This window comes from Notothenia rossii (genome assembly GCF_949606895.1).
Source record: "Notothenia rossii genome assembly, chromosome: 3".
Lineage (NCBI taxonomy): Eukaryota > Metazoa > Chordata > Actinopteri > Perciformes > Nototheniidae > Notothenia > Notothenia rossii.
The window spans coordinates 3,833,628-3,905,716 of NC_136901.1; the positions used below are offsets into that span (position 1 = coordinate 3,833,628).

The window sequence follows — 72,089 nt, forward strand, 5'->3', positions numbered from 1 at the left end:
CTATAATGTAATATAAGTGTTGCATGTGAAGCAATGACAGCAAAATAAAACTCAATATAGAATAACTAAAAGCATTTTTATTTTCAAATGTATTTCTGATTATATTTAAATAGTATTTGTTTTGCAAAAGACTACCTGTATATTTTATATATAAAGTATTTATTTTAATCCTCTTTTCTTATCCTATTGATTTTTACATTTGCCCTATTTAATTTCTCTCTTTATATTACAATATATTTATTATTTAATTTTTGTATTCCCACTCTTTTATCGACTTATTTCACCTAAAATATCCCCATTTTTATTTACTTGTTTAGTATTTATTTCTCTTTATTCTTCCAAAATTATCCATTTACTTATTTATTCTTATAATAAATTCACTTTAATTTCCACATTTGTTTCCCTTTTTTTGTTATGGCTAAAATGAATTTCAAGAGTAATTTTGTTAAAACAAGATTTCTTTCAAAAATAAATCTCCGATACATTTGGGTCTATTCAAGAACTACTATATTTGAATTCATCTTTAACAAAAACATCTGAAATAACTTGGAAAACATGCTGATGACAAAACCATATAAGAAAACATAGGTTCCTCAGAACATTTCTTACGTACCCTAAAAAATATATTTGATCTAGAGTTTCACATCGGAGCATTAATATAGTGAAGTTTTGCATTAAGGCATTAAACAGCCATATTTGACACTTAGCTTGCTGGCTAACCTCAGGGAGTTGAGCGTTTCCCCAAAGCTCCATCCCCCAGCATGAAGCCCGTCCTTCTGCGGTGTCCCTCAAAGAACGGACCTCTTCCTTTCTGTCTCTGAGGGTCAGCTGCAGGTGAGACAGAGTCATCTGGAGAGGAAGGAAAGACTAAATCAACATCATTTCATTTGATTTAGGTGAAATTATCTAATTTCACGCAGAGATGCAATAAATGACAGGAGTTGTCACTACCGTAGCTAGTAGGTGGGTTCGAAACCAGAGCCCGCAGAAGTTTTCAGGCAGTGTCTTCCCCTCTCTCTCTCTCAATTTAACACCCTCTCTGGAATAAAGGCACTCTGGCCGAGAGGGAGCAGGGAGAAGGAGAGATGTGAACAGAACAGCGTGACAGAGACCACACAGTAATTTATTTCAGCCTCCAGGGCGATCTGCTAGTTTTCTAAAGACATTATGATCATTTTGAAGATGTGCAAAGCCCTTCTCTTCCCTCCTGTAAAAAGACAAATTATAAACCACATTATGAAATTTAAATATTTGAATGCAGTGGTCCTCGTACCTGATCTGGCTCGCCACACTTTTCTCCAGATCAGTCAGTCACTCTCAAATTCTCCTTCTCCAAAGATTTGACCTTGTTCTAGTAGTTACCCTCCAAGCAGTCTGGTTTTTTCTAGCCCACTACAGAACATGCTTTTTAAACATTCACCTCTATGACATATGAATTTGAAATGTCAAGGTAGGAAAAGTGTAAATAATAAAATAAATGCTGGATTATATCAGGGATTTCTCACCTGCTTTGGTGCCAGTGGGTGAAGCAGTTGGCTTAATGTGGCCTCCCCTTGGTGCTGTTGAAGCTATAGATTGTTTCAGGACCCACAATGGAACGAGAACGATGCATAACAAATCACGTTAGAATAATTCCTCTCACACCAGAATCTGTTCACTTAATAACACCCTTTGCTTAAAGCACTTCTGAATGTTCTTGCTACAAGTTAGTAACAATGGATAACAATATAACTAGTTAAATGTCATCTAATATTTTATATCAGACATAACCTCAAACTTGAATTCTCAATCCCTGCTCCAGTACAGTTCTGTAAAAGAAGCCCAGCAACCCTGACTTAAAAGAGTATCCCTATGCACTTTGTTCCATTACCAAGCAATCATCTGAACTCTGGAAGGAGCGGCAGCCACCGTGTTAGCTCCCATTGGGCTGACTGGCCGAGCTGTGTGGGGGACGAAATTATAAGATTATATTTCGATACAATAGGAAAGAGCTATATCAAATCATATTTGTTTCAATATATTTGGCACAAAAAAAAATCCCTCAACACCGCCTTGTTTGAACAGAGATGATCTAACACCCAGTATTATGCTTACATTTCCAAAATCTCTTCAAACCATGTTGATTAAATAGTGTACATGTGATTGTCATAGCATGGCTGTGCAGGATGTCCCATGTAGTGCAAATGAGAACTGTAATGTTTTCTCGTATTAGCCCAGTACCAGGAATAATAAATAACCAGGTAGGCATACTATACACTTTACGTATGGCTACCCCAAAAAGAGCAGGTTTGGTTAAGTAACGTGATTAAGAACCATGCCGTATCATGCCGTGGAAATGCTGCATGTATTAACAGTTAACGTACAAGAAGCTAACTATGTCTTTATGGTTCACAGCGTTTACGTTACCTTCAGAACAGGCACTGTCGGCTGAAACTTAAAGAGTCATATATAACGCTAGGAGAGTCAGTGTAAGCTAACGGCCTGCTAATTGCAGGATGTTAAATTATAACTAAAATAAGTCCTTTTACCTATCTTTAGAACAATAAATAACATAATAACGTCTAAGCTCAGAATGTTCTGCAAAATTATCCACCACATTGACACTTAATTACGATAACAACGCGCAGAGTTATAAAAGGACACGTGGCACACACACAAACAATTTACCAGAACATCATACATTTTAGCACACCGTGGCTCTGAGGACCTCTCACAGACCAAACACTATGGATCCGAGTGTCTTACCGAGTGTCTTACCGAGTGTCTTACCGAGTGTCTTACCGAGTGTCTTATCGTCTGCACGCATCAGTGTGTTACCCGGCTCGCACGCACCAACTATTTAACTCCTTCAGGTAGCAGCACCGGGGCTGAATCTGATTAGGGTGATTACACCCAGTTTACCAGGACCGCCTGCGATCATTACCCAATCGATTTCTATGAAGGTAGATATGGTGCAAAATGCGAGAGCGTGTAAAACCTGATTTGAGCACTTGCAGAAAAAAAATCTGAGCTTGTGTGCATACTGTAACGTTCACAGATGGAGTCGGAAACAGGCTTTTAGTTATTAGGCTTTAATAACTCTTATTTTCTTTGAAGATCACAGGTACAGATATCACTTGCAGGTTCAACCTCACACTCTCTTAAACTCTCACACACACACATTTATAACCCAGACTACGTCTCCACTTCCCGCCCTCCCCCGTCTGCTCCCCCAACCACAGGCCCGCCTTCAACCAGTATCCCGGTACAGCTCTATGATTGGCAGAGAGACGGGGAGTGACACCCTCAGCATCCTATCAGAGTCGCTACAATACATTACATTTACACTTGTATAACATATCCACGTAACTGTGAACCAAATATACACTTGTATAAAATATCCACGTAACTGTGAACCAAATTTGAAGTCACAGAAGAAAAAGTTTTGTAGCTTGTAGAAAAAAAATGAACTTAGTGATGAAATATTCACTTGCAGAAAAATACATATTTTTTAAATATATTTTCCATTACAACTGCAACTTGGTTATTACAACCTCTCAAATCAGTCATTACAACTTTACGAGCAAACAAGTAGTGGTTGTAGTCTACAGCAATAATTAATATATTATAGCCTACTGCTTTGTACAGAGGCCCTAAAGGGACATGGAAAGAAAAAAAGGAAGAGAGAAAAAAAATAAAGTCTGGAAAACGGATTTGTTTCTCGTGCGCACGAGAAACGAATCCGTTTTTCCAGACTTTATTTTTTTTTGAGAAAGTTACCGATGCACCAAGGAGGAAGTGGAACACACATTAGACAACCATTTCATTGCAGACTGTTATGTTTACGTGGGGAAATGACAGAGCATACATTATTTGAGATAGACTATATTTTGAAGTCAGACTTAATGTTATGCACATTTCGGCCAGGGGTGTAGAGCTATTGGTTTAAGAACCGGATTGGCAAAACAGGAGAGTCTGTAAACCAGTCTGCTTTGATCTATGAATTAATGTCCGTGACTCGCAGAGTACCTGCTTCCCCCGCAGCTGTTTTATAGGGAAACAAACACTCACACACACAGAGCCAGTGGCGGACACACCCCTGGCCGAAATGTCCTTAAAGTGAAGTCTGAGTACGAAATATATCTCAAATAATGCACTGTCATTTCCCCACGTAAACATAACATTCTGCAATGAAATGGTTGTGTCCTATGCGCTTCACGTCCTCCTTGGCGCACCGGTAACTTTCTCCCCCAAAAAATCTCGTGCTCACCAGAAAGTCTCGTGCGCACGAGATACTAACCCGTTATCCTGACTTTTTTTTTTCTCTCTCTTTTTTTTTTTTCATGTCCCTTTTGGGGCTCCGTAGCTTTGGCACTAACGGTGGTGTTTTTAAAGCCTTTGTAAATTATCCATGCTATTTTCTATTTAGCTAACGTTGAAGTAGTGTATGTGAAATCAACCTCACAATAAGATGTGTGTATATTACAATTATTAATGTCATATTTCAAGATGATTAATTAGATATTACAATATGGTTGGTTGAGCTGGAGTTCATTATTGAGCTTACACGTCACAGTCATCTGAAAAACAAACCCAAACCAAATGGGTATCAAATAAACAGTAAGCATTGGTAACACAACTTCCAAAGTTACAGTACACAATCCAACATGTTCAACAGAAGAGAATCAGTTATATTGTTTGTACACATAGTACTTTACATATATATCTGTTTGTTTAAGGTGTCCAGGTGATGCAGACAGGCTGGACCAGAGAGTGAGAGACAGAACTGGACTCCTCACAGCAGTGGACTTCAGCACAGGTACAAATACTATTTTTTCATACTGTACAAAGAATCAAGAAAGATATTGGTTTAAATGAATGAAGTATTGACTTTAATACACTGATATACATTCCATTAAACAATACTAAATACTAGATCACCTACACATCAGTGAAGTTGAGGGTTTTTTCTGTGCAAAAAGTTGCATTTAGATGTTAACAAGCAATATGATTTTGTCAGCTTTCTAATTTAATGTATTAAAGGCAAAGATATTTAACACATAGTGAGAACTGCTACTATTTATCTCTCAATATTGTCTGTAAAAAACGTGGTAAAAGTTATTCTTTCAGTGAGACAACAGAGCAAGCTTCTACAGTTGCACTACGTTTTGTAACAGTTAAATATTATTTTGATAATAAAATATATTTCAATGTTAATGAATTTCATACTGTTCATTCATAATCTGATTACAATTACAAAATAATTATATCTACAGCCCCTAAACACACAAACACACCGCTTTCATAAATAACACACTTGTTCTGCGATAATATGTTTTATGTTTCCTGTCATTTTTGTTAGGAAAGGACATGACTGAAAGACATCCCCTCTTTCTCTGAGGGTCAAGAAGAACATCCAAGAGGAACATTCAAATCTGATTTTATGAGATTTTAAGACCAGTACAGGACATTCACTAAGAAACTACTTTTATTGTGAAAACAAAGATCTGCACACCGAATATGTTTGTAGTCTATCAGGACCATCATTTGTTTGTGACGCTGCCTGCACCTCAGAGAAGGGGTGGTTATAGTCAGGCTTAGAAAGCGTGGCGAAAAACATAGTCAGCTGATGGGATGCATCTATTTCCACATCTACACTCCATCAGCTGATTATTTCTATTTGCCTCACTTTATGAGCTTCACATTACTTGTGTCTTGTACCGCAGAGTTTGCAACGTCACAAATAAATGGGGCCAATCTTCAGTCAGATGTGAATGTGTAATCTAACATTTTCAGTAAGAATAATGGACGAAAGGAGTGCAAATACAATTTATTGAAATGTGAACCAAAAGTTAATCAAATGTTTTAAATAAAAAGCACATATGGACAGAAGGTGTAAAGCCTTTTAAATGTATAAGTAAACACATTTATTCAAATAAAGTGACAGACTAGGCCTGTGCAGTTGGTATCAGCTTTGCCCAGCATGGGCTCCTCCATCAGGCCTGGACTTCCTCGCTGAGGAAAGACCCTCAGTCCTCTCCAAACCATATAAAACGGTGGTCTTCAAAGCGGATTTAATCCTCAATCACAATAATAATATTCAAAGTAATACTGGGCAAGTAATGGGCAAAATGTACCGTTGATTGACGCGCCATGTCAGCGGACTGGTAGCGACACGAACCGTTAGCCCCGCAGTCAAGCCTCGTCGTTCTGATAGCTCCGCCCCTTCGCTCCAACCCCCCTCCCTCCCCCCACATCGACAGCTGATCTACAGGTGAAAAGTACTTTTGCGACACATTTATCGCAAGGAGTGAAGCAAAAGTCAAGACCGCAGATTTGTCGATTTATACTGCCACAGAGCAGATTCGTCAAGTTGTAATGACTGATTTGAGAGCTTGTAATAACCAAGTTGCAGTTGTAATGGAAAATATATTTAAAAAATATGTTTTTTTCTGCAAGTGAACATTTCATCACTAAGTTCATTTTTTTTTCTACAAGCTACAAAACTTTTTTTTTTCTTCTGTGACTTCAAATGTGGTTCACAGTTGCGTGGATATTTTATACAAGTGTAAATGTATGCACACAAGCTCAGATATTTTTTTTCTGCAAGTGCTCACATCAGGTTTCACACGCTCTCGCATTTTGCACCATATCTACCTTCATAATTTCTATCCCTATGAATGGGTCATTTGTATTTAAATTAACATATTTGTAATGCTAACGATTTAATTTCTTATTAAAATTAAGCCATTTTGTTATTGATATGAATTTATATATATTATTTTTCGACTACTTGTAATCTGTATTTATTTTATATTTAGTAGAGTCACAGGCTCTGTTTGACATTACACTTATTGAATCTTTAAATGTATCCTAATATGAAGGGTTGCTGTCCTCCTCATAACATGCATTTTGCTCAGGGAATGTGAAAAAGCAAGCGGTTTGGAGGGTGTTGTAATTTGCCTGCAGGAATAAGGCATGCTCATTATAGGCTACAGAGAAGAGTTACCGTTTGATCTCTTCTAATCATTAGCATCGCCTGTAAGCATTTTACATATCTGCATTTCTCAAAGAAGATCTTTCTGGCTTTTTAATGACTGTTTTTTATTATGTCCTTTTGCAATGTGTTGTCTCAATGCTTTTGATGTGTTATACATCCAAGTGTCCCAAACCATTTCAGAAAGAACTGTTACTGCCAGAACCAGAGAAGAGTTAAATGTATTTTTGTAACTAATTAACTGATAAGATACAAGTAGAGTTTAAAATACTGCTCTCAGAAATAATGTATTAATTTATAGCCCAACGTTGGTATGCACTGTGAACAAACTAAACAGGATGATGGGACTCCATGACCCGTCAAACGTCAAGCTACCCCACAGCACCCACCCCCTGGAGGAAATCTCTGGCGCCGCCACTGTGTTGTGAAAAGGAATTGCCTTGCTGCTGAAATGTGTTATAAATAAACTTGCCTTGTCTAGAATCAATTAAGTGAATGCTAAATATGTAGCCTAGTTGTTTCATAGCACTCAATGGTGGGGTGATTGCAGAAAAATGCATGAAGCAGTGAGTAAAATATCAGAGTAACAAGTAAAAAGTCAAATATTTAGCAGAATTAAAGAAAATAAGTGCCTCATCATCATCTCAAGTAGAGCAATGGAGAAATGCTTTGGTTATATGACAATGCTTACTGGTGGGGATCCACAAAACGTGTTTGAAATGTAAATATATTACTGATCCAGCTGCAGTGTTGCTGATGGGACTAGAAGTGACGTAACAGTGACGTCGCAGCCCCCTCCTTCTTTAGTTGTCCGCTGAGCAGCAGCACAGTGTAGTATTTTCATCTGAGCTGCACACTCCTTCGGGCATATCGAGGAAATAAAGCCGGTGAGTTAAAATATAAAGTCAGAGCATACTGAGTCAATGTTAATCAGTAAATGTCACGTATAGTGGTTAGTAAGTGCGCTAATTTATGTTTTTTTAACGATTGAAAACCACTTTTGAATTCCGTTTGAAGTCATTTTTCTGTGAGTAGCATTAGTTATTAATTGACATGTTAGTATACCGATACCACAGTGTGAACACCTCTGTTGTATTTGAATAACTTAGGGTTTAAAGTGCTGAGAAATACGCGTTTTAATGAATTAGTCTTTTATAATGTATGTGAAGTGAGGTTTAAAACGGAGTTTGAGTATGCATCTTGCATCAGAAATATAAATATAATCTTTTATAATAATACTAATGAAATACATGCAGTCTACACGTGCACAGAGTTGTATTTGCTACTCTGCATTGTTTGTGATTATTGTCCACATTATTCATGATAGCAAATGTAATCTAGTAAAGTTTGTACTTGACAACAACAGCTAGTTTACAGTTTCAGATTGTAAATAATATTGTATAATCTTTATAAAAGTCATGTTATCCTTTATTAAACTACACAATACTAGCTTCACCTCCAACAGTTATCAAAACATAGCTTATGCAGTACTTCATCAGTGATATAAATCAAGTATAGAATCCTACATTCTGGACTATATCTTCTTGAATAGTGGTTTTCTGCTTTTATTTAAACATCCAAACACTTCCTTGAAGAATACACTGGTTTTCAGGAGGTTGTAATAACCTAAAAGAGCATAGATTTCCCTTCATGCACACTGTTTCCCTTTGTGTGTCTGTAACATGTGCATGTGTAAGGTAAATAATGTACTTTCCATACAGTGCGCCTTTTAGCTGGCTATTAAAAAAGAGTTCAGCAACACTTTCTGTCATTTCTCCCGTGCAGTCATGTGTCTGCGGCTCAGTGTAGAAGTGAAAAACATGAGCAGTGGTATGTCAGAAGTTAAGCCCCTGCCATATGTGTCTGGTCCATCTGAGCTGCTGGATATCGGCTGGACTTCAAAGGCGAACCTGGTGGCCCGACTCTTGTACTCTTTAGACACGCATGACAAACCTGGAGTAATTAACCTTCAAGTAAAGAATTAAGTTCACACAGCAGCACAGATCGGTTTGCAACTGTTCTAGTGATTTTTTAAACACTCGATTTGGCTCTGTTGTTCGGGTCGAACGAGGAACATTTTTGGCTTAAGCTGCCGATGTTCTTTTACCATGTGATGCATTTAAGTGTGACAGAATGAACAACTGCAGAGGCCTCGGGGTATTAAAACCATTTCTCTTTTTCTCAGCCTGGTGCGTTTAAGTGTTCCTCGTGTACAGTATAACATTACAACATTAGACTTGTATGTATACCAGCAATTAACACAAGCATCACCCGTGAAAGAAACTGTCACAGATGCAATACAATAGCCTAATAGTATCTTTATTTAAACGGCAGTTATCAAAACACAATGACCAATGCTTCCCATCAAAAACACACTAGTAAAAACATAGCAATAACAAGATAAAAGTACTAAAATAACAAAAAGGAAATATAGACTGGATAGAGACTAGACAAATGTTAAATCAGTGCGATAAGAAACGTTGTCTTCAGAGTAATTCTGGATCAAGATGACTCTCCCAATATTATTTACAATGTTTTGGCTCATTCATGCGCGTCGTAAATATGATAACTCTGACAGCACTGACTGCAGAGATATATTTAAGCATATTTTCAGTAACAAGGCTTAACCTTTGACCTTCTGAAGTCTGATTTACAGCACTGGACTCTGCGGGAAAACTAGTTAACAGTCAATCCTGTTGGTAAAAAAAACTTGTTTTCTGGACAAAATGGGACACTAGTGTTCAGATAGCTGAAATGACATCAAAGAAAACTGTCTGTTCTAAATGCTGTCAGACCCACTCATCAACTTTTACACTCACAATCTGCCAACGTTATCCTCTGTAGTCAGTGGGGGGGGGGGGAGGAAGATTTAGACCGGCCCTCCTTCAGATTCCTTCAGCGCTGCGACCCAGGATGAGGCGCTGATTGAACCCTCGGTGATATAACCCCTCTCCAGTTTTAACACGGAGCCATTGTATCTAATCCCTGCACTCCAGATTTCACTCCATGCAAGGCCTCGCATCTCTCAGACGGCTCAAAGCTGGAGAGTTTAATCCCAAGTTTTCCTTTCAGCGTACAGAATAAAATTAGGAGCCATACAGTAGAGCTGAGGAGCTTCATTAATGCAAGCAAATAAACTCAAAGGCTTCTCTTTAATTAAACCATATATCATGAAATGAAGTTTGTAGACTCAACTTGTGGGCAAAGAAGATTCCAAATGTGTTAGCTATATATAAAACCCCTTCATAGCACATTGTCTATATGTTACATCTAGTTGACCTGATTTATTTCCTTTAACACCATATACTGTAGGCTTTTTCTATGCACAGCTATGGATCAGTGTTATTGGGGCATGCATAATGCTAAAAAAACAACCATTTACAACCACGCAGTCAGCACAACGCCTGGGGGAGAAGCATCGCATGGAGTCGGGGGCATCTGAACTCACGGCTGATCTTACACTATGATCTTAATTCACGGGCTAACCAGGTCATCTGGTAAATAACTCATTTAGTGACGCCTCAGTGAATCCAAAAACAGCTTTTTCTTAGAGAGTGAACTGCAACTGTATGTTATTATATGTTTGTATTTAAAACGTTACACCTAATGGAAGTCTGTTCGTAATAAAGGACTTTTTTACTGAAACAATATAATAAATAATATGTTTATTTCGTATAGCACCTTTCACCGAAATATAATTCACAAAGTGCTTCAAATTAAGACCACAGAAAATACAATAACAGCACGAGGCAGACATTAAGGTTAACATAAAAACAAAACACAGACATATGCTCCAAAAAGACCCACGTCGGTGTTGAAATGATAAATGTCATCATGCTGTAATAAGCTGTAAAATGTTCTGCATGAGTTTCAAACCCTTCGGCGAAATAGAGAGGTGTTCAAGTTAATCTACAGTATATCTTTGTCGTTGACTTCTCCTTTGTAGTCTGGAACAAATGTAGTTCCTGCCCCGTAAACATGACCGTAGTTGCACCTGATTAAGCAATGTTTAAACGGATTAACACGGCAGCTTACAGGATATTACATGGATTCCTCAACAAAGTCAGTCTCATAGAGAGGAATGTTGGCTTATTGTTGATTTTCCTAGTTTGAAACCACTGTTGCAATCTCCACTTTAAAAGGGAGTCTGAGTTAAGGACAATACAGACGCTCAGCGATGAATATCCCAATGCATAGTGGAGAAAGACCCCATCTGGAAAGCTAGGACTAATGGCTGAATTCCCAGAGGGCACGATGGGTGTTGTAATTGAAGCATAACTCATGTTTGAGTCAGAAGTGACAGTGTTAATAGTTATAATAGATCACATCCTATGCTTCGTGTGCAGCCTGGCAGGGATCCTTTTGACATTTAAATAATGAAGCGTGTTCACAGCATGAGCCGAACACACAGCTGATCACTCCTGTACACAATGTATTTCTATTATAACACACTGCTTTGCTTTTCTCGAAAGAACACGTATGTTTTTATATTCTCCATTCAATCCAACAATGAAAATATACAGACATTAACGCTGGGGATTCATTTGAAACATCCTATGTGGTTCATTTCAGTGGCTTGGGATCCCTTTCTTCTGCAGGGTGTGTCTACCCAAGTGCATGAAGGAACATTTGGACAAAGATGGAGGCCTGGCCAACCGTGGCCTGGGTCCTGCTGATGACCAACATTGCTGATTGGCTGAAAACTGTCCAATGCCGGGACTTCACCATGACAGACATCATCCAGCTGCATCCCTCAAGTAAGAGCATATTTTAATATATACATGACACATATTAGGGGCGCTGGAAGTAAACTGCCCCAATGCTGACATGCTGCATGGCATTGGTGTTTTGTACTTTGAATAATGTGTATTCAAGATATTAAAACAATTTGCACACATCAGGTTTCAACCCCTCTTGGTTTGCATTGGAATACTTGGAGATATTATTTTATGAAATAATCCGAAAGCCATTTAAAAAACAACAATTGTGTTATTGCCAAGGGAACTAGATTGATGCTAACGTTTGGGGAATGACTTGAATCCATCCCTTCTTTTCAACGTTATTTATTAAATGTTTTCTTTATTATTGGCCCTACTTGTTTGTTTGTTGGTTTGTTTGTTTGTTTGTTTGTTTGTTCACAGCATGTAACACACACAGTCGGTGTTAACGACTGATTGGCGGAGCAATGCTTTCCCCCCCTTGCTTCTTGATTCTTTTAATCTAACTCACAGATTCCTGGTGATTGTGCAATGAAAGAAAGCAGTTTTTTATCTTGATTTGTTTTATAACTTAAAATGTAAAACTCAACGGATGAAAGCAGCATCATCAATGACCTAAAAACAGCACGATTGGGGGTGTTTGTAAGATTTTGGAAGTTGTTTCCTTAATGATTGTTTGACTGTAACACACAAAGCATTCCTTTCTGATTTTCTTTGTTTGGGTCACTTGAAAGGCGCTATACAAATGTAATCTATTATTATTATTATTATTTAGTTCTCTTTCCTTGTATGTTTGTCAATCACATCTCAAACTATTATCTGTCCTCCACAGCCACTCCTCATCCTGGCAGCTTCAAGTGTTTCACGTGTGAAGACGCGGCAGATAACTACGAGTGTAATCGCTGGGCGCCGGATGTTTACTGTCCAAAAGGTACATCAGTGTCTCCCTGTTTGCATCGAGACTGAGTTAATGTACTTCCCAAACGACTATGTCTGCTGGTTAAATAATCCAGATATTAAAAAGTGTGGCATGTCTTCCAGACGCCAGATACTGTCACACGCTGCACATGATGGACAACCATGGAGACAGTGTGTCTGTGACCAAGCGTTGTGTGAGCCTGACGGATTGTCAGTTCACCGGCTGTGCTGACGTCACTGATAACGGCTACCAGGTACGTTTACCTGCACTAAAGGTCCCCTATTATACTGTCTTTCATTACTTTATTCTAGGTCTCAGATATATACAAACATGTCTCTGAAGTGTTTGTCTGAACACCAAACAGATCATTGCAGCATTACCCATAATCCCCTCTGTTTCAGCCCTGTTTCCAAAGTGCTGATTCTCTGTCTGTTACTTTAGATGAAAATAAGGAGCCCCTCCCCACGCCCCTCTGAGAGACATTTGGTTACAAGATTTGGTTTATAGAAATGGATCAGGACAAAAAGAGAGAGAATCTTTGTTCCTGAAACTTTCAGAGTCTCTTTCCACAGAGGGGACACATGTTGATGTAGAAGAGACATGAAGAAGAGGGGACACATGTTGATGTAGAAGAGATATGAAGAAGAGGGGACACATGTTGAAGAAGAGGGGACACATGTTGATGTAGAAGAGACATGAAGAAGAGGGGACACATGTTGATGTAGAAGAGACATGGAGAAGAGGGGACACATGTTGATGTAGAAGAGACATGAAGAAGAGGGGACACATGTTGATGTAGAAGAGACATGGAGAAGAGGGGACACATGTTGATGTAGAAGAGACATGGAGAAGAGGGGACACATGTTGATGTAGAAGAGACATGAAGAAGAGGGGACACATGTTGATGTAGAAGAGACATGAAGAAGTGGATTTTGCATAATAGGTGACCTTCAACTTTGAACTCAAACATGAGAAGTTGTAGATTATTTTACACAGCATGGCTTATTCTCCTCCTCAGATGTGTTCGTCCTGCTGTGAGGGGAACATCTGTAACGTCTTTGTTCCGAGGAATGCCAGCAGTGCCATCTTTTCCTCGTCTTCTCCTCTGATCAGCTCGAGCACGAAGCATCTCCCGACAGCGCTGAGCTACTTCCTCGTCAGCATCTGCACGGCAGCTCATCTCTGAGGGAGGAATCTGCGTCTGTGGGACATACTGGACCCCATATAAGGACTTTTTTTGTAAATTACATTTTTGTACGGTGAAAATCAATGACAATATAAAATGTTAATGTATGTTTTGTAAACCTGGAACATGCAGCATTAGACCTGAGCTCCATGTTCGTTTCACAGTTATAACAAATGAACTGTTCTCCCTTTACGTTATGCTCCCTTCCTCTTCTCAGACTTGTTCAAACTATTTTGTTAATTTATTTACGCTTAGTGTGGACGTTGTAACAGTATAACTGTGTTGTTTGTCTAAGTCCATGTCCATATTCTGAGGTTTTGTACTTAATAAATACTTGTGATATTTACTTGCATCTGGTTTTTTGCATGTTAAATATATATAGACAGATGTTATCTCTCAATAAGCACATCATTCTTCATCATTCTAAAACTAAATGTTATGTTTTTTTGCACAGAATATGCCGTCAATTAACACTTAGTTGAGTGCATATTACATTTTCTTTACATATACAAGCTTACATAATACTAATTATATAACACATAGGTTTGAGCAAGCTCTCTGATTGGTCAATAGGCGTGTTTGATTCCACGATCAAACAACGATCAAATAGAACGTGCCTAATCACAAAGTATCCAGTGGCCTACACACGCCACTAGCCTACCGAAACTACTTCCATGAGCCTACATCGTGTGGTTTCCATAGCGACGTTAAGCGACACACAGCCGTTACACTGTTATACATTGTCTCTCGTTGGAAATCGGTAGCTACAAAATGTCAGATTTTAAAGTTAATTTTGATTTGTTGGGGGGCCTCAGTATTGATGAATGGCACTGCTACGCGTTACACAAACCATTGCGTCAGAAGCACCTGCATACAGCGGCTGGCGGAGGCAGGGTTGGAGGACAGAGAAATCATGTCCGTTAATGGACATAAAAACGAGTCATCGCTTCGCAGCTACTGGGCTCCATCTCTAGACAACAGAAAGATGTGGAGCAACGCGCTTTTTGCCGGTCCGGGACACGCCATGAAACGTCCACTGGAGGAAAGCTCTTCCTATAACGCAGTCCTACCCGTGAACACCACAGCACCACCTGCAAAAAAGTCTGGCATGGAGTTCATGGAGAGCTGTTTCAAGAATTGCACTTTTAATGGCAGCATGAACATCCACCTTCATTCTGAACCCAAAATGTTTCAGCACCATGGACAGCCTGATTTGATTTGTTCCGCTAATCCCACACAGTGATTACTCAGATATTTAAATAGCCTAATTCAAGAATTGTTTTCAATAAATTGTTTTCAATAAATTGGTTAATAATATATTATTTACTATAATTATATCAATAACTGTAAGCGGGGTAGCAGGAGTGTTTGATCGGCTATCGTTACCATGGGAACTACTTTCTAGGAACTACTTTCTGACGGAGGTTAACTCAAGCAGAAAGCGTAGGTTTGGGAGCAAATTAGCCCACATTATGAAATTATTTTACGATATTGTTGATTACATTGATAGTTTGTGTAATAGAATCGCAATCTGTTGTAGGCTACTCCAGTACAGGCGTACGGACCTCGGCGCTGCCGCAGTACTGTCGTACCAATAATGACGTTCAAGAACGGCCTCTCGTGTATGATTGCTTAAATATACGGCTCTTTATCGTCTGGTTTAAAAAAGCTTGCATACAGCAGGACAGAAAGTAAAACATAATGTATAAGTAGACTGAATTTATATTAAATATAGGATGAATCTTTTTGCATTTGCCTCAACAGCAGCTGAAAAGCTTTTGTGTAATTAATAAACAGATCATAGAAGAATTAGGACAAAGCCGATTGGTTGTAAATTGTGTAAAATAGAAAGATAGTAAGGTAAAGGTAAAAGATTAGGTAGGTTTATTCTTCAACACATAAAATATACTTTGCAATTTCGCCTTGTGTTTTTCTTTGCATCGCCAGCTTTTTAAAACCTTTATTATCCTTTACTTGACAAATAAACAGTTTTTAAGATTAAAAAGCTATTCAATCGGCAAAGTAAACATATGATGCATGTATGGATATTTACTGCAAAGTTTTTCTGACCGTGCAAGATCTATCTTGTTAATAAATAAACTAAAAATGCTTTAAAAACGAGATTTTCTTTATAAACCAAGACACTTTTAAGAAACTCAAAAGGCTTTATATGTGCCCGTGTATGTGCCCTGATATCAATCATGACATTGCTTGCTCTCGAGTGCTTTTTATTAATTTTTTGATAAATAATCAATCAATTTATAATAATAATAATCAATTTTTGGGATTTTTACTTCTTTTTTTTGTGCTTTTTTTGCAAATATATAGCGTCTGCTTTCCCCCCTTATTTTCACGGCTTTCTACAATCAGTCAATTATTTTCTTATTCATTGTTTTCAATGCTTTTACACTCGTGATAAACCGTAAAAACGCAACCGAGATTTTTTCTTTAAAGGGGGCGGGGCAACATTCTCCTGCAGACGTTCCATGACGTAGGAGGAGTTATAGAGCGCAGCAGTTCTGACGCGCATGAAAGCCAATGCATTCTAGAATTCTGGCTCATAGGACGTCATCAGTTTAGTTTGCAAATAGACCCCAAAAGCAGACACTTGAGCACTTATTTTCAGACCTTCACAAGGAGAGCCACAGAGAGAAATAGTTCTGCAGAAATTACCAGATTGCACTTAAAATGTATCACCAATCACTGGGAATGGAAATGGAAATGGAAAGAAGCGAATCCAGCACCGACTACAGCGTAAGAAATCTAGTCTGAATCTCACACACAAGGGGCCATTTTGGGAAAAGGTTAATCCTTTATTAGGTTCATGTTTTCATTTTTGATGAAATAGCCTTTGAAATGCATACAATAAATGCTGGTCTCTCTGTGCAATATTTCAGATTGATTACAGACATGGTTTATGAGTTTTGCAAACACTTCCTATTTTTAAATCCACCGCACCTATTTGCCGCTGCTTTAAATTGAGCTGCCCATACTCACACTACAGTATGTTTTTTTAGTCATGTATTCTGTACCTGCTGTGTTTATTTATTGAATTTATTTCATTACCTTTGCTTCTTATGCCTGTTTTTAAATACCTTTTTAATAATGTGTTTATAATGTATTTGTTCTTAAATGTCTTTTGCTTTTAATCTGTAAAGCACTTTGAATCGCCACGTGCTGAAAAGTGCTATTTAAATCAAATTGTCTTGCCTTGCAACCATTACTAAATCATTCTGGCACATTTTGAACTTGTACAACATTTGTTAAAGTCTCATCCTCTTGACTTTTAAAACCTGATTTGCTTTATTTCCAGATTGCTTCAGACGAAATGGGAGAACTAATGTGCAGCGATTTGGATATGCCTATGTTAACACCAGACATATTCCAACCCATAATCAAGTCATTCCTCAACGACTGCACAGATGTGTAAGTAACACGTTTAAAGTCATCAAGCAGATAAGCTCAGACCTGGCGTAAACATCTCTGTTTCACTAAACCATGACTTGTCTTTTTCTTACAGGAGTTGGCAGTTGTTATCAGATGGCAAAATTGACTCAGACATGATCATTCTTCTTACAAGAATGTGTCAGGAGATCATAGATACGCTCACCATCCTGATCTTGGAAGTTACTTTACCTCAGGTTAATAAGTGGATGGACTGGATGGAGGAGGAAAACCAAAAAAACTCCTGCATCACAGCCTCCTTCCCAACGTAAGTCACCAGCTTCACAGCCACTCTTAAATTACATTTCAGCGAGCTGCAATCCTACTTTAAAGACTTTCAATCATAACTCTTTCCATTTTTGTTTTTCGGCGAGCCTAGGGTTTACACGCAAAGGATTCGTAATTATGACAGAGTGACAGAAGAAGATGTTGAGGCCAGTTTTGGGAACTGTCTTGACTGCTGTTTCGGTATGGCACTAGGACTCCAACAGAGTGCAACCCAACAGTCTCAAGCACTCCTGGCTTTGTTCATAGTATCCATAACAAAGAGGGTGAACAGTGATCTTCAAGAACTCACACAGCCACCCTCTTCCAACTCGTCCAGAGAGTCAGTTTCATCAACTGATTCTCAAACCGAAGATATTGTTTACCACATCGCCCATATCTTGAGAGCTTGCATGGGAAATGATAAGGTGCTTCCCTCACCACAGTTTTCCCGAAGAAGCCAATGCTCAAGCTGCACGTTTTCAGATGACGAGACAGATATCAAAAAGATCATGGAAGCAGCAGATCAATTGCTGGCTTCAACTGACATTGGAGAGCGTTCGGCCACTCCGGCAGGGAAGCCGCCGCAAAGGAGTTTAGAGGAATTAGCAGAAGACGACGAAGAATTCAAAGTCGTTTTAGATTTCCTCGCAAGTGAAAGGGAAAATGAGGCTTCCATGAAACCAGAGAGTCTGCCACAAAGAAGTGCAAAGGAAGAGGAAGAAGAACGACTCTATTTGGAAACTGCTGCAGAATTCTTCTCAAGTGAAAATGAGGCTTCTATGAAACCAGAGAATCTTCCACAAAGAAGTTTAGAGGAAGAAGACGACGAAGAACTCAAAGTCGTTTTAGATTTCCTCGCAAGTGAAAGGGAAAATGAGGCTTCCATGAAACCAGAGAATCGCCCAAAAAAAAGTGCAGAGCAAGAGGAAGAAGACGAGAGAATCCTCAAAGCAGCTTTAGAATTCCTCGCAAGTGAAGGCGAGAATTACTCGTCCATGAAACTAGAGAACCTGCCACAAAAAAGTGCAGAGGAAGAGGAAGAAGAAGAAGAGGAAGAACTCAAAGCAGCTTTAGATTTCCTCGCGAGTGAAGGCGAGAATGACTCTTCGATTGAACGAGAGAATGTTCCACAAAAAGCAGCAGAGAAACTGGAAGAAGAAGCAATCCACTATTCATTGGTCAACATCTCACCGGGAGAGATTATCCAGGATTATGACATTTCTGGAGAGAAATCAGAAGTGAGACTTTCTTCCAGTTTGGTCGTTGAAGCATCTGATAGTTTTGGAGAGCGGCGGCCATTAAAATCAGAAGAAGAAGAAGAGTTAGGAAGTGAATGTACGAGTCCTTCTTCCACTTTAGTCAATGAAACGTCTAATAGTTATGACGAGGAGTTGCAACGACAACGCAGAAAAGGCAAGAAAAAGGGCAGAAAGAAGGCCCATTACTCTTCAACAGAGACTTCAGACGGAGGCACACAGCAACGATACAACAAGAGGTACCAAGAGGAAGAGGAGGCTTTCTACTCTGAAGAAGAGTTGCTGATAAAGCAACACAGGACCTGTCTCACTGTGTTTCTAGTCCAGCTACTAGATCACATTGCAGCCCCAAACCAGACCATTTACCACAGTGACTTCGAGGGGATGGTGGAGCGCCTGAGAGTGAAGACGGATACGATGGGATTTGCCACTCTCCTGAGAACCCGTGAAAACATCCACATTCCAGTCTACAAAGACCTCGTGGAGCGGTTTGGATCTGCGGAGGAGATTCAGAGTGCCATCAGATACAAACGTGCACTTTTTGAGAAAGCCGTGTCCACGACATTGAAAGAAAATCTGTGGAAGTGTTCAGAAAAAAGTGGCAGAACGGCCGTGAAGAGGAAGACCAAGAAGAGGGTCAAGAGATTATCCACAGACAGTGAGATGAACACGTCGTCAATGTCGAAAGAGTTTGAGTGGGTGGTAGGATCCACACCCCTACCACAGAAGAAGAACAAGAAGAAGTGCATCTTATGTCGCATGATCGACTGCGTCACCAAGTTCTTCAGGAAGGTGTTCAAGTGAGGAAGCAGCGCTGGATCGCAGGCTTGTAGAAAACGTGCATCAACACATGCATCACATTTGATTTTAATCTTTATTCTACTTTTTCAAACAAGTCTGGGTTTGTCTTCAATTGATTGATGTATTTTTTAGTTTTTATCCTCTGGGCTGAAGACTTTTTATTTTACTGTAACTTTTATCATATATTTTTTATGTTTATTTGCTTTTTCATTAGTTTTTAAATGTTTGTATTGATCTTGATTATGTTACGGTTCTTTTCTGCAGCGTGCATGCTCGGGTTTCCTCCGGGGTTCTCCGGTTTCCCCGCGTTGATTTAATAAAATTACAATAAATAGATATCTGCTTTGTCATGTCCTTATCATCAGAGGTAGAACAGGAGACAAGAGAACACTCATTATTAGAAATGTGTCAAGTTGAAGTTTAAGGAGTCATCTCATTTACCACTAGAGGGCGACAATAACCAAACATTTCTGCAAACCTTTTTAGCTTTGTGACGATCAAATTGCAAAATGAAATGTCTGACAGTATCTCAGTCCTTCATTATTCACCGAGTAAAGAGGAAACCTTCACAGCTACAGGAAGTGTCCAAATAATCCGTGTATCTACCGTCCAATTGTTTTTCTTTATTAAACACGTAAACGGAAGACCGTCTGAGAGGCCTTTTTGCTTTTTGCTTTTTACCTTACTAAAACGTCAAATGGTCCTTGGAGTGAGGGGCGGGGCGGAACTCACGGAAGTGATTTCACAACAAAAGCACTCGTTTGCTAAAATCACACTTGTAATCACTATCCTGCTGAAGGAACGGTGATTATTATAAACAAGGGGAATTTAGCGATCACAACGAAAACGGCCAAGACAAATATTGAGCCCAGAAAATGGATGTTACTAAGGGCTGTAAATATAATAGGCCTTTGTCTAAAATGGACAACATTGTTAGGAGATTTAAACTATACAGCGGTTCTGCATTGCGGTCACTCAGCCGCCTCTCCACTTTGCTTTTTGAAATCAGCTGCTCTTCATTATTCCTGCTATATTTGACGAGTGATACAAATATTTGTTTCCACAAGTTCTTAAGGAAACTGACACTGTTGGACTCGGTTCTAGTTTGACTTCTACCAGAAATAAAATGAAGTACTTTTACTGTGTATGTTTTGAGAAATCCTCTGTCAAAGTCCCCTGCTGAGAACAACATCAAGCCACGTCTGCTAAGTTTGATGAGGGAATTCTTTTTTGTTGCCGTTAGTTCTTCGTGAGATCGATCCTGTTGGACTCAGTACTAGTGAAACTACCCCCACAAGTACTATGAAGTACTTACTGTGTACTTTTCCAACAATCCTCTGTCTATGTCCCCTCCTGAGAACAAGAATGCATGTTTCTCTGCTATTTTTGAATAAGCGTTAAAAAACCTTTCTTCATGAGACTGATATTGTTGGACAGAGTATTTTAAGAGGATGGTAGACTTGATATCAGCAATACTTCCAGTCAGTACTCCGGCAGCAGCATTTTACACCTTGGAAAGTCTTTAGAGTCTGGCCTGGATAGCTGGTCCCAACTATCCTTCAGCAAAGTGACACTCTGTCACTCTGGTTGCCCTCTTATGATGCTGTTGAAAAAAAAAGCAAAAAGCAAAAAGGCCTCTCAGACGGTCCTCCGTTTACGTGTTTAATAAAGAAAAACAATTGGACGGTAGATACACGGAGTCCAAATAACCGGATGAAAAGTCACTTTATTGTCTCAGACTGTCACAGTGCTTCAACTTCAGATGATGTGCATCAGGTTAGAGAAACATTGAAAACACTGCACCATAAATATGAAAAGGTTCAGTCCATGGTTGTATTATCAAAAAACACAAGTGTTGTCATCCTCTCAAGTGTTAATATTGTCTACAAACTTATCAAACGGCAGATATAACATGTTGAAATGCCTTTTATTGGTAATAAGAACGCTTCCCCCTGCACCGAGTGTGTGTTTCTCCCAGCATTTAGTGCAAGGTAAGTCAGGTTGACCTGTTCAACGTTAAGGTCTCAGTCCTCGTTACAGTAAAACAAACGCCCACCGAGCCAACACTATATCAAGTTCCTAGCTTCGTCAAACATAAATAGAGGCATTTTTTGGGAGATCCGTGCAATATTTAAAAAAAAAAAAAAGCCTATCCCTCGTCAGAGAGTAAATTTTAAAGTCCTTGTAGTCTTGCGATAGCAGCACTGTGAGCAGGTGCGTTGGTGAAAACAGTCCCCACAAACAAAGACGTTCCTCTCAGGATGTGGCGAATAACTGTGCAGGAGCCGGACACTTCGATGTGGAAACCCAGATCTCTGAGTTCCTCCTCTGTCCGCAGTTTGGTTTGACTTGATGGAGATGCAAAGAACTGTAAGGGAACAGAGGACGGCGTAAATAAATATACAAGCTGGCGTTATCTTATATAGATTTAAGACTGACACTAACGTCCCATTTTCTATCCATTCAAATATCTAAATGACTAATACACCTTCAAAAGATCGAATTAACTATTTCATTTTCTTTGGACAAGCTGTCTGTTATTGTATATTGCAGCAAAAAAACAAGACATGAAATAAAGACATTAGAATAGAGCAGGGGTGTCAAACTCAATTCGGGCCACAATAGCATCATGGTTCCACTCAAAGGGCCAGTTTTATATATAAGACTATATAATAATAATAAATATATCATATTTATAAAATAATGTATTATATTACATTATTGCCTCTGCATTGGATTATTATCAGATAGGGTAACAACTTCATAATTAACTACGTCTGAAAGCAGAAGTCTAGGGCAAATAATTGCAAGTCTCTTCAGTGAGAATGACGAGAGGCCGTTACTAGAGTTATTTATTGAATGGCATTAATTGTATAAGTGTTCACCCCCATCTTCTCTGTGTTCCCTCCTGCTGATTACCCAATTGTGTTCACCTGGTGCCCTGTGTTTGCTAGTCTGTCTGTGTATTTAGGTGCTGTGTCTTGAAAGGCTGGTAGTGTGTGAGAGATCTTTGTGGCTGCAGGATGTGTTCACGGAGAACAGCAGGATTGAGGCTGTGAACTTTGTGCACATTATTTTAATAAATGCCCACGTCGGGTTATATTTTTGGACGTTCTGCCTCTGCCTCCTTGCTTGGTCGGGCCGCTCAACGGTCAGTCTCACATAGGGTAATAACAAATTTTGAACAAAAAGTAACATTTTGAAAGAATGTTAAATTCTGAGAAAAAAAAAGTCTAATTTGAGATGCATTGTGGGACATGCTGTTTATGGGCAATGTGCTTCTGTTAAGCGGCATGTAACCGTATAATAAACATATTATATTCTTTGCAAGTGAGATGTAGGCCTGTCACGATAATTAATTTTGTTGGACGATACATTTTTCTGGAAATTATTGCGATAAACGATAATATTGTCGGCACCGTTTTAAGACATAATGATAATATATAATAATAATTCAAGTACATCCTTTCAAACATAACTTTTTATTGAACATTCAACATTGCAAATGAAATGTGAAATAATATTAAAATATATAAATTATATATAATAAATAAAACAAATTAATTAAATTATAATAAATTAATTAAATCACACACAACCAAAACAATAAATTAAATAGAGTCAGGCTGGAAAACAGAGCTCTCTCTCTCTCATATATATATATATAAATAAATAAATAAGTAAATATGAGCACACATTATCTCACAAGCAAAAAAAACTCCTTAAAACAACAGTCAAGTGTCCAGTCCACTGTCAAACACCCAGATGCCTCAACAGGCCATATCCAAATCTGTTTTTCTAAGTTTTCGAGCAAGGAACACCAACATGTTTGCATTGTCGGGCGGGGCTCTCCATCTCCAGCTGCCGTGTTTGCTCCCAGCTGGGAAAACGGAATGGGGTGGTTGTGTTTTAGGTGGTTTAAAATGCGTGGTATTGCCTGCTTTTTTCGCTACCTTTTTTAAACCAATGCGACACACCGCCCGGCTCATTCAAGTCCGTAGGTTGGCCTCGTTGATTTGGTTTGAATCCAAAATACTGCCACACCGGAGAATCGAGATGTGTAGTTAGGTTTTGTAACCAATTCCATTTCACTTTAAATTCCCCGCGAGTAAGTCACACGTTGTCTCCCGCTTGTCGCTATATTATTAATTTGGCTGCTACGCTGCTGCACGTGCACGCGGAGTGTCCTGACCTGGCTGTGTGTCAGCCCCGCCCCTCACAGCGCGCCTGGCAGCCACAGCGCTCCAGGCTATAATGCTGGTCACATCTTTATGTAAACGGCAATTTATCGAGCTCAGAAAAGTTATCGAGTCCATTTTTATTTATCGTACAATAAGTCAATTTATCGATTATCGCAACAGGCCTAGTGAGATGTGGGGCCACATGAAATGAAGTCGCGGGCCGGATTTGGCCCCCGGGCCTTGAGTTTGACACCGCAGGAATAGAGTATCAAAATGTATTCACACCCATATGTTGTTATATTGCAGCATAATTTAAACGATGTTTCCCCCTATAATTAGAAATGCATAAGCTATCCTGGTATGCCCTTTCTATGAGACAGCTTTAAAAGGAATAACTCACAGCTTCTCCTGTTGTCGGGTCAATAAAGTCCGCCCAGTAGCCTGCCGTCCACAGCGCGAAGCACATTTCCTTCGCTCCGCTCACAAACTGCAGTTAGAAAGAAAACACGTGTGTCAGCAGCTGTTTTATAACTTCATGTCACATTGCCAAACTTAAAGGTCCCCTATTATACTGTCTTTCATCAATATGTCACAGGTCTCAGATATATATAGAACCTGTCTCTGATTGGCTCATGGTTGCCCAAGCCAAAACAACGTAATGACATCATGAAGTGGCCAAAATCTGATCAGCTCATTTTCAGACAGGTTTTTATAGAAATGGATCAAAAAGAGAGAGAATCTTTGTTCCTGAAACTTTCAGAGTCTCTTTCCACAGAGGGGACACATGTTGATGTAGAAGAGACATGGAGAAGAGGGGACACATGTTGATGTAGAAGAGACATGAAGAAGAGGGGACACATGTTGATTTAGAAGAGACATGAAGAAGAGGGGACACATGTTGATGTAGAAGAGACATGAAGAAGAGGGGACACATGTTGATGTAGAAGAGACATGAAGAAGAGGGGACACATGTTGATGTAGAAGAGACATGAAGAAGAGGGGACACACGTTGATGTGGAAGAGACATGGAGAAGAGGGGACACATGTTGATGTAGAAGAGACATGAAGAAGAGGGGACACATGTTGATGTAGAAGAGACATGAAGAAGAGGGGACACATGTTGATGTAGAAGAGACATGAAGAAGAGGGGACACATGTTGATGTAGGAGAGACATGAAGAAGAGGGGACACATTACGATTAAGAAGAGACATGAAGAAGAGGGGACACATGTTGATGTAGAAGAGACATGAAGAAGAGGGGACACATGTTGATGTAGAAGAGACATGAAGAAGAGGGGACACATGTTGATGCAGAAGAGACATGAAGAAGAGGGGACATATGTTGATGTAGGAGAGACATGGAGAAGAGGGGACACATTACGATGAAGAAGAGGGGACACATGTTGATGAAGAAGAGACATGAAGAAGGTGACTTTGCAGAATAGGTGACAGCACTCACTTTGTTGAGCTGCTGCTCTCGGTCCTGCTCTTCCTCCTCCTCACACCGACTGTTACTCTGAGTGACCGTCACCACGGTGATGGAGGCGGTGGGCGCTGAGGGGAACATCAGCTCCAGATCTGACAAACACACTCAGTTTAGTTTTTAAGGTCATGAAAAACTCAGTGGATGAGATGAGGAGTAAATAATGCCTTGCCTTACCTTTCCTCAGCAGCTCGGGGCAGGAGCTGATGGCGCAGTCTGTGTCCGTCTGATGGAAGTACTGCTCAGCTTTGTTCACTCTCGAGTCGATACCACCCAAATTCCCCTGAGAAGCAAACGCACACATTGAGAAAAAACTACTTTGAAGAACGTATATGAGGAAAGTATGGGATAAGCAATTAGTTTGTTGAACATTGGGATAACCATATTAGTTTAACATCATAAAACAGATAGTGTTTACTGATGAAATGCAACACATTGATAGATAGATAGATGGATAGATGGATGGATGGATGGATAGATGGATAGATGGATAGATGGATAGATGGATAGATGGATAGATGGATAGATGGATAGATGGATAGATGGATAGATGGATAGATGGATAGATAGATGGATAGATGGATAGATAGATGGATAGATGGATAGATGGATGGATAGATGGACAGACAGACAGACAGACAGACAGACAGACAGACAGACAGACAGACAGACAGACAGATAGCTGGATAGATAGATAGATAGATAATTGATAGAGCAAAATGATAACATATCAAAATATCCTTCTGGATCTATTGTGCAGGTGTAGATAATGAAAACATTGAAATGATTGTAAAACGTACCTGGAACTCATTTACGAACTGGGCCAGGATGAACTGGTGTCTCTCCGTGCAGCTGGGGGCCGTCAGTACGTCCGGCACCGTCCTGTGGACTGGAGTCTTTAATTTCTTTTGGTGGCCCATGCCCTCCAGGTGGCAGTCGAAGCCAGAGTTACCCGGCAGCTGAAAGCGCTGATCCTGAGGTCCAAACGGTCCCATGCTCTCATCGGGCCACACGGTCCTGGGGCCTGGAGACGGATGTGAGAAACATATTATATAGCATCTGTTTTCTGCTTAATCTTCCCTTAGTTGACTTCCTAAGACCTGGATCTTTAACTGTTTGTAGTCCTGTTTGAAACATGATCTCATCACTCTCATAGCTAGAAAATACTATGATTGAAGCTCCCTTCAGATCTAGATCAGGGCATTTTCTGAACTGTAGGCTGTGGTCACATTTGATTATTATTGTGCTGCTGTGTTTATTGTATTTGTGTAACAAGTTCCTTCTGGATGAATAAAGCCTTCTCTTAGGATGAATGCCCTGGCTGTCTCACCTGAGTCTGTGTGTGATGAAGATATGTACGGCTCGTCTGAGCTAGCAGCAGAGAAGGTTCTGGTTCTGCCCACTCGCAGGGCAGCTAGTACTTGATGACCAGCAGTCTTAGAAAGGACCAGCCGGCCCCGACCACACAGCACCTAAACAACAACAACAACAACAACAACAACAGTCAACAGCCGGAAACATTTGGAGAAATTGTACTTTATAAAACAAGAAATTAAACATCATTTTTATCATAAGAAAATGTATAACAGTGATTTATGTTATGCTTAACTTGCATGCTAGAATGAAAGATAATGTTAACTATTATTTATATATCTTGTTTACATTACACTTTCAAATGGACACTATGCCTGCAGCTACACACATTTACCTTGTGGAAAGTAACTAACTGAATGTACTCAGGTACTGCTTTTACTCTTAACACTTTAAATATAATTTGAATAACAAGTTGAATAACAAGTGAGAAGCTAAGGAGCACATACTACTTCATGCACTATAAAGACTACACTATGGGATAAATAGGTTGTTTTAAATCCTTATATATTCTGTATTTTGTGTGTATGTAATAGCCTATAGCTGTAAACAGGGACAGGGGTGAGTTGTTATGTCACTTACACTGCTGGACATCGTGTGTGGTCTTCTGTTTCTCACTTTAAACCTGCTGGATAAAAACAACAACAATAAGAAGAGAAAAAAATAACACCCCATACTGTTGGTTATTAAAGAAAAACAACACACTTTAGCTTGTTAGTTAGCATTGTTAGAATAACTTCGGATAGCAAACATGATGCAATGAATACACGCGTGTTACACGGGGCTAAAAACACATCAAGGGTCAGGTCTATCATTGCCTAGTTTGTAATAAATAAAAATAGTCAAAACAGTGTTACATGTTATGATTTAAACACAAACCAAACAGCTGTTAGCTCCTCGCGTTAGCACGTTGTCTTGCAGTAAATATGGAAGGTCAGCTGATTCTTATTTTGACACTTTCTCTTTTTTCGACAGTAATCTTTACTTCCCAGATAAATATAAACTTGGTTCAAACACCTGACAACGTGGAAAATAAACCCGTCTATAAATCTGAAGGAAAAACTGACAAATAAACACGTTTTAATGGGATAACATTATGATAAGTACATGTTGTTCTTACCTGTTAACTTGCACGTCCGCAGCTATGGCATAACAAGGACGGGAAATGACGAGGGACAAAACAGTCGTATTTCGCGTACTGGTTAAATTGTATAATGTTAGTTATAGTGGGGATTAATTAATTAGCTTCATGTTGTGAGACAATATTGATCTGATACTCCAACAGCCTTTTTTGCGCTTGTAAACCAGCCCTACACAAAATATATACAATATAAATTATAGCCTGCGTGTTTCCCTTTTCACCACAAGGTGGCAGCAAATAACAGCAGTACTTCCCCTTTGCAATGCAATGTGGCCTTAAAGTAGCCTTCATTTATCATTTAAAGTTTGTTATGTACTTGCCTGCTATATTATTGATTGTTAAACCAGATTGTTTGCCACAAATGATATTGAGTTATTTAGTAAGAAGGTTATTTTCACACTTTTGTTGATTTTTATGAGTTTTTACAAAAGGCCTATTATATAAACCTTTCAGTTTGACTGTAAAACATTCAAAAAGAGGAAGTAAACCCAATTAATACCAAGTGTGTCAGCTGATTGCTCACCTGCATTAATACGGCTGATTAAAAGTGCATTATTAGTACTATCAATCGGGTCTATTTTGACATTTTTCTACCCCAACATGTCTTATTTTTGAACAGTGGATAGAAAAATATCCAAAGTACACATTTAGATGACTTGTTTATCTGTGTATGAAGATTTTTCCTCGATTTTTCCGTACATAACAGATTTCTATTCGTGAACTGTAAGCAAATGTCCACATATTTAATAAAATAATGGCTCTTTTTTACCCTATTCACCCTCAGTGTCTCCCCTTCATTTTCTTTAGCGTTACCTTGGCTAACCTCCACATATTGTTCTGAATCAAAGATTGTACTCGATGGTTCCCAGGTGGGAAACTGAGGAAAAAGGGGACACATGCTCAGCAAAAATCCTCCTCCCTTGATGAATAAAGTTTAAAAAGTAGCAAAGAGAAATAGTCGTGGCAGTGTTATCTGCTGTCAGAAGTCGTGAAGGACAAGGACAGCTGTAGTAAAGTACATTCTGCTGGCGTACACACATCTCTTTAGCTGACTTAGACAAGCTGGTGGACACTTTCTATGAACAGACAAGATATGCATGTGTGTGTTGCTCTGTGTGTGTGTGTGTGTGCCACAGAGCTTGGCTGGCAGTGAGTCTCCCACAGGATCATTTGCAACAGCGACGCAGAAGCATCCACCCTATATGGAGCCCCTGTGACACACACACACACACACACACACACACACACACACACACACACACACACACACACACACACACACACACACACACACACACACACACACACACACACACACACACACACACACACACACACACACACACACACACACACACACACACACACACACACACACACACACACACACACACACACACACACACACACACACACACACACACGTAAAAAGCATTGACTTAATCAAAATGGAAATGTTACACTTTCTGTTTTGTAGTGAGATAATATGCAGCTCAACTGACATTAAAGCTCCACCATTTTAGTTTAATGTAAATGAATTTGTCAGTTTTTCCATAAAATATCAAAACAAATACAGAACAGAAGGAGGACACGATAATGTAAAACGCAACAAGGACAAAACAAACAACAAAGAAAAACAAATAAACAAGCCAATGGACGAAAACTAGGCAAAAACAAAATAAAAACGGTTGTGTTTGTCAGCATAATAATGGAAAAAATACATCTCAGATTTTCATGAAACTTAGTGGAAGGATGAGGCATGAGCCAAGGAAGCAACCATTAAAATGTGGAGTTGAACCGATTGAAGGGTCATGATTTTTTGTTGCCCTTTCTAGGAAAACGCTTTTTCCTGGACAGCAGTGACTGGTTTTCCGAGGTGCAGCGAGACCTCCAGACAAAGCCATGAGTCAGTCGAAGTCTTTATTTATTTTTTATTGCTGCACTGACAAGCCACATAGGGTCTTGTCTGGAATCAGCACTTTTATATTAACAATTCATCCACTGTCAAAAAACACATTTCCATCTCACACATCCTGAGCTACCCGTCTTGAAACCAATGAAACAGGCAGAGCCATTAAAGGTCTATATCATGTCGTCGCTATGTCAGGATGACTAACCTACAAGAAATGCAGGGATACGGGTTTTGTCAGAGACCCTGTACCATCTGACATTTTTAGACATGCTTGCTCGTGTAGGATTTAAAACCCTGGTGTGTAAGGCTTTAAAACCCCCTTTATCCCCAGGTTTCTTCCGTCCTGTTTTGTTCTTGGCCACTACTAGAAACATATCGCTGACCTTTGCACCTATTAACCTGAAAGATATTCAAAACTGTGGCGTGATATTTGCTTGGTAGCCTGGCCAAGATGTGTAAAAGTATTATGTATATTTCCTTGTATTACGAGAGTATATCCTGTTATGTTAAATAGTTCAGACAATTACCATTTTCATTGTATCATCTCTTCAGGTCTCCATTGCATATACATTTGGTCTTTTTCCTGCGAAGGGCATTAAAACAACCTTCTTATATCTCTGCAGCCGCATTTCTCCTGCCCTTAAGATCACATCTCCATCTCTCCAGGGTGGGATATTTAGAAAGACTGTTTTTATAAGTTCTTCCCTTCTAAACTGATTTCATTTATGGGGTTAATCTTTTACATATTAAACCCAACATCCATGTTCTCCCCCCGATTGACCTAACTTGATGAGCATGGTCAAAATGCATGAACAGCTCCTTCCGAAACATGCATGATTATATGAACGCAGAATCACAGTGCTACCTCATTAGAGACTGTAAACCCCGGGGTAGCACATGGAAAATAATTGAAGAGTTCAGCACTACCGACAACGCTCAGAGCATTTTGGAATCCATTTTTACAAATAAGCACCAGCTGCAAGCGGGATGATATCTCCCCAGAAAGTAGCACAGAGATGATTTCTGTTTTAATAAAACATGTTGGCTTGTTAATAATTCCAAAACACTGCCAACAAGAATTAAGAGTCTGCAGACGTGCCAGCAGCTGTGAGGCCCAAAAACAGTGCTGAGAGCTAAGTGCTATCACATGCATGCTATTGCTAACATGTTGGTTTTTAGCAGTTAATGTCAGCTTCAGAGACATAATAAATAAACTTCAGCTCCATCTTCAGGTTAAATACTTTCATAGAATAGCATTACTGTATGTCATAACCTAACATTCACTAGTTTTCATTTATTTATCTATTTTTGGCCTTGCACCTTAGGAGGACTGTGCTTAATGTCTCTATATGTATCCCACGTACTGAGGAGGACGTGTCCAAATGAAACAAAGGGTAATAATGTGTCATAATAATACAGGAGAACACTGATCCAAGGAACAGGGATTGGACAATAAGAAAAGAGAAACTCCCGGGTAAAATCAGGACATTTGGCAAGAGTGCAACCGCTTAGCTCATACAGCAATGCAACACACTTGTAGGTTAAAGTTATAATTCAAAATGACCCATTTGGAAACATTTAAAATATGTTATGCGCTCTCTGCAAAGTGACTGACACCTCATCAGTCCCACTCCTCGACTTACCCCCTCTCAATGATCTCAGGTGAGCCTGTCGTGCTGCAGAAAGCCACCGTGACTTACGATGAGTTGTGACATGAGGGGTCAGAGACATCCGAATATTACTATCGGTGCTTCACCTGATGCTCATTTGTCCAAGTCTGTTGCAAAAAAGCTCAGAGCGCTGTCAGAGCTGCTGAACTGTGCAATTATGCCTTTTTCCCGGCTGCTTGCCCCAGGGCTGCAGCCACTAATGAGGTATGGGTGTCTGCTGTTGAACAGGGTGAATAACATTACGTATGTATATGTACAGAGGGCCTCAGGGCGCAGCTGCACCACCAGCACCTGTACCGACGACTGATTCTCATGATCCCCTGATTGCTCGGTTTTTACTTTGTTCAGTAACACACACGTCACACCTGAAAAGTGCTCCTTAATGCAGCAAAAGGCTTCATTAAAATTCAGGTGAGTAGTAATTACGAGGAAGATAATTACTACTCGGTTTGCATACGAGAACACTCAAGCATGTCATCATTTAAGCCCTTTGACATATCTTTACATATCATGAATGCAGGCGTGCTCCAATGGCATTCTGGTTCAAATGATATTCACAACTCAGTTTCTTCCCATCAGCCCGAGAAGAAGGAAGTAGCAGCTATGAATAGAAACACATTTCTGACCATTTTGGTACGAGATTAAAAACTGCTTTCGTTCAGCCCTCTCCTGCCTTGATTTTGAAAAACCTCAGAATTACTCGGGGGTCTTTGTGTGCATGTGATTCCTTCCACTGAACCAATACCTGCAACAGGACCTGTACGTGTCTGGCATCGAGTAAGGTCTAACATTTCAGGAAATTACTCACATGGTGTCGTCATGCGTAAGGATTTTCCCTTCTTGCACCACAGCCCAGACTTCAGTGTGCTGAAATCCTTCGACTGGCAGCATTGGGAGGAAATGCAGTATAATGAACCAGAGGAAGGATCCAGATAAAGAGAGGCAACCTTCATCAATATGTGAATACGAATATGTAGAAAGCAATAGAAACATATCCCTGGTGTTAGGAAGGTCAGCAGGAGCCTTTGGTCACAAAAGCTTCCGCAGCAAGATGAAGGTCAGCCAAGCGAGGTAGAATTGATTAGAAATTACAGAATAAAGAACCAGCCGTTATTATTTCCTCCTTTCTTATCTCCTTGCCTCTTAACCACGCCTTGATGCAACATTTTCCCGACTTTGCTCCAGTCCTTCCACTGACATTTAACTCAGATAGTGAGATAACCGCTGCCTCTGGATCTGCTGAACCCGCAGGAAATGTTTCTATAACTTATATCCTCATGTACATCTGTGCATGTGTGTGTCAGCGCTCGTCACCACTCAGGGACCAGAGGTAGGGTGACATTTGTGAAGGCACGTAAAACCTTGCCACTGTCTCAGCACTGTCTGTTCGGATTACAGTGTGTGTGCAGTGTCGACAGAGAAAGCTCTCAGAAAGTGTGGACAAATATCCAACTTCTGTCACGTCTGACGCAGGGACAAATGGAAACAGACAACATGACTGGAGTGCGTATTAAAAGGGGCTGGTTGAGAAGCTTATGGAAAAAGTGAGTATGTGTGATGTGCTGTGTGTACATGCAGGAAAACAGCTTGAATACTAATGAAGCGATCAACCACAATTTGACAGTTTTCTGGCATATTTTCTTCAGACTTAACTGTAATGTTATCCTCTGAAGCTGGACGAGCACTGAAATAACTGGTTTTACAAACTACTAAATGGTCAGTTGATTCAAAATAAATACATTTTATAACCAAACCCTGGTGCATTTATGGTCATATCCAGTTCTAACTAAATGCCTATCAACTTGTTTCAGATATAGCTATAAAAAAGAACTTCTTTGTTCTTTCTTATTTGTATATGATGACCTGAAGATGTGTTTGCACTGTCCAAACCTGCAGAAAGTAGCCTTATGCATTGAAATATTTAGATATCTGATACCAGGCAGCAGAAACATTATTCACAAGTCAGGCCATGTGAGAAACCCCTCCATAGGCTGAAGGACAGTAGACGGCATTGTGATGACGGCATGGAGCACAAAGGGTGCGGAAAGGCTCTGTAATGCCACGGCTCATAGTGCCCTGCTAACCTGTGCTTTCAGTTCCCATTTTAAACCACAGAGGATCATAGTCCTTGTCAGATATATGAGGGTGGCATCCCAGTGCGATAGGCGACCATTCCTGTGACTCTAACACAATTTGATAGAGGGCTTTTCACTCTCTACGCCCAACGGTAATGCATTAGCTAATCTCACTGCTGCCAAACCACTGGAGGATGAAACTATTCCTCATAGCAAACATAAAAACCCTGATGGATTTGTTGCCTAAAAACACGTTTCTCAAGACAATAATATCACCAGAAAGGCTTTGAAAGATGCATGCACATCAGAGCAAGAAGCTAAACAAGTCCAAACAGTGTGAAGCTTAATGTGTATTGATGTGTTCATGTCAGATGTCTCTTTGGATCCGTCACACGCTCCGATGATCGCCATCCTGCCCGAGAGCCACCTACACACCACATGGGGCTCTGAGACAACACTGGGATTATACAATGGAGGGAAAACAAAGGGAAGAAGGATGTCAACCTAAGATATCTAATAAATAATCTGTTTGTTTGTAGCTCTATAGAAAGACAGTGTGAAATGTATCCCTGACACACATTCGCCAACCAACCAGGTAGCACTAAAACAATTCAATTAGCCTTCAGAAAGCTGACCAGCGATATTAAACATGAGGGTGGGTAATGGTAGCAGACAGCTGGAGGTGGTCCAATAAGTGCATCACACATCAGGCACCCCAGGGCTGATTTAACTCCTCATGGTTGGATTAAACACAGCAGCATGATACTGAGCCGAGGGGCGAAGCACCTTTGAGAAGCGCTGAGCGACCACAACTCTAATTCCACAAAGGTCGAGGGTTGTTGGGACCTTACGGCTTTCTACATGTGTTTCAAGTCAAATGAAAGGTCAGAGAGAATGCTAATGTAGAGAATAATGTCACTCTACAAAAGGAATGTGAACGTGTACAGATGAGGGAAACAGCATTGACTTAATGGCGTGCTAAACGTATCATCTTTGTCTCAATAAATACAAAACATTGAAACGGAAAAACCAAAACGAAGTGTGTAAAGAAGTTCAAACTAACTGTAAAGCTTAGGGGAACAGGAGAGTTTGGTGCCAATTCTTCCTGTTCTGTGTTTTAATCCATCGTTGATAATATACAAATATATATTGATAAAAGATGCTTGAGGCATCCTAATGTGTTTCTTTCTTTGTTGTTGGAATAATCTCGTAGGAGCGCTGTCCTGTAGTCCAGGTAACCTTTGCTCTGCAGCATCATTAAATAAAGGCCTTGTGACATATCAAAGTGTGCACATGCCCCTTCCTCTTTACTCTATAAACCGGAACGCCGCCACACTTCACTGGGTTTTCTGTTTCCCAGTCTGCGGCCGGGGGTACAGTGCTGAGCGTTGGAGCGTGACTGTATTGCTTTTGCTATATTTCGCCGGCTTTGTCTCCTGGCTTTGGAGCCTGCGTACAGTAATACAGGAATGTGTGTGTGTGTGTGTGTGTGTGTGTGTGTGTGTGTGTGTGTGTGTGTGTGTGTGTGTGTGTGTGTGTGTGTGTGTGTGGTCTGCCAGACAAGGTGAGAGCGCTGACCTCTCTCAATCAGACAGGAGCAACGATCCGACTAGCGCTGACCTAATTTGTTGGGGTATCTCTGATCCGGTCACGTTACCTTCAGCAACCTGCGAGCATTTTGAATTCCCTGCAGCTGTTAGAGGTGACAGGTGGAGAGAGAAATCAGGACGGTGTTTGAAATGATCCGACTGGCTTTTCTATAATGCCTTTCTGTTGCCGGGTAAAAATACAATGGCCATAAAGATCTGGTTTTAATGTAGACCAATCCATTTTAAAACATGCATTAAAGACAAATCCTCGCAGGCGTTGGCATCTTATGAAACGATGACATTAAGATGCAATGTGGGTCGTGTGTTTCCATTCCTTAACTAAGCTCTGAGCTATAATAGGGTCTTAAATTCAGGACATATGCATAGATTCGTATACGTGCAATAGTGTCGTCGACTATTTTCTTATTCAAAATGGAAATAGGTTGATTCACGATGGGAATGTTTTTTAGTAGTTTGAATGTAAACAAGGTGCCAAAGTTCTGCAACTTCTGGAAGAAACTGAAATGTGTCTTGTTTAATCTGTCTCTACTTAACTTTATAAATATTAAATCAAATGCTTTTTGATGCACCATTAGTTCACATTTTCATGAAGAACGTCCTCTTAGATTTATCCTTGTTTCATTATCCTTTAGTTACGAAATAATGTGCACTAACCCACATGCACTTTTTGGACTGTAAAGCTAATTTCTGAAACTGAATGAGTATTTATTTGTATACAATGTTGTTGTGACTCAACAGTTATGTTAGGTTAAGTTGTGTTTTGTACTCTAGTCTTTTGTTTAGATCTTGTCACTTCCTGTTTTTATTTTGAAAGTAATCCTTCCCTCTCATTCCAGACATGATTCCAGATCCCACATTTCCTGCCTTTGTGTGTTTCCCGCCCTTGAGATTGCTTGGCCCTGCCCTGATAGTTTTCACCTGTGCCAATCCTCCCTCAGCCCTTGTGTTTCTTTGTTCCCTTGTCAGTTTGTTATGTTTCATGTCGTGAGAACCTGGGCCTTTTGACTCCTGACACTTTACTTTGAGATTTAGAGCTTTTGCCAAGTGAGTTTTGTTTTGATGTACATCTTAGTTTTTTGTTATTAAGCAAAATTCTATTTTTGGACAAATGTCTTCGAGTCCTGCTTTTGGGTCCTGTGTCCTGTGTCTCAGTTCATAACAAATGTAAGACTAAATGAGGTTAAAGTACATTAATATTATGCACTCCACTCTTTGGGCCCCTCATGAATATGAAAGCAGATGAACTGTTTCTATTACAGTATTGATCGCTCAGTCATTTCAAAAGGTCAAAATAATCCATCTGGAGCGGTACACTGAATGAATTTGACTAAACAGACAAATGTATGCGTTTAGGTTATTTGGGCGTAAGAAAGACGGCCCAGAATCTCATTGTCTTGATATTCAAGTTAACAAAAAAATTGTAAAATAGCAGCAACAGGATATAATTTACAAACTGAAACATCCAGCGAATAAATGAAGCTAATTCTTTACACTTTTCCGATTAAAAAAAAGCTGTGAAATAACTATAAACTAGAGGAACATTTGGGAGCAGTCGTCTCATTCTTCACTTCTCCCACTGGATTACAGTCATTGATTCACCCAGTGCACCCTGAGGTCAGAAAGTGGCTGTTTGCCCAATCAATGTCCACCTCACTGCCGTCTATCGGAGAATCAATAGGCCTACCTGCTTTAATCTTCCCACAGCTCCCTCTCCACCCAGGATATATCCTCCATACGGCACGGCATCCTCCCCAGCAGAGAAGACTCATATGGTTGCCCAAATTGGTCAGGATCTCCTGGGGAAGAGGAAACAGATCAATACTCTGAGAGAGAGAAGCTGTGCCGGATTCAGGCGATGCTGATTGCTGTGATTCTCCTCCGGCGAGACGATCATAATCTCATCGCTGTTGTGGAAACTGTGGAAGTTATGTGGAAAACTCACATATCAGTGTGTGACTTTTCTTACTTTAGGGAAGTTTGATAGACAGGTAATCTATAACGGAGGAAAAACAAACTGAAATATGTGGTTTGAGATGTAAAAAAAGACATGGACACTATGTGTAACCTTCATTGTCTCGAGTCCATAATATAGTGTGTGTGTGTGTGTGTGTGTGTGTGTGTGTGTGTGTGTGTGTGTGTGTGTGTGTGTGTGTGTGTGTGTGTGTGTGTGTGTGTCAGCTTGTGACCACCCCTAATACTTCCATGTCCCTTTGACATGTGCATTTTCACTCTTCTGCATGCATTTATGTGGATATTTGATTTGCACTAATCCTTGGATGATGGAAGTGATGGGAGTGGTCACCAAGCGTTTTTTGTGATCTGGATCATAAATGTATATGGTTCATAGAAATCTCTGCTGTCTGTCAACCATATGTAAAATCCTAGTTCATCTTTGAGATCTGCGTATACAGCCTGTGTTTTAGCAGCGTTTTTACAGGACACAGGATTATTACTGTGCATGCATGAATTTTGCGGGCCATCTTATCTCAGCTCCACGAAGCATTTCAGCATCTTTCACCACCCAATGCTTGGTTCTGGTATCAGACTTTGTTACATTTAGACAAAGCAAGACTAACTCTAAAAATAATCATTATACATTTTATATAATAAGGTTTTCAGAATATTACATTTCATTTTACAAATTAATGTAAAAGGAATCATACAGTAGTTTTTCTCCCTGTATCTATTTTTTAAGCTAAGCTAAGCTAACTGGCTGCTGGCTGTATAGTCTCAATGTCACATAGTCAGTTCGATTTGATCTAAAAAGAGTGAAAAACTAATGAAAGTATGATCGTGTGGATTATAACCATTATAATCAAACAGTACACAGTGACAGATATCAAATCCATCATCTGGGCACTCGCGGTGCGGCAGCAGAGCCACATGAAGGAGGTAAATAGGTTGTGACAGCACATTACAAAGCCTCTCGGTCGTGTGTTTTAAATGACGGCGAAGGACACGCAACACAGACACAGATTTGTGTTCAGGGTTGCTCTATAATTCCAATGCAATGAGTGAACGCAGGTACAGCTGCATGCTGTAGCTAAGAAGGATGTTCAGACGGTTTTAAACACTCTGCTGGCTAAATGTGAAGGAGTGAGTCCAGGACCGGACTGGGACGATAAGTCAGGCCGGGAATTATACACCCAGCCAGGCCACTCCCAGTTTGCTTTTGTGCCATTTTCCTGGATTTACTTGTCAATATTTACAGCGTTGCTGCCCATAGTGATAGCCCTAAACTTTAAATCTACTACCCCGGAATAAACATATGGACATGGGTTACTATTTTTAGAAAAAAGTGCAAATCTATTTAGGAACCTATCCATGTGAACATATTGTAAGTGGAGGTGGACCTCAAATCCTCTAGGGGGGTCCGGGGGCATGCTCCCCCGGTAAGATTTTTTTTTTAAATGTTGGACTTAAATTAAATGCATCAATCTGGTGCATTTTGAGGGGGAAATAAAGAGAGACTAAACCCATATGAAACAGAACTGTATACATTTAAATAATCATAAGTACATGGCCATAACCAATAACATCCCATATCCAATATGAAGAAACATTGAAACTTGTTTATTTATTTGTTTTTGGTTCATTTATAGTTTTGAGTGTGTCTGTGCTCCTGAACCAGCCTCACCCGTCTCCCCCCTCTCCCCCCTGCTCCTCTCCCTCCTCTCCCTCCTCTCCCCCCTGCTCCCCCCTGCTCCTCTCCCTCCTCTCCTGTCTCTCTCTTCTCCCCCCTGCTCCTCTTTGAGGCAGCAGCAAAGACTAGTTTTAGCTCTCAACAAGTTTTTAAAGTGTATCTTACCTTTTTTCACCTAGTTAATTTTTTTTAATCTATTATTAATGCATATTTTACTAATCACTCCCCCGTCAAATGGAAATATGTGTTTACATAAAACCGTTTGAGACCCACTGAGAACTTAGACTAAGTTAACTATCTAAACACAGTCCTTTACCTCACCTGAGCTGTAGTTATCAGTCTCTCACAGAGACCAATCGAGGGCAGTAGTGTATGATCTGTATGAAAGTGGCCATGTTGGCAGGCCACATCACGTAGACAGCCAGTCACCCTCTGTGAGGCAGAGTCAGACCCACATTTGCGCTGCGTTGCGTTCACAATACATACATAAAAAAAAAGATTCCTCAGGCCAGCAGGCCACTTAGCAGGCCAGGCCATCGGGGAACCTCCCGGTCCTCCCCATGGCCAGTCCGGGCCTGTGTGAGTCGCTTAGCTTAGCGTAAATACTGCAAACAGCTAGCCTGGCTCTGTCCAAAATAATTCTGCCTCCCAGTTTGTCAACACTTCATATATATTTTAATGCAAGGTAAGCTTCCTTTGGATCCAACTTTTGAGTAAAAAGCGCCAAACTATTCCCCTTCTTGTGAAATAAAGTGTGTTTTATTCTCTAAGGCTCAAGATACAAATGGGTTTTTCCACTTCTCTGCCAGGAAGTGTGCAGCCATGTGTAAATATGCTCAGCGAATCCTCAAATGATTGTTGCTGTAGATACTCGCCCATCTTCTACTCCTCCTCACTCTGCAAAGGTTAAACAACTCTACCCTTTACCTCTGCACACAAAATGTCACCGTCCATTGCTTATTTTCACACACACACACACACACACACACACACACACACACACACACACACACACACACACACACACACACACACACACACACACACACACACACACACACACACACACACACACACACACACACACACACACACACACACACACACACACACACACACACACACACACACACACACACACAGAAGATGAGGGTCAAGGACAGGTGGGGCCTCAGAGAGACATTGTTGAAAGCTGATGGCCTCTCCAGAACAAACACAGAGCGGGGTAAATGAAAGAAAGCTATCAGAAGAAGCAGCTGTATTGCTTGTGACAAGGCACTGATGGGATGGAGAGGCTCCTACAATATAGAAAGCCTCACCATCAGCAGTTCTGAGCCTGAAGGTAATGGGCAAATAACATGCATTCACTTCCTCGCTGATGCACTCGCGGCGAAAGTACAGCACTTTGGTTGCTGCGAGAGTGCTTTCTTTTGTCGCCTCGCCGAGGGTTTGTACATCTGGCCGCCGCCATTCCTCCCTGCAGATAAACCCCCATCTCTGTCTTGCTTACTGTCAAAGCATGTTTTTGCTGAGCATCCAAAATGGCCTGTAATGTCAGGCTGCTTCTGTTCCCCACTAAACAGAACCAGCCGTGATATGAAATGGATTCATTTTCCCCCTGAGAGATGGAGGTACCAGCAGAGCGCCACTCGATTACCCAGTGGCACTTTGGTGACCTTGCACAAGACGACCTCTCCGTCCCACTGAGCTCTGCTTTTTCTATTTCTTCTCTCAAAGGAGACGACAAGTCCTCCATCACAGCACGAGCTGATTGATGCGCTCGCTGCATGACCCCATGTTTGACAAGAATGACGGCAAATCCATTCTCACGTCTGTATTCCAGCATGCTGTCGAGCAGGGTAATGGGGTTTGCGAGGGGCAAAAAAAAAAGTCTTCTATTTTATGTTATTTGTAGAGTTTCACATCTTGTTCTGATTGAACTCAAAGTAAATGAGATTTTCCTTGTTAACAAACCACACATTTGCCCCTTGAACCGAAACCCCCTTTTGTAAAATAAGCACTGAGAGCAGTAACCGCAGCAACAAAGGGCTGCGGACAGGATCGTTTCAACATGCTGAATCAGTGGGATCATGCAAAACATTTCATCTGCTTTCACAGTCACACTGAAGCTAATGCTACACGGTGAACACGCAGGATGTGTGTTGGCCCCATCGTGTTCAGTTTGTATCATCACTTTAAGCTGGTTTTACTCGTAAACAAACAAAAAAACCATGAGAATGAAACAATGGCGACGGGAGAAGTCACATTGTGCATCGACTACAGCTGACAAGCAGAATGAATCACATCCTGCATCGTCTCATTGGAACGATCTGCTGGAGCTCTGAGATGAAACGCTGTCCGACAAGAAGAGACGTTTACACGAAACGCAAGTGTTTGTGGGGGATTTCTGACTTGACCTTTGACCTTTGCTTGTGATCATATTAAGGGTTGTCTTGGAGGAGGAAGAAGTCGGTCACAAGTCACGATGCGTCAGCATGATGGAGGTCAAGTTATAGTTCACACAGCAGCTGATTCTTCTCCTCAAAGAAACAGCTATGCTATGCTAACACTGTGAAGTTGTTAACATGACTATAAAGCATTCACAGATTCTTAGTCACAGTGGAGTGTCTTTTAAGCACCTTCCCACATCCTGTGTGTTTGGACAGATGTGGTGTCTTGCTCCACCACCTGACCTTGTGTAACGTTATTAATGAAGGTGAACGGAGGAAAGAAAACATCAACGCACCCAAAGTTATTTCATGTGGAGGTCATTGCGTCTCCCTTGGATACAGAGAGCAGGATTTTTACTGAGAAAAAAGTCCCCATAAATGTAATATTTCAATATATAGCAATAAACAATATTTGATATGTCTTGTACCGTGCAGGGAAAGCTATTTATTCCTCTATTATTAACACCTGGATGTCTCCACAACACTTTTCCAGCATGTTTCGTGGAAAAGATACTATTCATTTCTAATCAACTGGAAAATACAAACAAAAGCATTTTTTGATCAATTAGATTTAAAAAAAAGTGTATTAGTTAAAAAAAACCTCTTTGCTAAAATTAAAATCAAGTTTTCTGAATGAATGAAATGTTGAAATATGCAAACGAGGTAGTTTGCATTCAATATTTGTTTTTGTTTTTTTGCATGCATTTCAAAAAGAGGAATGTACATTTTGGAGAAAGCCAGGTTAAAAAATGTACAATGTTTTAGCCTCTCGTGTAACGCCATTTGCAGAATTGTATTATTTCCAGAAAACTCAGATTTGAGATGTTTTGTTTATCTCAGCCTCTCGTCACTAAATGAGTTTCTCAGTCAGCGCACATTAATGCTGTTGGAAGCACTTCGTTACTCTCCTTCCTCCTCACATTGTTCCTCACGCTCCGAGCTGCAGCGACATTAGTCTGCAGAGCCTTGACGACCGGTGACAGTGATCAGATTAACACACACACACACACACACACACACACACACACACACACACACACACACACACACACACACACACACACACACACACACACACACACACACACACACACACACACACACACACACACACACACACACACACACACACACACACACACACACACACACACACACACACACACACACACACACACACACACACACACACACACACACACACACACACGAGCAGTTGCTGCAGCACAGTCTAATGAAGTCTCCATATTTAAAATATCAGCTGCCCGTGTGTCAGTCTGGGACTAAACCGTGGTGACTGTGCACAGAGCGCTGATACAGGAAGTGTTCAGCAGTGCTGCACTGACACCCTGAGGCCTCACGCGTCTTAAACAACAACATGAAGTCATTCACAGCTTTTCTTCTATGCAAAGAAAACTATTCTCCATTAACGCACGTGCAATTTGGAATAATTGAACTTATAGCACGACCAGAAATTGTGGTGTGGCATGAGACAAATTAACTCTGAAGCAAATTCATTTAAAAGCAATAAGCGGCCTTATCACCATTTTACAGAGTGTGCAAAACGTTGGCTCTGTGAGATATCATACAGCATCCTGCGGGAATATGTCACTGCTCATTTAATCCGTGGCTCGCTGCAACACTTCCCTCAAACAGGCAGGAAACAAAAGGAAGCCGAGAGAAAGGAAAACACAACTCTTGTTTCATTAAATGAGGAGGAAAGCTGAGAGCAATCAATGCACAGCATGCCATTTTCCTATCCACTGACTCAGAGACTCAGGGTAGGGATCTTGTTATTTGAAAACTTCACATGAATTCAGTTTGATTGACAGCAGCTGAAGCCTGTAAATATATACATACGATCCCAGGCAGGCATGTTAAAGTGCACTTTCATCAATATTGTGTCAAGGCTTACACATTCAAAGAGAGTAAACACATTATTATTGATTAAAAGCCACATTGGTGTCTCGAGGCAGGTCCTCTAAGCACGATAATCTATATTTCTTCCAGTGTATGTGATACAATTAGGAGATAAGAAGACATAGGTGGCAACGTGCTAGCTTTAAAATCATTTAAAACATTTTAAAGCCCTGAAGTGGACATTTTTAGACCCTATGTTTCAGCTTTTTCTGCTCATTTCTCTTTTAAATCTTTACTTAATTGAAGTCCAGAGTGACAGAGCATGCATTCTGAGTGTTTCAAAGACATCCTTGCTTTGCAGCGTCCACATTCAAAGAAAGTAAACACATTGTTATTGATTAAAAGCCACATTGGTGTAGAGGCAGCCCCTCTAAGCATGATAATCTATATTTCTGTGATACAATTAGGAAATAAGACATTATGCGCCAACGTGCTAAATTTAAAATCATTCAAAAGTTTAGAAATGGACATTTTTAGACCCTGTGTTCCAGCTTTGTGTGCACACTTCTCTTTCCAACCATGCTGTGAGTTTACTTAATTGAAATCCAGGATGTTGGAGCATGCATTCAGAGTGTTTCAAAGACATCCTTGCTTTGCAGCGTCCACTGAGGTTCAGCAGATGTGACAGCGGGCTGTAGAGACCACCGTGCTCTGCAGTGACACTCTGTCCACTCACATCAGCAGCGTCATTTCCCCACAGCGGCCTGTCACTGCTCGCCTCTAACCACCTGCTCAGGGGGAAGAAGGCACCTGCCCACATCTGGCGCCTCTGCAGCCGCCCAGTCCCTGTTTTTATGGGTCACCAGGCGAGTGTTACAGTAGGCATCTTTCTGATGGCCGTGCACCAAAAGATGCAGCAAGTAGAGATGGTTTTTTGGTACTGCTTCTGAAATGCTTAATAATGACCACTGAATATGACTTAGTGAGGATGCTTTTATTTCCTTTTGTAGCTATACATCCCAGATTCAGGTTCTTTATTTGTCCCCGTAGGTAGATTTAGTTTGCAGATAAAAAGACAAGGGATCCATCCTGACACACTCTTAAAGCAAACACAGACAACAGACACATCTCTAATAAAAGAACTGATAAAAGTACACCCTGTACTCCGTTAAAAACATTTAAAAAGACAAACACTAGTACAAACATGGACATTCATCCCTTGACCACATTGGTTCACATGTTGATACTCTACACATTCTTGGTTACAGTTAGGTGAGAAGATTGATATCACGCAAATGCTAGAGCCAGGGTTAGCCTAGCTTAGCATAAAGACCGGAAACAGGGGGAAACATCTAGCCTGGCTTTTGTAAAAGGAACAAGCCTACAAGATCCTCTGAAGCTTATATTAACATGGACTCGAGATAATGAGGAGGCACATTTTAGATTCTGCACACTCACATGTTACTTGTTTGAAAAAAGAAATTCATGAAATATAATTTCCGAATCCAATTTTCCAACTACGGATTAAATGGAGCCAAAACAGAAATAACATAAAAAGAAAACGTGAGATTAAATTTCCTCTTGAAGTTGCACAGCATTAAATAACTTTTGAAGTTTAATTGGCAAAAAACACTTCACAACTAATTTCGAGACTGAAATCTACTTTTACTAAAACAGAACTACATGTCTCTCTGGTGTTGGATTTTACTTGTGCACTTATATTGACCATATTTCTATTCCCAAAGAGGAGGAATTAAAGATAGATTCATGATTGATACTTTAAGTGGCGTTCGGTGCATTCCTCAAGAGAAGAAAGTAAAGTTAAAAAAAATACGCAGTCAGGAGAGGTTTCTCAATACTCTAATTTCCCCTCCTCGACTCCTCGGTCCTCCGCTCGCATCTCCTGTGGGCGGGACTAAGTCTCGAGGATAGGAGTCGAGGAGGGGAAATTAGAGTATTGAGAAACCTCTAGGGACGATCGTTTTTCTGCAACCCTCTTCTTGTATCATCACACTTTTAAGTGTCGATCTATTCACTCCTCTTTCCTCGGGGACCCGTTGTGCCAATAATGAGTTTGTTATTAAAAGCCTGGCAGCTTTTTAATGTCCAAAAAAGAAAGTGCTCAGCAGGACGTTCACGAGCCTGCTGCCTCTGCAGAAGCAACAAATCATCTGAGGGGGTTTTGATGAAGCTAAAATGTCATAGCATGTCAGCAGAAAATACGTTTAAAAGGTCTCAGAGGTGACAACTGGTTCTGCATGCATACATTCCACATTATGCTGCACTTCTATCATTATCATAAAGATCTCCAGACACTGGAGGTAGAAAGCACTTAAACATGTAAATCTGTAAGATGTTTGCCTCCCACGCTGCACCTGCTTTCTCTGTGACGGCGCCAATCTGCTGTTATTCTCCTCGAGTCCTCAAGGTACAAACATGTTCAGCAAACACCGCCGAGAGCCCTCTCTCTCCGACTTAATCCTGATCCCTTTGTTTTGCAGAGAAAACAAGTGACGACTATTATGAGATATGCATCTTGCTTTTGTTAATCCTCTGCCTGGAACATACTCGCGATTTAACTCCCTGTAACTACAAAACAAAACGAGCCTGAAGCCTCAGTCTGGTCGCTTTCACCATCAAAAGGCTGCGGCTGGACTCCAAGCTGATTGCAGACGCATGAGAACTTATTATGGATGACGATCAGACAAAGAACAACTTAATTCTTACAGTAATTTCCCTCTTGGTCACATTAAGTTTGATTCCCTTGTCCCGCCTTGTCTCCACCAGTCTCCGCCGCCATGTGAGTTAAATAATCCCGTCAATTCTGCTTTCTTTTGTTCAGCTTTTGAGTTTCATATGTTCAGAAACTACAAAGAGAGTGAGAGTAAACCTTGCGTGTCATGCCAAAATACACAATTTTCTTCAATTTATTGACAAAAGGAGTGGGTATTTGAATAGGACATGGCATGTTTGTGTCTGCACGCCTTTGCAAGAATCAAATTAGATACAAATCGAAACATATTGTGTTACGTCATGGCAAAATAAAAACTCCTTTGAGAGCCGAGGAGATAAGTCCTCACTGGACAATGATATGCTAATTATTATACAACCACAAAAACTTATATAACACACTACAGGAAAGGGAAAACCCAAGGAGCATCAGAGGGCCTCTTAACAGAGATCATAAAAAAGGATGAGTCTCTTGCTACTCTATGAAGTAAATCCCATAAAAACCATAAAGATGCAATTCAATATAGATAAAAAATATGCTTCATCTAGCAGAAATACAAGAGAACTGTTAAACAATACCACACATGTAACCCATGCACAACATGTTCATCACACATTGCATTATTACATGACTTGTTAGACGCTTTTATCCAAAGCTTTTGATACCGTCGATCATCGCATTTTGAAGCAGAGGCTAGTCAGTATAGGCATATCCCGCCATGCAGTGGGGTGGTTTGGGAACTACCTCTCTGAAAGGTCCCAATGTGTTCAGTTTGATGGGTTAAAAATCACGAATGGTGTTCCACAAGGTTCTGTTTTAGGTCCGCTTTTATTCTCCATATATTAATAGTTTAGGTGAAAATGTCGAAGGAGCAACCTTACATTTTTATGCGGACGATGCCGTGATGTACGGTGCAGGTCCCTCGATTAACGAGGCTGTTGTTAAATTACAGGCTGTTTTTAACATTATTCAGACTCAGCTCTCTGAACTCAAGCTTCTTTTAAATGTGGATAAAACCAAGGTAATGCTCTTTTCTAAAGCTAAAGCTAAAAATACACCAGAGACTGCTTTGGATATTGTAACTACGCAAGGAATACAACTTGAAGTGGTTACCTGTTACAAATACTTGGGTATCTGGCTTGATGATTGTCTCTCTTTTACATGTCATGTCAATAACCTGCTTAAAAAGCTGAGGGTTAGGCTAGGTTTCTTTTACAGGAACAAGTCCTGTTTCTCGCTTGAGGCCAGGAAAAGGCTCTGTGACCTTTTGACCTGTGCTGGACTATGGTGATTTGTTATATATGAATGCACCTGCCAATTACCTGAGCGAGTTAGATGCTGCGTATCACAGCGCACTGAGATTTTTGACAAATTGTAAAGCACTTACGCATCACTGTACCCTGTATACCAAGGCGGTTTTGCCATCACTTCCTGTACGGAGGCTCAGTCACTGGTACTTTTTCATTTACAAAGCCATGTTGGATAAAGTACCATCTTATATCTGCTCCCTGATCTCTCGGCGAATTGAAAGTACTTATTGCCTGAGATCTCATGCTATGGTTTTATTAAATGTGCCAAGTGCTAGGACTGTCTTAGGGAAGGAAGCTTTTATGTGTGCAGCTCCACTAACTTGGAACAGTCTGCAAAAAGAAAGGAAAATTACCAAGCTGGTACCACTACATGTTTTTAAAGCTCGGTTGGATGCTACAAAATCAGATGCAGTTGGTACCTGTACATGTGGAAAGATATGTAAATTGTAATCCCTGTAAATGTTGCTGTATGATGTCCTTTTGTTGTTTATGTTTTTATGTCTTCATGTGGAACCTACTGCTGCAGGTCTCCCTTGAAAAAGAGATCATTGATCTCAATTGGATTTCACCTGGATGAATAAAGGTTTTGAATTGAATCGAATACTGTGGGCAATCCCCACAGGAGCACTTTGGGGTGAAGTGTCTCAGGGACACAACGACATGCTGACTGCAGCGGGGTTTGAACCTGTGACCCCCTGATCCGAGCACCAACGCACAACCCACTGCACCACACGCCGCCCTCAGGCGACGTTATAAGGTCGGTATGCTGAAGGGTATCTGAGAGTTAAATTAAGGTTTAATTTAAAAGGTTAAAGGTTGAGGGAGAATTGATTACTATTCAAAAAGAAAACCGTTTCCCTTTCGGGGCAAAGGAGCTTATTTTAGATGGCCTTACAAAACAAAACATAATAATATATATATAAAAAAAAGAACAGCAACAAGAACCTCCACATACTGCATTCCTCCTCTCAGAACCATAATTATGTTTGTACTTCAGCGAAGGGGAGGTTGTAAACACGCTTTCCAACGAGTAAATCTGTCCTCACATGAAGACACACACACACACACACACACACACACAAGGTCCTTCCAATGACATTGTGTGCAATAACCAAAGGGCAAAGTGTGCGTGTGCGTGTGCATGTGCGTGTGTGTGTGTGTGTGGAGCAGGACATCATGTTTACACAATCTGACAAGCAAATCTATGAAATAGGAAAATAGCTCAGCCACTGGAGTAAAAAGTCTGCAGCTTCACAATTTGAAAATATAAGTCTTCTACAAAACACATCCCAGATATGACATATCTGGGTCCCCACCAGCGAGGAAAATCATCTCAGAGTCACACAAGTGGAGTCACAACAACTCGCTGTCGTGTTTGTGCTCCGCGAGGCTTCAGTGAGTCACTTCAGGATTTCAGGTTTAAATTCTCAAGCTGCTCAGAGTTTCTCAAAAGCACATTAGCGCTATTTATACACGTAAACAGTTACTGAGCAGAACACACAGAAACGTTTACCTGATTCCTGATATAGATTTCTTTAGTTAAATACAATCACCCAGGCTTCAAAATGCAAAAGACAGATCTGTGTTTACAGTAAAGGACACACACAGGCGTTATCAACGGGGTCTTGCACTACGCCAGGATGTATATATGTGTGTGTGTGTGTGTGTGTGTGTGTGTGTGTGTGTGTGTGTGTGTGTGTGTGTGTGTGTGTGTGTGTGTGTGTGTGTGTGTGTGTGTGTGTGAAGAGCACAAGATAGAAACTAGAGACATGATCTAAAGGTCAACTGTAACCCTTCTTCTTGTCATGGCTCCTGTAAAAACAAATAGCAGGTCACTGTGAGAGAGATATGAAAAAGTATGGTCATTTCATTGGTACAAATATATAGAATTTAGTTTTTAAATGAGTGAATGTACTCACAATAAAGTTACCCAACCTACTGTACTCCATATACTGTCCTTTTGCTTATTCTACTTTTCCAACATGTCAGCAAGTTTGCTCGTCGCCGCTCTATCGAGATTTACTTGAAAGACGACGTTTCTCTCGCAAAGCCTCTGGAAAACGACTCCCACTGCCGTCCTCTGGCTTTCACATCCTCACATCCTCCCCACATCTCCACTCCACAGCGTGTAGGAAGCAAGTGGAAAACACACAGGAGATAATAACTAATGTGTCAAACCTGGAGCGAGATCAAAGCCGCCCGGCTGACAAGAAACCTTCCTACCAGCAGCAGCAGTACGTAGGGGGGATTTACATGTTATGCAATGCTGTCGAATTAACACTCAAAATAACCCCCGAAGTTCTAAATGAAACATTTGCCGTCACCTCGCATTGAACCCAACAACCTAAACATCCTTCCAGCAGCAAACACTCAATCTGTCTGCAGCAGAATACATAGAATGTTCTTTAAAAAAAAAAAATACAATTAAAGCAACACAATTTAAATAAGTCAGAAATAAAGTTGATTTGATATATTTCTGGTTACATTGACAATTCAAGAGCACAATATTTAATGCAAAAACTTAATGTAGGAGAGAAGCTGCTCCTGAACAGCTGTCCAATGTAAGCATCACATAAAAAAACTGTACAATAAGTGTCTTAACTGATGAGGGTGCTGAATCAAATATTTAACAGGCTATTCAAATATGTGGCTTGTAGTAAAAAAAAAAGAATACATAGAATAGGTTTTTTACAAATGCCTCTTTCAGCCATTTGTTAATTGGTCTTCTATGTTGTTGCTTTTCAGTGTGAGGACATGGATGGATCTTTTTTTACTTTGGCACATGTCACATCAGTCACCTGAGTTTTTGTGACAGCTTCAATACCTTTCACAAGTATCTCATGTTCCACTTCCACAAAGTCTCACAAGCTTCTTTTCAAATGCTTCAGTATGTGGAAGACATTGTTTCTTAATGTATTATTCACTGTGGTACTACAGTATGTGAATTCCTGACAGCTGTCTTTTTTCCGAAGCAGATGTCTTTGTTGTTGCTAATGTACATTGTCACTAATGCTTATATCTTACAATAGTTTTTGAAAAGCAAGTTAGAGTAGGTCTAATCCCAATAACGCTTCATTTGGTGTTGACTTGTTCGCTGTTTTAGGATATCAGTTCCGTTGTGGGAAATGCATCTTATTAGTGACACATTAAAATGACTTATTCACATGTAGCCTTACCAATCAGTTGTATCTACAATGAAATCAAATCAAAGAGATCTGACCGTTTTGGCAATTTCAAATGTCATTTTTACATGTGAAATTATATTTTTAACATGGTTTTAAAATATCTTAAAATTACATTTCCAGTCAAATGTCTTGTTGTTTTAGAGAATATGTTTTAGAGCAATGCATCTATGTAATACAAATCTATGTCTACAATGTTAAGATGTAATATTTAAAAAGGTCTAGTGGAGAAAGAGTGACATTGATTCAAAATGCACGTATATTAGGAGGGTTGAAATAAGGGTTTCATATTCTGAGGTATGCAGAAACAACATTGTGCAGATATGAAACATCACAGGAAGTCAAACGGAGTATCAGGAATCAGAAGCATTTTAAAAGGGAAGTCAGCTTCCAGGATGTTTAGAGAGACCGGCCCTCGTTCTGTTTCCCCTTTGAACTCTGCCAGTTTCAACCCCAGCTGAGAGGAAGGAAGGACGAAAGGAGAGAGGAGGAAAGAGGGGGGGGGGAACTTCCTACAGAGGAGATGAAGTCAGTTCACAGAAAAAGAGCTGCTTCGCGACACACTGCTCCAAAGTGCCATCAAGAGGTCAAAGGGGTAAAGAAAACACAGCGGTCCTCCAGTTATACTTCCAGTTCGTAGAGATACTAAAAGTGCTCCATGCTAACATTAAAAGACAATCAGTGTCTGCAGGGAGGAAACAGGAAGCATTGTCCTAATCATGTGAATAATTCATATGCATTTACAATGAGGTACAGTGCTACGACTATTTATCATTTTTACTAGTGCAGGGTCCAATCAGAGACGGCCATTTCTTGACTCCTAGAAGTGCTACTTGCTACTGGACATCACTTAAGGGACGTTATAACAATCGGCTTGACTTTTAAATATAGTACAGCTAAAGTGTTAAAAACCTGGAGAACGGAGGGACTGATATTTGGGTTCCTCTTAGTATCTGTAGGAACCAAAAGAAACAACAACACAAACAAAAACAACTGGAAAAATGTCAATTTCACAGTCCACAAGAATTGTCTAACGCCAAAAGTGCATTTGAAAAGGCCAACATATAATCCAAGCAAAGTAGAAACGCATCCTAAATCAAACTGACCTCTTTATATCTGTACCAACCAGAGGCAACAACACCAACAAAAATAAGTGGGGAAATGTAAATGTCACAGCACACAAGAGTTGTCCATCTCCAAGAAAGACTCCAACATATAATCCAAGCAAAGAAGAAACGCATCCTCGAACTCACCTGCAGTCGTGAAGAAGAAAGCACAATCCTCCTGGTCCTCAGAGTCCACTTGTCTCAGTGTTCCTGTTCCAGATCGAGTTTACACGGTACACAAAATAGTTAATTCACGCTGTGGTGAGCGGCCAGGCCTCTCTCTTTCCTCGTCTGTCTCAAAACAAGCAAATCCCCTCTTCCAAACAATCCCCTCTTCCTTATTTCCCCCCTTTGCACCTGTGGGGAAAAGCACACCTGATCAATGAGAAACACTAGGTGGATAAATCAAACATTAGCTTGCATGTGAGAGAAGGAGCGCTTGTTTTTGAAAGTTTAACGGCACATTAGAAGACAAAGAGATCGAGGCAAATACTCTTTCAATATTTTAGTAGAGACTTTTTGTTACGTGCATTATTTATCAGCTTACCCACTTTTTAATTCATCTTACATCACTTCCAGAGGCGGATTGTGCGGTGCAATAAATGTCATCGGGATTGTGATCTATAAGTGCTAATGCTCTTCAGATTATAATTTAATGAAGATGTTATTATAGACAATAGATACGTAATGAAATATTGATCATAAGCTACGATAAAAGATAAGACGAGTCTCGGCAGGATGCGGTCAAATCTGAGACAGGAGATGGTATCGATTCCTCTGTGTGTGTGTGTGTGTGTGTGTGTGTGTGTGTGTGTGTGTGTGTGTGTGTGTGTGTGTGTGTGTGTGTGTGTGTGTGTGTGTGTGTGTGTGTGTGTGTGTGTCATACAATACTTCAGATGAATCTAATATCCATTTAGATAACAGCTTGGCTTTGCTTTGAGTTTCATACAAATCAGAGGCTAAATCAATCTGAACACTCATTTCACATTTGGGAACATTTTAATAACATAGAGTATGCATTTTGTTGGGGGGGAGGTTTCTTAAGATGAATTGCTTGGCAACATCTGAACTAAAACACAACATATATTGATTTCTTACTTGAAAATACATTCAATTTCACTTATTAAAACAAGCAAATGAAAATGAAAGACAGAATTGACTCTAAATAACGAAGCCGGAAATAATTAGAAGCCAAACGTCTTTTCAAAATGTAACAAACGTAATGCAATGGTGGAGCTTTCAGGTGAAGAGGGCAAGCAAACAAATACAGACTGTATTGTATTCACATTTCTGGAAATAAATCAAAGAATAAAAAGCAGTCCTGCAGCTTTTGTGTGTGTTTTAATGTAATGCATTGCAGGGCATGTCACGACCCTCCGATATTCAGTGGACTTAAAAGGATCAATAATGAATGTGATATATGATGCTTTCTTTTAAATCAAATCCTCAAGGACATGTTCCAGGGGTCCCTGTGCAGCGAATGCTTCACATGGATCAATGAGGAGCAGATGACTGCGGGGGCTACATGCTGTCTTTGATCCATTATTAATAATGCTGAGGTGCTGCTTTTTGGTGTTTTGGGAGACATTCCTCCGAGGTGTATTTTGTGCACGCAGCATATAGTATAGTAGAGAGAAAGATAGTCCTTGGCAAATGTTTTTAGTGTCATCGTTTTGGTTAATAATGTAGTTGTAGTTCTATTTTGTTGCTAATCTTTGACATATCCAAGACTGAGCCATTCCCCAGATATTTCTTAAATGGGAAATAACTAATTGTCTCTGTTTTCATCATGAACAAAAAACAGCGGTTTCATGTTTTCAAAACGGCATTTAAAGGGTTAAAATCCTGAATATGGTTACATTCTTGGTATTTTTGATTAGGGCGGAAGTTGCTTTAAAGTTTGAACCCAAAAAAGTTGTGAAAAAAACCTTTTAATAAAATGTTTTGCAGTGGACGTTTTTGTCTTGAATGTGCATAGTCGATTTGTTACACGGTGAATTAAAGACCGATTTGAAAAATTGACATTGGAATTCCAAAATAAATCCTTGTTACAAAAACTCAGGCCATTTGCACCAACACAACCAAAGTTATTGCAAAAATGAAAAGTGAAAAATGACTCATATGGACAAAAGCGTCCACAGTGATACCGGAGGGTTAAGCAGAAAATGATCTTGAAAAGTTATTTATTAATGCAGTTAAACGTTTGGTGTGTTATGTGAACACGTCGACTGCCAACTCTTCAGAATAAAAGCCTTGACATCCGGACTGAAACAACAAAACGGTTATGCTCATGCAACAACAGACACATTATTCTCAGCTTTAGAAAGTTTTGCATGAAGTCAAAGTCACAGCAAATTTGAATTTCAAGTGGATTTCCTGCAACTTCTCTCCTTTCCTTTCCTTTTTACTACATCTGCTTGTTAGCTTAGAAAACCATTGATCCTTTAAAGGAGAGGAGTGCATTTTAATACATAAACCCACACTCAGCAAAAGATACCCAGGAAACAAACAATGCAACAACACAAAGAGGCATTTTTTTACCTAATGGGACCATTAAGAAACCTCCAAAGGGACGCCTTTGAGTGTCTCACATTAAAGCAGCGCGAGGCAATTTCACATACTGGCAGCTGCAATTGGAAACAGGAGATAAGTGCTGGGAATGAAATGAGTTCAGTCGCCAGAAATCCAGAAATGAGACTTCAGTAAACTGCTTTTTGTAAAGTCAGGTTAACCAACACAGTAGCAGACGTCCATTATTGGTCCTGCTTTTCTTACTTCCTGTCGGTTTCATGCAACATTCGCCACAGAAATGCATGTTTTGCAGATTCTTGAAGAAAATCCTGGACATGTGTGGCAGCCAAAAGAAGCCCTCATGTAATATTAAGTCAGCATTTTCATAAGAAACACATCAAAATGTCTCCTTTGTGGCTTGGGGGGAGTGAGTCTGCAGCTCAGGCATTGTCGGAGGGTTTTGGGACGGAGGAATGTTTCACTTGAGGTTTCTCTTGTTGCTTTTATGGGTGGAGACCGTTTCCCATCATTGTCCATATCCATCACTGAAATGTAATTATGAGAAACTGTCCACATCTGTAGTGGTTTTCATAATCTTTCAGGTGTTTTCACCTGATTACATGATGTTGTAAAACACCGTTGGGATTCTTCGTTACTTTTCCAGATGGCGGGGAAATCCCGAGAGTTTTCCTCAGAATCTGCAGAATGACAGCGGAGCTACACTGTTCCCGTTGTTTAATTTAGTTTCACTTTTCGGGCCCCCACCTCACAGGGACTTTGAGTCATCCATAACCTCGCCGAGGTTTAATTGCTTCTGGCTGTCGAGCACCTCGGGGACAAAAGCTGCAGCTGAACCGGATTCCTCTGTTAGGAGGTACTCTGAACTAAAAGGCTTTTTTACACTCGTCGTGCCGAGAGAAAAGCAGATTCTCAAATGAAGTGCACCATAGATACACCACTTTATTCATGTTACAGTGTCAAATACTTAATATCTACTCATTAAAGGGTGCAGTGAGACCATACCTCTGTCAGTCTGCAACAAAAAACTAACAATTACATTACATTCCAGCACGCATAATCCATCATGACTACATAGCAGGATAATCTACTTGCCTTATGTTGCCTTATAAAGTCTTTGTCACAAATTCACTTTCTTCTCTGATGAATTGCTGCGAGAAAAGAAGGAGCGGCTGCACTCCTTTGTGTGCAGACGTGAATAGAGAAGCCTTGAATTACTTTTTCAAAAAGCTAGTCGACTCATCTTTGCAACAACGCCGCAACTGAGTCAACTACTCGAAAAGACAAAGAACAGTTTCACATTGACTCCGATTCAGGGCCTTATTAAAAGGTGGGGTAGGTAAGTTTGAGAAACCGGCTCGAGATACACTTGTTGTTATATTCCATGGAATGCTCTTAACATCCCGATAGAAATGAATATCTGAAGTGCTTTGACAAAAAATCCATAAAAAAATATCATCTCTGGAAGCCGTGGCGCTGTAAAAAGCACGACCAATCATCTGACCCGGCTAAAGTAACTGGATGGCCTACCTGCCTGTCAGCCTTCCATCTGTGCACAAACTTATCTCGTGCCCTCATTGGTCACGTGCACGTTCGTGTGTGTTGGAGGAGGGGCTCTGTGAGGAAGTGGCAGATTTGTTCCGGCTGTGTATTTTCAAATTCTACCGCATTCGAGCTGCTTTCTCCAAAATGACCTACCCCACCTTTAAGCTAAGTTCATATTTGTAATTAGTGTCTCTCCTGGGACATGTCTCCATGCTTTAATGTTCAAAAAGCTCTTTATTGTTATCATACTGTCTGTGCTGCAGCACCTCTTTTCACCCTCTGTCTGAAACCAGAGCCCAGTCTGCTCTGATTGGTTGAGATGAGATGTCCCGCCCCTTAGCCTATAATGTAGGATTTTAGCCAATAGAAGTATGAGTGTTACATAGTGATGTCATTAGCCTTGCAGACCATTTACATCAGGGGTGGGGAACCTCCGCCCCCCGGGCCGTATACGGCCCGCGAGACCATTTGGTACGGCCCTCGAGGTAATTTAGAAACACACGCAAAGAAAAAAATTAAAGAAATCTAGACCGCAAAAAAAATGAACAAGTGAGTGCCTGTTTTTCCTGGCCAAGGTCAGGGTCCTTGAACACAACACGAGCCTAACGTGTCATCACGTGGTATATGTCTCGACTGGCAGGGGTGCAGTTCTGACGGAGAGCACCAGAAATTGCAGTACCCATAAGGAGCCGGACACATGCCGCAGTTTTTGCGTGGCTGTGTCTTTAGTTGTAAGCCCATCTGTTCATCTGTCATACTGATCATACAGTCAATAACGTTGCTGTTATTAGCATGTGGTTAGCTAGCTATGCTAACGAATATAAGAAGCTTTTTCTACAACCAGTGAGGTAAAGGCACATCTTTATATGATCATTATAGTTAGAGAAAAATAAGAGAATAAAGTAAACGGGTGTAAAATACTATATGACAGTAAATAAAAGTTGTTATTAATAAACAAGAATACAGTTTGAAAGGAGAGTGATTTGTAAAATATCCATAAAGAAAAAGAACATCTGCTTCCAGTTCTGTTTCATATGGGTGTTGAGAGATGTATCCATAGATCTCCTCATGTTGCTCTCAAAGTGCACCAGATTGATGCTTTTAACTTCAATATTAAAAAAATAATCTTCCCGGGGGAGCATGCCCCCGGACCCCACTAGAGGAGGTTAGGTCTCCGCCCCCACTTAAATCGTGTCCACATGGATAGGAAACTAAATACATTTGCACACATGTATATTGTGTCCATATCTTTCTGTTTTGGTGGTCATGCCACAACCGTGCACGTGCATGCATGCGCGAGTCATAGTAAGATATCTGGATTTAGCTAAGAGGTTGCTTTTTCTTTGCACAGCATGAAAGAAAGGCCAAATGAATGGGCTGTGATTTTAGTATTTTTAAGCAGAGGTCAATAATTTGCACGACCCTTGGAGGATGTTGAAAAAATTGAAAAGGCCCTTGAGAGGAAAAAGGTTCCCCACCCCTGATTTACGTGCACACAAACCCATCAAAACTGCAGGAAAGCAAAAAAAGGTCATATGTGAAATGAAACTCTAAAATGCTCTCTGGTCTCCCCTCACTTCAGCTGCTGCTGCTCTCTGCTAGCATGCATGTGAATGTTTCTAATCATGTTTCTAATAATAGTGTTGCTGCTGTGGCTCCTTCCATCTGTGATCCATCCTCAATCTTTGGCTTTGCTCAGAAGATGACTGATATGCAGAGAGTCAGTCGGCTGCAAACAGCTGATAAGGAAGGTCTGCACAACCCGATGGACCCACCTCTAATCTCCACACACAGTTTGAATCCAGAGGTCTCCAGTCTGTGTGTGTGTGTGTGTGTGTGTGTGTGTGTGTGTGTGTGTGTGTGTGTGTGTGTGTGTGTGTGTGTGTGTGTGTGTGTGTGTGTGTGTGTGTGTGTGTGTGTGTGTGTGTGTGTGTGTGTGTGTGTGTGTGTGTGTGTGTGTGTGTGTGTGTGTGTGTGTGTGTGTGTGTGTGTGTGTGTGGCCACCTGACCTTGGTAGTTTCATTTTGAAAGGCTGAAGAGATGTTATCTATCAGGCGAGAGTAGAGACAGAGTTTACACTTTGGCCCTTCAAACTGTTTACGGTTCACTGCAATCCATTCAGGACAAATATTAATTGCAAGTATTTAGAAGTATTTGCCGTACGTGATTTGTTTATTAAATGTAAAATATGTTACCTCTCTGGATTGAAATGTCTTAAAACAACCAGACTTTTGGTTTTCGCCTCAAATGTTTCCAACAATTTTAATGTAAGGAACGTTTTTTTACTTGGTAGTCTGTAAAGGCCTCATATATTGTAATTTTTAAGCAATATATGCCCATTAATTGACACTATCTTGCAGCATTTCACAGGAATTTCACCAAAGACATCAGCATTAGTGTCTGTTGTGAAAGTAACGTATCTTATACTATACTTATTTTAAAGCAAACACTGATATTTTTCCATTTGAAAGGCGCGTGCATTACAGTCTCACCATTCACAAATAGGACTTCCTACTGGAAAATGATGACAATATCCACTCTCTCGTCATGTATGATGAACAAAAGACCGTGTTACCATGGAAATAAATCTAAGTGATTGAGATACTGGCACCTGATTGGTTCCTATCTGACCTTGCAGGAGGTTGATCGGCTTAGTAAACAGTTATGCTAATGATCTCCACTCCTCTCCCCCTCTCTATCTGCTATTACCCATAGAAGTATAAGTGTGTGTGTGTGTGTACTCCAAAATGTGTGTGAGGCTACAACTGCAGTGACTCCCCTCCCTCATCCAAAAACAATTTGAGAGGCTCTCCGCTGAGATAATGCATCCGAATGCATTACAGTCCATTAAGAAACAGCCGCTGCAGGGATGTAATTGTGATTTAATAGCCTGAGAAAGGAGAGGTAGCAAATGGATGAGTTTGATTAGGAAGATGATCTTAAATGTTAGATGTGCATGTTTGAAGCTTTTCTGTGTGTCATTTATACACTTCAATCTCATGAAAGCGTGATTTGCGTATTTATTTCCGTCCACAGCTCACACGAGGCAAGGTAAACGAAGCAACATCTTTACTTTAGGCAAAGAAAACTTTTCTTTTATCTAACAAAGTAAGATCTTAAAACCTTCACAGCTCATCAGGACCAAACAATGTCCAAGAAAGGAAACAATATTCAGAAGCAAATTGAGTTACAGCTCAGCAAAACAAACACGCAGCGGGGTTTCTGCAGCGCGGAGAGCTGATAAGCGTCTTTGGCTCGGTGTAGCAGTGGGGGGGTTTGGGCTTTGGGGCGTTGAAGGGTGTTGGGACTCATGCTAATCAGGCAGGTGGGAGCTTTTTTGTTTTTAAGAAGAAAACACACTCAGCAGGAGGGGGGTGACACTCTCTTTCTCTCTCACAAAGTGATTTTACTGCAGCTTCTCTCATCTTTAGGGGGTCTTCGGCTAATGGAGATACTATAAATAATGCCGCATTGAGAAAAGCATGAATTTTGATTAGTGGCGACCCAAGAGAGCGGGTTTCTGCCAGACAGGAAGTGGTGATGTCTGAGGGTAACGAGGGTAAAGCAGGAGAGCCTTGAAATATGGAGAGGAGACGGTGTAGATGGCTTTGCTGGCAGAACCTTAAAATACATATTTGTCTGGATAATGAAAAAGATGCTGTGCAAACATACCTGAGTTAATCTTGTTTACATCGGTGTTCAAGAGGAGAGAGTTTGCTCTGGTAATAACTTTGAAAGTCGAATTTTGTAAAGTTTTGTAATCAAAAACTTCTCCTGGCATTGAAGGCCAAATTGAGGTAGACTGAGAGGTATACTTAAACAAAATTAAAAGGGCTCTACAACATACTTTATAACAATGATTTCATATTTTACTTATTAACATAGAGTTTCTTTAATATTCAACCTTGGAGTGGGGGTCCTACATACCAGCACTTGATCAGCAAATGTACTCTGGGAACCATGAATGCTTGTATAACATTTCACGGCAAACTAAAGACTTTGTGGATCAAATGTGGACATTTTAAAAACTACTTTTGTGTCACTTTAGGTCAAAGCTTAAAGTTGGGACGTCGACTTGGTGCACTTGAAAAGCAGATGGAAAGACGGCTAATAAAGTAAATTAGGGTTTGATAAAAACTGCAATTTTGATATAATCAACATCGAGCTTACGTCCTACTTTTAAAGTAAAATTGCAACGTGTTCAAATTGAAATGGATTCAGATGTGAAATCGTCTTGTTGCACAACAAACAAATGGTTTGTCCCCAGTGGATTATCGGCTGCAGCTCACGGTAGCATGCACGATGTTGACTGATGTGTGAAGAAGATACATTTAGAGTCTAAGCGGACCTCGCTCCTGACAACATGCTCAGACATGTGTTGGGTTTGGCCCCTGACCAGAAAGAGCAGATGGAGCAGAGAGGCAGGAGGTCAGCGGTCTGGACGGTGAGCATCAGACATATGGAGCGGAGAGCATGGAGGAAGACGAGGGAATCCAGCTCGCCGGAAGATAAAGCTCTCGTGTGGGGAAAGTATTGAACGTAGTTTTATCGTCAAAACAGGCCAAAAACTGCAAACTGGAGCCCAGTGGCGGCTGGTGGAAAATATCTTTGGTGGGGCTATGGAAATGGTGACAAAACCATACTAGGGCATTTAAAATCAGACTAAATACAAACTGTGTGTGTGTGTGTGTGTGTGTGTGTGTGTGTGTGTGTGTGTGTGTGTGTGTGTGTGTGTGTGTGTGTGTGTGTGTGTGTGTGTCATACTTGCCAACCCTCCCAATTTACAGTGTAGCCGACAAAACACGAGTCAGGAACTTTTCTGGTGATTTGGCAGACTCTGCAGCTCACCGCTGAAAAAGCTCAACCGAGACGCATGAGAAAACGTTCCTGTTGTTCCCACAGTCCTGTGCAAACACAACCCCCCATGGAGGAGAGCCAAAGAAAAGAAATGTTAATCTGTATTACAAAAAGATGCTTTGACTACTAGTACAAAGTCCACTCATTAGTTGAAATGAGCAAAGTTCTTATAGTTGTTTTTAACGTGTAAAATAACATCCAAACAAAAAGCTTGCCTTTGCTAAATTCAATATATATTAAGGGGAAATGCTACAGTCTTATTTGGTCAGGCCTAGCTCCAAGTCTTATAAATAATATATGAACTTAAACTCTTACTTTGATTGTTGCTTATTTGGTCATGAATATTTAATGTCACAGAGAAACACTGTAGGTTTTGTGGCGCTTTAAATAATAAAGATTACGTTTTAATCCGTATTCTCATTTGTCTTTTCTACAAAGGACAATGCCCATAGCCCATTTCAGAACATCTTGACACATAGGAAATTTTTTACATGCATTTTTACAGTGTAATGTTTACAATGCATGCATCAAGCCTAACATGTGATTAAAAGAAACACATTTCAGACCTGATTCCCATTTTTTGCCTCATAAACCTGAAGCATTGTGTGATTCTCGTACACAAGGCGCTGCACTGTGTGTCAGCATATTAGATTAAGCCACATGTCCCCCCACGTTGCGGCAGTTCATTCATAATGAACCAAAGCTGTGTCATTAAACTCAAGCCTTCTGCACGCCTCTGAGCCACGGGGAACACGTTCTTCTCTTCATCCTCCTTTCTCAAGACCTTCAATCCAGCACAAGGTTTTTCTTCTGTAAAAATACACCCATTGTTTTGCCTTTCGGCGTGTCTCTACTTTACAGCTGTGCATGACGGATTGTTTGAGCAGGAGGATTGTGAGCAAACAATGCAGCACCAGTTTAGACCTATTGATCTCCACGCTCACAGTCTGTGTCCGTCCCAGCTGGTGCTGCAGGATAATGGTAAACTAAGGGGGGGGGGGGGTGGAGGTTACCGGCTGCTTACACAACTTAGAGAAGCCTGCATTTACATTTTAGAGATCTTAAAGGTCACCTGTTATACAGTTTTTCCTCAATATATTATAGGTCTCAGATATATACAAAACATGTCTCTGATTGGCTGAAACATCAAACAGATCATTGCAGCATTACCCATAACCCCCTCTGTTTCAGCCCTGTTTCCAAAGTGCTGATTCTCTGTCTGTTACTTTAGATCAGGGGTGTCAAACTCAAATACACAGTGGGCCAAAATTTAAAAATGGGTGCTAGTGGAGGGCCGGACTGGTTCAATGTTTATTGTAAAACCTATTGAAATGAACTTATTGCACATATTAAACCTGGAACTAACAAAGCTTATATGATTGCCTATAAAAACAACATTAAACATTAAATAATCAGTTTCATTCATTTCTTATGGCTCTATCTGCAGCTTCTCCAGAGTCATTTCTTGTGATCACATTTTCCCTCAGGCCAACAACAGCTTCAACAAAACTATTTCCCTCAGAGAAGAAACCAAACATGCCCTGTTGTCGTGAGAGAGAAAGTGCAGAAGGAAACATCCATTAAACTCAGTGTGCTGCTCTGTGATGCTAGCTCAGATACTTGGCATCTCATCTTGGGTGCAAGGTCATCAATGTTTGGGCTCAGGCTCTGAGCTGAGGAGACCCTCAGGATGGAGTGAAGGTGTGCGTGCAATATACCGGAGGGCCAGATCTAAAAGTAATTAGAAATTATCCTGCGGGCCAAAATTAAATCCACCAAGGGCCTGATTTGACCCCCGGGCCTTGATTTTGACACATGTGGTGTAGATGAAAATAAGGAGCCCCTCCCCACGCCCCTCTGAGAGACATTTGGTTAAAAACAACTCAATGGTGCTCTAGGAGGAGATTCAGGTGATAAGGGGGGGGGGGGGGGGGGGGGGTTACCATGGTTACACAAGACAAAACATCGTTATGACATCATGAAGTGGCCAAAATCTGATCAGCTCATTTTCAAACAGATTTTTATAGTAATGGATCAAAAAGAGAGAGAATCTTTGTTCCTGAAACTTTCAGAGTCTCTTTCCACAGAGGGGACACATGTTGATGTAGAAGAGACATGAAGAAGAGGGGACACATGTTGATGTAGAAGAGACATGAAGAAGAGGGGACACATGTTGATGTAGAAGAGACATTAAGAAGAGGGGACACATGTTGATGTAGAAGAGACATGAAGAAGAGGAGACACATGTTGATGTAGAAGAGACATGAAGAAGAGGGGACACATGTTGATGTAGAAGAGACATGAAGAAGAGGGGACACATGTTGATGTAGAAGAGACATGAAGAAGAGGGGACACATGTTGATGTAGAATAGACATGAAGAAGAGGAGACACATGTTGATGTAGAAGAGACATGAAGAAGAGGGGACACATGTTGATGTAGAAGTAACATGAGGAAGAGGGGACACATGTTGATGTAGAAGAGACATGAAGAAGAGGGGACACATGTTGATGTAGAAGAGACATGAAGAAGAGGGGACACATGTTGATGTAGAAGAGACATGAGGAAGAGGGGACACATGTTGATGTAGAAGAGACATGAAGAAGAGGGGACACATGTTGATGTAGAAGAGACATGAAGAAGAGGGGACACATGTTGATGTAGAAGAGACATGGAGAAGAGGGGACACATGTTGATGTAGAAGAGACATGGAGAAGAGGGGACACATGTTGATGTAGAAGAGACATGAAGAAGAGAGGACACATGTTGATGTAGAAGAGACATGGAGAAGAGGGGACACATGTTGATGTAGAAGAGACATGAAGAAGAGGGGACACATGTTGATGAAGAAGAGACATGAAGAAGAGGGGACACATGTTGATGTAGAAGAGACATGAAGAAGAGGGGACACATGTTGATGTAGTAGAGACATGAAGAAGAAGGGACACATGTTGATGTGGAAGAGACACGAAGAAGAGGGGACACATGTAGATGTAGAAGAGACATGAAGAAGAGGGTACACATGTAGATGTAGAAGAGACATGGAGAAGAGGGGACACATGTTGATGTAGAAGAGACATGAAGAAGAGGGGACACATGTAGATGTAGAAGAGACATGGAGAAGAAGGGACACATGTTGATGTAGAAGAGACATGAAGAAGAGGGGACACATGTTGATGTAGAAGTAACATGAGGAAGAGGGGACACATGTTGATGTAGAAGAGACATGAAGAAGAGGGGACACATGTTGATGTAGAAGAGACATGAAGAAGAGGGGACACATGTTGATGTAGAAGAGACATGAGGAAGAGGGGACACATGTTGATGTAGAAGAGACATGAAGAAGAGGGGACACATGTTGATGTAGAAGAGACATGAAGAAGAGGGGACACATGTTGATGTAGAAGAGACATGAAGAAGAGGGGACACATGTTGATGTAGAAGAGACATGGAGAAGAGGGGACACATGTTGATGTAGAAGAGACATGAAGAAGAGAGGACACATGTTGATGTAGAAGAGACATGAAGAAGAGAGGACACATGTTGATGTAGAAGAGACATGAAGAAGAGGGGACACATGTTGATGTAGAAGAGACATGAAGAAGAGGGGACACATGTTGATGTAGAAGAGACATGGAGAAGAGGGGACACATGTTGATGTAGAAGAGACATGAAGAAGAGGGGACACATGTTGATGTAGAAGAGACATGGAGAAGAGGGGACACATGTTGATGTAGAAGAGACATGAAGAAGAGGGAACACATGTTGATGTAGAAGAGACATGGAGAAGAGGGGACACATGTTGATGTAGAAGAGACATGAAGAAGAGGGGACACATGTTGATGTAGAAGAGACATGAAGAAGAGGGGACACATGTTGATGTAGAAGAGACATGAAAAGTGGATTTAGCGTAATAGGTGACCTTTAAAGAGGGTATTTTCTGTGGGCGAGGTGAGACCCCCAGGCGCTGGATTGCACATAAAAAGCAATATATGAGTGATGGATGATCATTCCCGCTCAGTCGAGTTGATGCTTTTGCCATAACAGTTCATCCTGAGCACTTTGTTTCTTCAATCAGGATGAAAAAAACAACAAGAGATGGTGATGAATAGTGTCCATCTCCCTCTAAGCTTGTTACTGCAGACAGACGGAGACTTTGATTCTGTTTCTCAGCGGAAAGCGGGGATAAAGATATTTGGTTTAATATTAAAACTATTTATCACATGCTGGGAAACCCTGATTGATAGTTAGAAATAGACTTAGGTGGGTTTGACCTTCATGAATCAGAGACAAATTAGCAATAGAGCTGTCTCATAATGCTGTGAATTCAGAAAAAGCCCAATAAGGAATGGCAAAGCTCCATTTCGAAAGCACACAGTTTGTCACCTGTCAGATTATAGCACTGGTGAAAACAAAAGACAATGACAACAAGATTTTCCAATTGTCTTTTTCCTTCAAACCGTTTTTGTCTCTCGGGACAGAGCTGCCAAAGGCGACAATGGAGCTCAACCTTTCCATCTGCAAGATAGGAGTGTCTTCTTGTCACATTTCTCTCACTGAAATGCCACCACTGTACAGTGTTTCTCCGTGAGTCATGTCCGTGTCAGGGACTTATTTAATGAACACTGAGACTTTACAGCCGGCTCTGTGAGATGGTGCGAAGTGGGCCTTTGAGTGTAATGCTAACGTGACCATACAGGCAGACATCTACCTCCCTAATGAGTGTTTTCTAATAAGAAGTAAACACAAAGTATGACTAAGACAGATGGGAACGTCATTAGTTATGGAGGTATTTGGATTGAAGTATTGCACAAGTTTGGACATGATGTCGGCGCTTCATTTGAACAATTAGAAGATCTCTAAAGCCAACACTATCCAAAAGTATCCAAGATTATTTGTCTAAAAACAAAAGCCTCAACCTGGTGTTAGTGCCGGAGGTAACGTCAGATGATCACCAAAGAAAGTAGGATTCATTGTCTGACCTTTTGGGTTAGATTTCTTAATATTGACGTATGATTCATCCTCTGGGAATCATGAATGCCTGTACCAAATGGCAATGTGTCGAAAAAGTTGTGTTAACAATTAATTAAGCAACACAAATGTCTACCTTTTGGTGGTGAAATATCTTTACGAAATGTGTGCCAATAGGCTACATCATGTAGAAGTTTAAATAAATATATCACAGGATAGGTGAACACTTTGCCCTGATGGTGGCGCTAGAGGAAAAGTACAAGAATCCTCAAAGTCACCATGGTTCATCCTCTGGGGACCATCATACTTGACAACCTTTAGACCTCAGAATTCGGGAGCATTTCAAAATGCAAAATTGGGGGAGGGGGGGGGGGAGGGGGGGGGTGCTAGTGGATCGCCGGAGCTGTTAGATTAACATTAACATGCTTATTGTAGTTGTAAGTGCACTGACTTGCGGCCTGTAGCGCCGTCCTTGATGGAGCATATGTGTGGGCTGGACCTGTATTTTACAGGAAAGGAGTGAGCAGAGAGTAGAGTAGTTGTCGATTCTTGTTCTGTTTTCTGTGAATATCTGCCTCACCCTCTCAGACTTTGAGTTGCGCGCGCTACTAAAGAGACGTGTTGCCATGGAAACCAAACAATGGTGTAGCTGTATTAAAGTCCGAGTGGAAACAGTCGTGTGTAAATCTGATTTTGTCAGAAATCGGGAGAAATGCGGGAGAAATGTGACCCCGGGAGGAAACCGGGAGAGGGCAATGAAATCGGGAGTCTCCCGCGAAAATCGGGAGGGTTGACAAGTATGGGGGCCATGAATGCCTGTACATACATTACATGTCATTTTGTTAGACGCTTTTATCCAAAGTGACATCCAGTACTGTGGACAATCCCCACAGGAGCAATTTGGGAGAGTGGGAATCGAACTTGCTACCCCTGATTCGAAGTCCAGCACACTATCCACTGAGCCACAGCCTCTGTACAAATGTTCAATATAATACAGGCTAAGGTAGTTGAGATATTTAACTCTGAATCACCAAAAGTTTCCATTCCTACAGAGAGTCAACGCTAGCAGTTCATCTGGAAATCATAAGAACCCAACCTTGGGGAAACGGCGGAAATCACTCGCAGCACATCTGCACTCAATGGATTAGATCACTTTACCTCCCGTACTTGTACGACATGGCTTAGTGAAATGAGGCGTTGTGGGACGCAGGGCGGACTGCAGACTTCAGACTGGTTTTCTGCCAGCTCAGACCAGATTCCTGACTTATTACAGTATGTAGGTCAGGCCAAATACCATTACAGTCTGGACCTCGCTGCAGGTTACATTGCTAAAGAGACGTGTTCTGTGTGAGGGTCAGTGACTGCTATCGTTGAGAGTTAATGCTCTCAGTGTTGTCTACTGAGTGTCGGTGCTCTCCACCCTTTCAGAGTTATGTCCCACATTTCCCAGATGCATTTCAACAAGCCTTCGGAGAACATGCCTGGACATCACCATTTAAATGTGCGTGCGTCTTAACAGAGAGTGTATGGAGACAAAAAAGAGCAACAAAGGAAGCGGCAAATGGCAAGAAAGCAGGTTTTTCCAGTTGAGAAAATATGTCCTTCGCTCAAACGCTCAATATGTCAGACGTTTCATTTTTACGAGGCTGGGTGTTGAGAGTGTTATTTGATCTACATCTTGCACTACTCCCTTGTGTCTCTGGTGAAAAAATAGAAGCAAAGCCAGCTCTAGAAAGCAGAACTTGCTGAACCTGATTACAGCTGAAAATGTAGGCTACTTCCTTTTTTCAGGAAATACTTTGATATTACTGTAACATCATGAATGCAGAAAGGAGTAGAAGATGTGGTTTTATGAGGCATGGTGACTTTGTTTCCTATGTTTTTAATCTCGATGCTAAGCTATGCTATCTGGCTAGTCATTAGAATATACTTATTATAGACGTGAAGTCAAGTCTACGAAATATTTGATTACACGGATATTGTAGCTGTATTGACCAATTATTCATAAACATTTAATCAAAATGGATATAATGTAATGGTTTGATTCCGCAAACTGTCTTTTAATTTGTGAGACCACTTAGAAATGAGAAACTAGCCTTAGGGCTTTACAAATGAGACTTAAATCTAATATAAATGCATGATACTCGGAAAATAAACGTCCCCCATGCAGCCGTAAGGAGCCCAGTTGTGCGTCTTTCATCTCTGACATTTATTTTCCACCTGACAGCCCCTGTTTCCCTGCCCCTGACAACCCAATACATCTCAGGCCGCGTGTATGTGATGAAGTCATTGCGTGATATATAGGCTCGCTGTGTGAGGAAAAGCAGTTTGCATGCTCGGCAGCCCCGGGGAATTTAGCACGGCCCGAACAACATTGTCTGCCTGAAGTCATACTGTAGCTTTTCAAGCAGACGAGACGCACAGAGAGCTTTTTGTTCCTTTCAGCCGCTACAAAACCTGCTTCTCACAGAGATGTCAGCGCAGTCAAGGACTCGAGTCCGACATGTTTTTCTGAAGAGAAACATTGTTGTAATAGTGTAGAGCTAAATGTTAACTCTGCTGTGTAAATACTTATCCCATTTAATATGGCATGCACTGGGTTTTTTTGTAGTTTGTGAACATGGACTCCACTCGTAGCTGAAAAAAAATTGATTTTTGATGCCCACTCTTAAACTCAGATTAAGTTATCTTGAATTTAAGTGCACTCTTTTTTTTAGATATAGTCACGAGTTGTGACCGTTAAATGAAATCACTAAATTCTTCACACAGCTGATTAAACTGTAGAGATTGAAGGTATAATATGAAGGAAAAACTCTTCAACCAAACTTGATCAGTTGTTATTGTTTTGAGTGAGAGACCCCCTGTTGTGCGTTTAAAGTGTCAAAAACCTTTTAGTTTAGCTAAAATAGCATGAATGTATAGGTGCAATTCAACATGCAAAACAATATTGGTACTGTTCGAAAATGTAATATTGACATGCGGTGCATAGAGGCATTTACTTTCAAATAAACGCTATAAAAAAAATCTACTTTATTCCATCATTATCAACTAAATAAAGTAATTCAGTGATCTATGTTCAAAGAAGAGGGCTCAGATGGGTTTACTGTTTTGTTGATATGAATAATTCTCATTTTCCAACCCGTCACAAGCTCAGTACTCATCTCCATTTATCACCCTAAACCGTCTGGATGATGGAAAGTAAAGTTAGAAAATGGACTGTATTAATGGTTTCTAAGAGGGGTGTGTGTGTGTGTGTGTGTGGCTGTGGCTGTGTGTGTGTGTGTACTGCCCACATAAAGCTTTTGATAGAGAGCAAACAAAGACTAAAACTCACCGTCATGTCTGAGGTTTACAGAGCAGAGACTAACGAGCATTATGTCTGCTGCACCTGTGCAATCAACTCATCACAGGTGTGTCCTTTGTGCTAGTCAGATTAAAAAGCTTTAGCAAAATCCCTATCCGTTGAATTGATGATGAAATCCTGGTTCTAATATGAATATTTTCGCAAGACATTTCCTGTTTTAAATGAGGAAGTTAGTATTTCTCTTGTGTAACTTTTCAAACGTTTTGATTTGTAGGACCAAAAATGTGTGTTTGTAATAAGACAAGAAAGAAGACAGAAGTATTGTTCATAAAAAACACCACTTATATGATTATTGAAGCGTAAATGCAATCTCTAGTATCTACTAATGGCACGATGATGATAAAATTACTTTTTTAGGACACATATATATAAGCTTAATTCATAAGTGGGTTATTCACAAACGTATTCAATGTCGCTAAAATCTCCCACGCTTGTTTAAAAAAAATAAACACCATAAAAACCCATTGACTTTGAAAATCTGTCGATCATGTTTCTCTCTCAATGAACAGAAAACACACTCCTCTTCAATTCCATTTGCATTTATTCTAAAGGGAAAATATATAATTCAATAAATATTGCAGCAACAACATTGGCAAAGACATTTGAAGGTGACATCAACATTCAAGGAAACATGATAATGTACACGGGGAGAAGACGACAGATTAGGAAATCACGATTAGATTCGGGCCACTGAGCTGTAATAAAGATAATTGGGAGGTTACATTAAAAGTGCATCAATAACTTTGATATTCAAACAGCTTCTTAATTGCACTGCTGAGAGGAAATAACACTAATGTACACAACACTGTTTCTTCATAGCTTAGAAAATAGTTTGTTGTTAGTCTTCAAATGAAACACTTATATGACCTTATGTTTCAAACCATGTCAATACGTTCCTCATGTTCGCAAAAAATAAGTTAACGATGTTATTTCGGCCTCCTTTTATTCAGTTTCCTGCATTTAAATCAGTTCCTACCAATGTAGGTAACCAGACAAATCAACGTGGTAAATGTGGTGCTTTGAGATCACAAGTCATTACACATGAACGTGTCCATATTCATTCGCTGATTCTGTTCTCACTTAGTCGTTTAGTCCAATTAATTATGATCTATTCATTGTTTCAGGCGTGACCGAGTCTTTATAAGAGTCTGAACACTTCGGAGGAATGCAGCTCAGAGAGCTCTGGAGTTGTCAGCTCCTAACAACACGTTTGAATGGTTGCTTACATTTCCACTCCCTCCCTAAAGTGCATTGGGAGAATGACTCATGGCTCAAACTGTCATTTTACACAATTACTCACATTTTTCACTTCACGTTTGTGACGCTTTTTAGCCCATTAAGGCTTCATTAAGGTTTTTAAAACATGTTATGCAAGTTATGTTTTTCTAACTGCATTTGTTTCTCACATTGTTGGCCAAATCCTGGAGGTGTTACTGAAGTTAGCTTCTTGCGGCCCAGTATGACACAGAGGAGTTAACAAAGCCGTCAGTGTGGAGAATCTATCTTCAGGGAGTCTTTACGTGTGTATCAAAGTGAAATAAAAACGGGCACAGAATGGCTGCTACAGACTCAAGAATCAGGATGGAGCTAAAAATAAAACAACGATGCAGTTACACACCAATGACTTCACATTATACCGACAACATATCAGAGACAGGGGGGGGACAAACAGCGTCAGAGTGTGCAGGACGAGGTCATTCCTCTTGTCGTGTCCTCTGCACAATGAGGGGCAGGGGTGAGGGTGAATCACTTCCAGACTACAGTGACGAGTTGGTGTTTAAACCCTCCGAGCAACGAGTCTTTGATCCGGCACAAACAGCAGCTCCTATCCTGGGAAGCAAACCCTTTTGGCTCTCATTCAAAAGATCACATGTTTTAAAAACCCCTTCCTCTACATGACGAGCGCTTCCTAATGACATCACCCGTCCTGCTCATTTCCTGCTTGCGTGGAAACACCTCGAACACATCCGCTATCCGAGGAGGGCGCTTCCCCTGGCAGGTATCTCGCTGACAGATAGCTTCCTCTTCTGGTGGAACTTGGGACGCTACTACGCTTTGAGTATTCCAGTAACATGTACACGATTTGAAGCTTGTTAAGCCCCCTTTTCCAGACATAAGGGGTCTTTCGCATGCAGGGGAGAGCGTCGGCCCTTCGCTTCCTGCTTGCACTGAGCTCTGTCCTCATCAGTCTGATCCCCCTCGGTCCGATCAGTCACATGATCGAGCAACTTTTGGCTTTGTCCTTGCGGAGATCTGAAGCCACCGCTGCCAGGTCGGGTCTGCCGGGCATGTGTGAGATCCTCTTGTTGCCGCGAGGGGCCTTACTGCGCTTGACGTTTTTGTTGTTTTTGTTAATGCAAGCCAGGGTGGCCACGTGGAAAATGTCTCTGACGCTGTTCTCAGACTGCTGCGCCGAGCACTCGATGTAGGGCGCCGAAATCTGCTTGGCCATGCTGTTCCCCTGAGGAGGAAGAGGACAAATATGGTCACGGGAGGAAAAAGAAACGGCTTGGGAAGTAGTGGAGTACAAATACTTTGTTACTGTACTTAAGTACCATTTTCTGGTATCAGTACTTTACTCCACTACTTATTTTTATGAAGACTTTTTACGTTGACTTCTTACATGTTGAACTCAAATACCTGTACTTTCTACTTCTTACATGTTGAACACAAATACCTGTACTTTCTACTTCTTACATGTTGAACTCAAATACCTGTACTTTCTACTTCTTACATGTTGAACTCAAATACCTGTACTTTCTACTTCTCACATGTTGAACTCAAATACCTGTACTTTCTACTTCTTACATGTTGAACACAAATACCTGTACTTTCTACTTCTCACATGTTGAACTCAAATACCTGTACTTTTTACTTCTTACATGTTGAACTCAAATACCTGTACTTTCTACTTCTTACATGTTGAACACAAATACCTGTACTTTCTACTTCTTACATGTTGAACACAAATACCTGTACTTTCTACTTCTTACATGTTGAACACAAATACCTGTACTTTCTACTTCTTACATGTTGAACTCAAATACCTGTACTTTCTACTTCTCACATGTTGAACTCAAATACCTGTACTTTCTACTTCTCACATGTTGAACTCAAATACCTGAACTTTCTACTTCTTACATGTTGAACTCAAATACCTGTACTTTCTACTTCTTACATGTTGAACACAAATACCTGTACTTTCTACTTCTTACATGTTGAACTCAAATACCTGTACTTTCTACTTCTCACATGTTGAACTCAAATACCTGTACTTTCTACTTCTCACATGTTGAACTCAAATACCTGTACTTTCTACTTCTTACATGTTGAACACAAATACCTGTACTTTCTACTTCTTACATGTTGAACTCAAATACCTGTACTTTCTACTTCTTACATGTTGAACACAAATACCTGTACTTTCTACTTCTTACATGTTGAACTCAAATACCTGTACTTTCTACTTCTCACATGTTGAACTCAAATACCTGTACTTTCTACTTCTTACATGTTGAACTCAAATACCTGT

General features: G+C 40.5%; 4 protein-coding genes and 2 long non-coding RNA genes across 7 annotated transcripts in view; 2 read left to right on the plus strand and 4 right to left on the minus strand.

Moving 5' to 3' along the window:
• Positions 1–410: 410 nt before the first annotated feature.
• LOC307032477 lies at positions 411–2,754 on the minus strand. The gene is made up of 5 exons (XR_013806273.1): positions 2,693–2,754; positions 1,871–1,940; positions 1,506–1,568; positions 1,274–1,392; positions 411–1,055 (listed from the first exon to the last, which is right to left on the minus strand). It is a non-coding gene; the product is annotated as an uncharacterized lncRNA (long non-coding RNA).
• Positions 2,755–7,797: 5,043 nt separating this feature from the next.
• On the plus strand, positions 7,798–14,145 carry lypd6 (LY6/PLAUR domain containing 6). Of its 2 annotated transcripts, XM_079667530.1 has the most exons (5): positions 7,798–7,863; positions 11,575–11,733; positions 12,527–12,625; positions 12,736–12,866; positions 13,632–14,145. In XM_079667530.1, exons 2-5 carry the CDS (start codon positions 11,616–11,618, stop codon positions 13,797–13,799), a joined length of 516 nt encoding a protein of 171 aa, XP_079523656.1. In that variant the 5' UTR covers positions 7,798–7,863; positions 11,575–11,615; the 3' UTR covers positions 13,800–14,145. The 2 variants fall into 2 exon arrangements, with proteins under 2 accessions (XP_079523656.1, XP_079523655.1); XM_079667529.1 differs by lacking the exon at positions 7,798–7,863 and having other exon boundaries at positions 11,475–11,733.
• A 2,701-nt stretch (positions 14,146–16,846) lies between these two features.
• Positions 16,847–21,676, plus strand: LOC307033800 (uncharacterized protein). The gene is made up of 3 exons (XM_079672427.1): positions 16,847–17,225; positions 17,320–17,511; positions 17,623–21,676. Exons 1-3 carry the CDS (start codon positions 17,128–17,130, stop codon positions 19,568–19,570), a joined length of 2,238 nt encoding a protein of 745 aa, XP_079528553.1. The 5' UTR covers positions 16,847–17,127; the 3' UTR covers positions 19,571–21,676.
• mmadhca (metabolism of cobalamin associated Da) lies at positions 21,274–27,816 on the minus strand. Its single transcript, XM_079672428.1, has 8 exons — positions 27,723–27,816; positions 27,185–27,230; positions 26,562–26,703; positions 26,032–26,255; positions 25,409–25,514; positions 25,208–25,326; positions 24,149–24,235; positions 21,274–21,935 (listed from the first exon to the last, which is right to left on the minus strand). The coding sequence occupies exons 2-8, from the start codon at positions 27,194–27,196 to the stop codon at positions 21,741–21,743; spliced, it is 885 nt and encodes a 294-aa protein (XP_079528554.1). The 5' UTR covers positions 27,197–27,230; positions 27,723–27,816; the 3' UTR covers positions 21,274–21,740.
• A 1,485-nt stretch (positions 27,817–29,301) lies between these two features.
• Positions 29,302–51,638, minus strand: LOC307033802. Its single transcript, XR_013806651.1, has 3 exons — positions 51,440–51,638; positions 36,695–36,806; positions 29,302–33,857 (listed from the first exon to the last, which is right to left on the minus strand). It is a non-coding gene; the product is annotated as an uncharacterized lncRNA (long non-coding RNA).
• A 17,442-nt stretch (positions 51,639–69,080) lies between these two features.
• Positions 69,081–72,089, minus strand: part of rnd3a (Rho family GTPase 3a) — a 14,904-nt gene continuing 11,895 nt past the window's right edge. Inside the window, exon 5 of the mRNA XM_079669683.1 lies at positions 69,081–71,018. Coding sequence (XP_079525809.1) covers positions 70,770–71,018 — 249 coding nt within the window. The 3' untranslated portion in view covers positions 69,081–70,769. The remainder of the gene's footprint in view (positions 71,019–72,089) is intronic.

Excerpts from the sequence above, each read along its gene's own strand:
- LOC307033800 (XM_079672427.1), top strand. The coding sequence starts at position 17,128 with ATGGGAGAACTAATGTGCAGCGATTTGGATATGCCTATGTTAACACCA. Across the intron at positions 17,226-17,319 it reads CTCAACGACTGCACAGATGT|GAGTTGGCAGTTGTTATCAG; the intron begins GTAAGTAACACG and ends TTTTTCTTACAG. Across the intron at positions 17,512-17,622 it reads ATCACAGCCTCCTTCCCAAC|GGTTTACACGCAAAGGATTC; the intron begins GTAAGTCACCAG and ends CGGCGAGCCTAG.
- mmadhca (XM_079672428.1), bottom strand. Across the intron at positions 26,256-26,561 it reads TTCATCACACACAGACTCAG|GCCCCAGGACCGTGTGGCCC; the intron begins GTGAGACAGCCA and ends ATCCGTCTCCAG. Across the intron at positions 24,236-25,207 it reads GAGAGCAGCAGCTCAACAAA|TTTGTGAGCGGAGCGAAGGA; the intron begins GTGAGTGCTGTC and ends TTCTAACTGCAG.
- lypd6 (XM_079667530.1), top strand. The coding sequence starts at position 11,616 with ATGGAGGCCTGGCCAACCGTGGCCTGGGTCCTGCTGATGACCAACATT. Across the intron at positions 12,626-12,735 it reads GGATGTTTACTGTCCAAAAG|ACGCCAGATACTGTCACACG; the intron begins GTACATCAGTGT and ends CATGTCTTCCAG. Across the intron at positions 12,867-13,631 it reads TCACTGATAACGGCTACCAG|ATGTGTTCGTCCTGCTGTGA; the intron begins GTACGTTTACCT and ends TCTCCTCCTCAG.